This window comes from Rhinichthys klamathensis, unplaced genomic scaffold, assembly GCF_029890125.1.
Source record: "Rhinichthys klamathensis goyatoka isolate OS25496 unplaced genomic scaffold, OSU_Roscu_1.1 h1tg000007l_1, whole genome shotgun sequence".
NCBI classification, from domain to species: domain Eukaryota; kingdom Metazoa; phylum Chordata; class Actinopteri; order Cypriniformes; family Leuciscidae; genus Rhinichthys; species Rhinichthys klamathensis.
Window position 1 is genome coordinate 3141182 of NW_026606560.1, and position 72089 is coordinate 3213270.

Genomic DNA, 72089 nt, shown 5'->3' on the forward strand with positions numbered 1-72089 from the left:
GGAATTTACATTAATTCTACTTTACTCTTTCCCCACCATTGACTGAATTTTCCAGCTATCCATGTTTCAGTTATACGGTAGGGGGCGCTATGACACATCTTCTAGTGCAGAATCTCCGGTTTAAAACACAGGAGAAGAAGAAGCTGAAACAAGTGATAGAAGATTGCTCACTCAAATGTAAAATAACGTGATCATCAAACATTAAACAGCATGTAAATCAAAACTTCCAAATTAAATGTCAAACCCATGAAAAGAAAACGACTGTGAAGCTTTGGGGGTGTTGAACTCGATCTACTCCATCTGTGTTTTGATCATCGTTTTGAATCCATGACAAAAATGTGATTTTCTCAGCTTTTTTGTTTAAAATTGCCTTTCTTTATGAAACTTACCGACATTCAAGTGTTGATAAAAAAGGATGCATGAAGCTAATAAAATGTTTTTAAAATTAGTTAAAGTAGCCTACAGTTAAAGGTATTTTTCAAGTATAAAAAATAATATCTACATTTTCAACACAGTAGTATACTGCAAGTGCTAACATAATATACAAATAGTAAACTATAAGTATAATGTTATGTTCACTTAAAGAAAACCTAGTTGTGTACTTTACTACTGTAACACTTATTAAACGTATACTTTTATATACTAAAAGTGGGCCAATTTAGTCCCAAGAAGTATTGAAATAGTACACTTACAAGTTGACTACAAGTACAAATTGATATTAGTATACTTACTACATAAAGTATACATAAAAATATACTTGAACATTACTTACATAAGTATACTTCATAAAATTAACATTTTAACACCGTTCAGCAGACCGGTGGCTTTACTTTACAGCATGACTTATACATTTAATGAGACTTTTATACACATCAACTCAAACACTATTCTTATTAGGGCTGTCAATCGATTAAAACATTTAATCATGATCAATCCAACGCTATCTCAAGACCAATTCGTACGAATTCATACGAGTGATTAAAAGGTGGCTAATTTGTACGAATTCATACGATTGTCTAAACCCGTGTGATGGGTAGGTTTAGGGGCGGGTCAGGGGTAGGTCATTCGTACGAATTCATACGAATTGGGCAAGTAGTGAAATATGTACGATTTAGCAAAAATCTTACTAATTCGTACGGCTGAGGTCGAATGAATTCGTACGAATTAGCCACCTCGTAAAATTTGTACGAATTGCCGTGAGATCAGGTTGGATCAATCTCATTATTTATTTATTTTCCACAGAAAACTCAGTAATGCAAATCAAAAAGAAAGGTTTACTTTCAGAAAATTTTATAATAAAGTGAATGATATTTCTACATGTTTAAAAGTTTTTATAACATTTAGATTGTATTGTGTGCAGTTCTCTTAAATGTGTTAACCAGAATTCCCTTTCTGTCAGTCACTTTCAACATTCTGTTTGTAGACACTTGGAATTAAGCCTTTTCCCCGTTATTATTTGATTCACGGGACCGGACACCAGTTATCTTGCCAAGAAAAATCTTTATTCTTATATGTCAGGAGAGGAACTTGAGAAGATGATGTATTCATGCCAGGTCCATGCGTTTCCGTGTTTCTCTGCCATAGTACAGTAAGATTGAGGTTATATACACCACCGAGGGACTTTACAACTTCCTTGTAAGGTAGGAAAAACATGTTTCTTGAGCTTTAAAAATGGAACGTATATGTAATGCTTACACATGGCACAATCCGCTTTCCATATTAAGAAACTTCCCTTCAGTGTATACATTTGTGGTACATTGCATCAGTTAAAAAACATTCCTTTCCTTGTAAAGAATATGCCAACTGTACACATGTATCATTATCAGTGGAACATGTTACATTCTCCCAGCTCCCCTCCCTGTCTGACATGTGATCCTCACACATGCTATCTATATCATGCATTCAAACACATTCATTTAAAACTCCATAAGATAATACAACTGGTTATGAATATTAATAAAGAATAATAATACAGATACATAATATTAAATAATGAAATAATATTAAAAGATGAAATTTTAGTCTGTTGAAATACAGACACTAGGGGTCGCCCGCCTAAGAGCCCCAAACACCTCTGACGTATTCAGAAAAGGCCAATGGAATTGGCATATGGTATATGCATGCCAGGCCACGCCCCCGGACATACGGCTATATAAGGCAGGCCGGCTTGCACACACACACACTTCACCTTTGTTCTTTGGAGCCTAAGCCAGCATCTCTTCACAAGAGAAGCAAATCCTTTCACCTCTGCAATAGAGCTGCTGCTGGATTTCAGCTCAGTACAGTGGCCAGCACAGATAAGTGCAGAGAGCTCCCCTGGGTGCATCAATTTCCTTTTATAATAAAGAGCAAATCCCTCTAAAAGAGCATACATGCAGCATCACATCTTTTTTAAAGATGCATTTCCGTTTATGTATTTCCTGGGTGCGGTCGATATCTGTCATCCTCGGATGACCACGATCGCTGCCCTTATGTGTCTGGGCACACCCTGAGAAAGCTGTCGTGGATGGCTCATGTTCTCACTGCAAGAACATGACCATACCAAGTTGCAATTGCGTTTCTCTATACTGGCAAGCAAGAGAGAAACCTCTGGTTCTCAGGGCGATGTGATGATTTGGCGATGTGAGGAGGACGCAGGGCTTGAGGCGATCTGAGCAACTCTTTGTCTGCTTTGGAGGTCAGCAGAAGGGGAAGGCTGTCTCTAAACAAAGAATGCCCCATTGGATTGTAAATACCATTCTCTGGGCTTATCAGGCCCAGGATTTACCGTGTCCATTGGGAGTGAGAGCTCACTCCACCAGGGGTATCGCAGCCACTTTGGTGCTAGCGAATGGAGCTTCATTGGCAGAGATATGTAAAGCTGTGGGGATGGGCTACACCAAACACTTTTGTGAGATTTTATAATCTACGCATGGAAACAGTTTCATCTTGAGTCTTAGGTACAGGTAAAACTCGGACAAGCTGGTTGGGTGTAGTACTTGCATTAGCACCTTTCCCCTCTCTGAGGTAATAATGTGCACTTTTCCGGTCCCGTTACAGTTTCCCTTGAATGGTGATACATACATTCATACATAATGTAGAACACCAGCTATTTAAAATACATTCACAGCATCCCTCGAACGCTAGAGAGTAAAAATAATTATTTGAACTGCATTTAAAAGCATCTAGTGATAGAGAGGTCCTGATGTTCAGAGGTAGACTGTTCCAGAGCTTTGGGGCGACTACAGAGAAAGCTTGATCACCTTTTGTTTCACAACGAGAACGTGGGGCCGATAAAAGTAGCTGATCCCACGATCTTAGTGACCTAGAGGCTGTGTATGGCCTAATAAGATCACAAATATAATCCGGGCCAAATTGTGCAGTGCCTTGTATGCAAAAAGAAGGATCCTGGCTAGTGCTCCGTATGTAGTGGTTCCCTAACGGTGACCCCATACAATGTATTTTCAACAGTTCACATTTCCCTAGTGTTGAAGCCAGTGTAAAGCTTAGATTCTCTGCCCGAGCCCGAGCCCGAGCCCGAGCCCGAGCCCGAACTTGACCCGGGCTGATATTTCCCGACACTATCCTCGGGCCGGGCCCTTGATCGTGCACTTCCAAAGCAATAGAGTGCGGTGCGGGACTAGATTTGATGGCCGAGTGCGAGCGCGGGCGTGGGCGGTAATGCACTCATGTGTGCGGGTTGCGGGAGAATAAAACAATTCGCGGGACTCCCGCAAACTAGAAATATCTATGAATAAAACATAAAAACGAATCGATTTGTATTAATCTGTGGCAGATAAGCAACAAGAACAACTAAAACAAAATAGAAACGATTTACAGGCCAGAGTTTCTATTCATAACATGGTTGCAGCGTTGAGCGATGTAGCCAATCACAGACATATGTGTTGATTTCTTGAACGCAATGGCCAATCAGAAGCATTCAAGATAGACTCCCCTCACCGCTCAAAACGGACTTTTTGTTCAGTGCTGAATTCTGTATGCTGGCAAATCCTCTAATTATAACAAACAAAGTGTGGATATTATGAAAGATTCATTGTGCAGTCAGCTTCATTGATAATAACAGAGATGTGTGAGATCGCGATGAACTGTCAGCTTTTTAGAAATTATTAAGGGAGCGCACTTTCCGTGCATTCAGTCATGCCAGACCATGACCGACCATAACATAGAAAGTAGTTGAGAACGTCAGTTCTACCAGAAAGACTCGGGAGATAAGATACTGTACAATGATGCATTTTATTAACAGCCCAGCAAGCCATACAGTATATGCAACAAAGTTCTTTGGCGTAGGCCCCGTCCATAGCTCGCAATCCGAGGGTCCGGACTCTGCATTTCCTGCCTGAAGACGAAGGCAGGGGCGCAGCCGAACCCCCGGGAGGTATAGGAAGGGACCATCCTGGTGGTGGTGGGGAGGTTGGAAGGGAAGGAACCATCTTGGAGGTGGTGGGGAGGATGGAGGTCAATGGAAGCGTCAGCATCTGCGAACTCAAACACGTGTAAGTACCGGTCTTTTATACCGCAAGTATTAGACGCGATTAGATAGATGAGAAGGTAATACATGACGTAACAATTGAGTCTTCCTGGCGGAACTTACGCTACGCTTTCATTTATAAGGACCCACGTATTAAAAAATGGTCGGGTTTAAATTGGGCTTGGGCTCATAATTACAGTTAATGTGTCGGGCCGGGCCGGGCCAGGCCGGGCTCGGACACAACGTGCACGGGCTCTGGTAGGGTCGGGTCGGGCTTGATTTTTTGGGCCCGATCTAAGCTCTAACCCAGTGTCTTCCCCTGGACTAGCTCCACCACCACTCGCTGAAAAGCCGGTAGTTTCCCCATAGTCAGGAGGAGCCCGGCACAGGAACTCTTTCCTGTGTAGTACTCCCCTCTGGTAAGGGTGAACATGATTTCACCAAGTACAGTGTTTTTTTTTTTATGTGCCCATCACTAGTCATGTTAAGAAAACGTATTACCAATGTTCAAAAACTGTCTGCAATTAAAGTTCGGCCAACTTTTTTCTTTTTTTTTTTTTGCCGTGAATGCAAATTAATTTTGTTAAACCGAGTTCATTCATTTGATTTGATTTCTAAATGATATGTAAAGAATGTCTGTCTCCCTTAAGTGATAAAGAAATGCTACTAGCAGCATGGGACATGGTTTCGATATCAGCTTTTAAAAATCACAGAGAACAGAACAAATATTTATAATGCCAAATTAAATGAATGCATTGATGGCATTTACAAAAGTGTTTATTTGCATCTGTTACACATTAACTTTGACAGTACTAATGCTAATATTTCTGTTAAACCTGTTCAGGCAATTAATTTTATTGTCTTTAGATTTGTCAATAATAATATTAGTATTAATAATAATAGCAAGAGTCAACATGTCATCAATAGTTGCACATGCTTGCTGGCATCATTGAAATACCATCAGTAATTTCAGTAATATGAACAGCATTTTCACAAAGTCTTTCAAGTCTGTTTGTTCATAATTGCCTTTTACAATTTAATTTCATTATAGGATTATCTTTTCACAAATCATTAACTTGATTTTAAATGCATGTGAAGCACCTCATGAAAATCTGAATCTAAGACAATGTGCTTCTTGGATCCTGTTGAGTATAACAACAAATGGAAAAATGTCTTTTTGAAATGTCATTTAGCCTGTAGCCTGAATATCAGTGAAATAAACAATAATCTGCTTTTTGTGCCAATGTGCTTGTGGTGTCATCATCAAATTATGTTACATTTTGGAACACAATAAATTATCAATTTAGACCTTTTGAATTTCTTTCTGTGGTGAGTATAAGTCACAGAAATTCAAGAAGAATGTTTTGTTCTGCAATAGTATTAACTTGTCTATTTACTTGAGTATTCTCACAGACTCAGCAGATATTCCACTGAATTTATAAAGCCATCAACATTGTGTTTATGCATCATTTGTTGTTCCAACCTACCATTAAAATATGCACAAATACAGTATGCTTGGTGAGGCAAATAGTTATTCTTTTAAAGTCGATATTCTTTCACAATTCAACCAAAGTGCTTCATTGAATCTAATTTTCATATACTAATGCACATGCACAGTGACACAGAAGTCTCAAACAGGCCCTCTGATAAAATACATTTCTAGAATGTGCCTTAGTCCTGTTATGTCATAAATGGCTCCTGCTCTGACCACTAAAAATCCCAGTTGAGTATTTGGTGTATAAGGGGATTATCTAATAAGAGATGCATTTAGAACCCAGCTAAGGGATCCCCAAAAGCAATTTGTTGGCAATTTGAAATCCAGCATAGATTGGTTCTTGTGAGTTGGGACTGATTGGGTCCTATTTGTTTCTGTCAGGGTGAACTTGTCTTTAGGATCACCTCCTCAGCTACCAGAATCAGATGTTTGGCTCACCAGCAACTCAATGGGTCAGACCTCATGCTTTTGCGGTCACAAAAATAACCCTAAAACGTCTAATTTTAGTAGGTTAGTAGGCTATCATAACCATAGTGCCAATAGAACTTAAATGAAAATGCAATTCATTTAAAAGTTTCATTTAAAATGATCATGCTTGTTGGAATGATGAGTTAGAATGCATAAATCCATAAAGCAACTTGTTGTTAAGTGCATATAGTATGTTAAGTATATAAGTAATCTGCCTTACTCTGTATTTCTAACTTAATTCATTGCTGATGCAGTTGCATTCTGGGAACTGTATGCTAATATTCTAATTCCTCTGGCTCTTCATTACAGCAAAGCTCATCAAACAGTTCAGTTTGAAGCAGGTGTAGGCTCTCCCCTAAGGGAATGCTTCCACTTGTTGTGATCAAGAGGGATAATGTGGGACTACATAATCCTTCAGGAGTGGAACATTTTAGTTTTCTGTAGAGAAACTAGAGAGGATGTAGTCTAAAGATGAAATTGTGCAGGTTGGGAATAGTACCCCTTTAGGTCCAAAAAGATATATATACTGTATATATACACTCACCGGCCACTTTATTAGGTACACCTGTCCAACTGCTCGTTAACACTTAATTTCTAAGCAGCCAATCACATGGCGGCAACTCAGTGCATTTAGGCATGTAGACATGGTCAAGACAATCTCCTGCAGTTCAAACCGAGCATCAGTATGGGGAAGAAAGGTGATTTGAGTGACTTTGAACGTGGCATGATTGTTGGTGCCAGAAGGGCTGGTCTGAGTATTTCAGAAACTGCTAATCTACTGGGATTTTCACGCACAACCATCTCTAGGGTTTACAGAGAATGGTCCGAAAAAGAAAAAACATCCAGTGAGCGGCAGTTCTGTGGGCGGAAATGCCTTGTTGATGCCAGAGGTCAGAGGAGAATGGCCAGACTGGTTCGAGCTGATAGAAGGGCAACAGTGACTGAAATAACCACTCGTTACAACCGAGGTATGCAGCAAAGCATTTGTGAAGCCACAACACGCACAACCTTGAGGCGGATGGGCTACAACAGCAGAAGACTCCACCGGGTGCCACTCATCTCCACTACAAATAGGAAAAAGAGGCTACAATTTGCAAGAGCTCACCAAAATTGAACAGTTGAAGACTGGAAAAATGTTGCCTGGTCTGATGAGTCTCGATTTCTGTTGAGACATTCAGATGTTAGAGTCAGAATTTGGCGTAAACAGAATGAGAACATGGAACCATCATGCCTTGTTACCACTGTGCAGGCTGGTGGTGGTGGTGTAATGGTGTGGGGGATGTTTTCCTGGCACACTTTAGGCCCCTTAGTGCCAATTGGGCATCGTTTAAATGCCACGGCCTACCTGAGCATTGTTTCTGACCATGTCCATCCCTTTATGGCCACCATGTACCCATCCTCTGATGGCTACTTCCACCATGTCACAAAGCTCTAATCATTTCAAATTGGTTTCTTGAACATGACAATGAGTTCACTGTACTAAAATGGCCTCCACAGTCACCAGATCTCAACCCAATAGAGCATCTTTGGGATGTGGTGGAACGGGAGATTCGCATCATGGATGTGCAGCCGACAAATCTGCGGCAACTGTGTGATGCCATCATGTCAATATGGACCAAACTCCCTGAGGAATGCTTCCAGCACCTTGTTGAATCTATGCCACGAAGAATTGAGGCAGTTCTGAAGGCAAAAGGGGGTCCAACCCGTTACTAGCATGGGGTACCTAATAAAGTGGCCGGTGAGTGTATATATATATATATATATATATATATATATATATATATATCTTTGGACCTAAAGGGGTACTGCGTATGTAGCTGGATTTTAATGTTGAAAGCAGGAATGTTGTCAAAGTAACTTTTTTTTTCTCAAGTCCAACCAACCACAGCTTTTAGCACAGTGGTGTCCTCTTTTCTTTTTTCTTTTTTTACTTGTTTATGCCAGCCAGCAGAGTCCCTGGATTCCTAAAATGGCTTTTTTTGGAGGCAATACATTTCTTCAGTGTATCTAAGATCAGTGACCTCTATAATTTAGTTTCTTTACTTTATGTGTTTAAGGATAATACTTTCTCTCTCTCTTTCTCTGTCTTCTGGCTCTTAAGACTGTCTTGTTTATTCACTGTTAAGTAGTTTGTATTAGTCATGGTCTATTTAAATCCTCTGTGTGTGAAAATTTGAAATGTACGATGGTAACATGCACTAATATTTTAGTATCTTAAATTTAAGTTCAAGTTTGTTGCTACTCCTAAAAGTTGACTAACCTTTAGCAGATATGCACATTGAAAAGTCTAAAACAACAACTTGAAACCAGAACAAAATTGATGACTCATCTTGCACTACACAGGTTTTTGTCCAATCAAATGCTCTCAAGAATGACAATGTCCCTCCTCCAAATATCAACTGCAACTGGTTAGCAAGTGCATTACTATCTGTAATGTAACTAAATTGTGTGTGTGTGTGTGTGTGTGTGTGTGTTTGTTTCAGCGACTTTCTAAAGGTTACTTTGTTATGCCAGTAGACAAGTGACTGTCTTTATGAGTGAGTCATTTTAATCATTCATACAACTAATTTATTCTAAACAAGCAGCTGTCTTATGAGTGAGTCATTTGAATCATTTACTCACCCGATTTGTTCACAAACGCTGATTCATTCAGGAATGAAACGACACTGTTACTCGCAGATGTTTAAAGCTGCAGTCCGCAGTTTTTCCTCTTTGTCGCCATCTCTGTTCGAAATCTGCAATTGCAGTCATTCACGGAATTATTAACTTTACGTGAGTTGTACTTCAACACCCTCGACACGGCACAGCGCGGATGAACACAATGTTTGAGGAGACTGTCAGTCACTGCGCCGATGTGGATACTGGCATTCAGAATCACAGATGATTCTTTTTGGAAGTATGACCAACATAAGAAAACCGGAAAATGTCATCTGAACTAGTAAGAAACATCCACTTTACAGCGGGTGAATCTGTTGTCACTGGTGATTGTCGTTTGAACCTTTCTGGATCCGCCATCAAATTGATAAGTTTAATTATATCAAGTGCTGTGAGAAAAGGCTATAAATCTCCACCTCCAGCATCCTCACACGCAATATAGCCTACTAGCCGAGACTCTTCTTTATGTGTACAGATGTGACGTAATGACGCAAAGACATGCTCGAATATCCCGCGGAAATCCACCAGTACCACTGAAATTAAAAACATTGTTACAAGCTTACCGCTTTGAATCGAGCTAAGGAAAGCAGATAATTTTGAAAGCTGGCTGGATATTTTCTCAAATATGTATTTTGGATCATTTTTAACCCCAAAAAAGCTACGGACTGCAGCTTTAACTTGATTCTGTTGTGACTTGTATGGAACTATTCATTGGAGGAGCAATATGACTTTAAAATGTTTCTCAATGTTAATTGACCTGATATTGCTTTATTATGAGAAAATCCTTAATTAAACATCATGTTTAGAGTGTGCATATAAAGTTCTGCCACAATGACAGCAAAGGGACTACAATGATGCGATTGAATGGTAAATTTTAATTGGATGTAAAATCGTGATTGATTTGTGTTCATAAAAACCACATCAAGTGAAAGGACAGTGTGAGCAATAAATTGATGTTGATGTGGTCCTGACCCTGGACAACAAAATGCCACTGGTTTGTGAGTCGGTGGTTCTTGGTGACATTGATCTCCCTGCAGATCCTTTTGTTCTTTCAGGTAATAAAGCTGCACATTGATTTATTGGCAGAAGACAGCTACCTTTTGCCTGCCTCCTGTTCACTGCAGTATCTGGCCCTCTAGAAACCTATAGTGAGGCCCAAGATAAAGTTTGTGTCAAGTTAGCAATGCATCTTCATCGTGAATCACAAGAACATAACAATGTTTACATTGAAGAGATCAAGCAGGCAACACGGCCACTATTGATCAAGCTTTGGCGCACTGCCTCAGAGCGCTTAGTGAATAAAGAGCTACTAAGTTGATGTATGCTCTTTCTTTAATCTCTGTCTGTGTTGGAAAATTTTCCATCTTCATCAGAGGAGCTGCACAGTAAATATAATGCAATGCTCAGTCTTTTCTTTTCCACAGCTTTTTCACTACAAATACAGCAGCATGATAAATTGTTTGTCAGGCTGCGAGAAAGACCGACTGCCTATGTAATGTTTTGCCATTCCTTATTGTCATATTTGTCATTACAAGAACGTGTCAACTCATTTCAGCACAACTGACAAGCTCTCATTTTACAGGCTCTCGGTGCAGCGCGCAGGTGATTTGTGTATGCATTCTGGCAGTAACTGCTCCCTTGGTCATTTGTGTTCGCAGAGTAATTGCTACAGCGTGGGGTGTTTCACATGTAAAAATGTTGCAGTAGCTGCATTGCGGTTAGATGCTCGAGGAAGACATAAAATTAGTGTTCTTCACTCTAAGAAGATTCTTTTCTCTGGAAGCACAACTGTAGATCATTTACTCTTTTGGATTTTACAGAGTGCCTCTAAGATCTTATTATGCATCTAAGATCTTTTCAAACGGCACAGACAATTTCCTTTGGCGTACAATCCTTTGACATTATGCAGTGTAAATCTCAGATTTTCTACATATGTAAAACTTCCTTTGTCTGCAATTTATCTGTTGTTGTTCTTGAAACATTTTCTTTATTATTCTGCACAATAATATGTAAACTTTGAAAAAGGATGTAGCTAAGTGAGTTAGGTAAGGCTCATTTTATTCATTGTGCTAATTCTAGGTAAAAGGTGCAAACACAGATTATGAAGAGGCGATTGACACTTTTTTGTTGGCATTAACGTAATCTGTCATCATGTGTTGATTCAAACTAATTAGCATTCACACTGTCTGAAGGAATGTACTGTAATGCAAGAAAAAGTGAGAAATAGCTGAACCGAAGGAAAAAAAACACATTAATTTCCATTTCTGACAAGCGTGAACAGCAAAATAATATGCATTATATACTGAGGTGGCCAAAATAAGTAAAGCAAAACTGTATACTGTGTATTCACAAAGGCACACTGGATTCCACAATCTTTGCCCCATTTTGGCATCACTGTTACATTCCAATGTAAGGCTCATTTGTAATCATATATATATACTGTATATATATATATTATGGTTCAGAGAAACTGTTTTGATACAAGTTCTGATGTAACAAAGTATGGTAAATATAAGCCAATTTTCAACTATTAAATATATGAAAATATATGAATTAAATATAATGAAAAGATATGAATTAAAAATAATGAAAACAGACTTAGACAAATACAAACCCTGAATTCCAAATTGTGAAAATAAACAAGGTTTAGTTAGAATGTGAATAAAAACATACAGCCCCAAACATTGCATATATGTGGTTCCATTCAAATTTGACCAATATTATATTCACAGACCCCTTTATATTTTTGATCCATCCCCCATGCCTTTAAACATGACCCTAACTAAAAAAACAAAAAACAACAACAACAACAACAACAAATACATCTATACCTTCACTGGGTCCGAAATCGCATACTGTCAGGTACTACATTTGAATTTGAATTTGCTTTGTGACCGTTACAACGTATGTTCTATAGGCATATTATGAATATGGTTAATATGAATGAATTTCAGACATACATCTGGCATGTTACTGTCACATGACCTACAAGCATCAGTTGCTTCGCTTCGCTGAAATTCATAAATCCTCTCCCTTAGCCTCATATATCCATCGAATGCGCACTGCAGAATATTGGTGGAAGCAGTAGGACATTTGTGTACTTTTCGTCTACTGTTTTTCGAATACTATGTACATTCTCTTTTGTCATATTGTTTTTTGCATACTATATAGTAGGGGAGTATTCGATTTCGGACACAGCACCTGTCTTTTGTTGAACTTTTTGAAAAAAAATGTTCTAAGCCAACTTATAAACGAGTAACATGCCAATGTGGTTCAGATGGGACATACTGTATAATATAGGGGGAAAATTATAGCAATAAAATAACATCTAATAAAATCAAGATAAACTCCTCTATGTACTGCTAATGTACAAGACATTGTTTCTATAGTGAATATTTTAAAAAACACACGCTGTAACGATTAGAGTAGGCTAAAATAAAACTCCATTCTCTCTTCCAATGAGAGATGAGACATGGATCTAACAAGCATAATTATATTAATAAATCTGTTTCATTATTATTTTATCAAAGTTGTATATCATGTTCAATGTATTTAATTCCTCATTAAGTGCACTCAATTGCAAATATAAAATGCGTTTCATTTTCCAATAAACTAAACTGTCATATAGCAATAAAAATATGCTGATAAATAATGCAACCATTACTCCATTACAACCATGATGTTTTAATAACAATTTATCTACAAAATTGACTGACATCACTGTATTCTTTCCAAGGAAAGTGCACTGTCACTGAAGCAAAAGAAAGAAAGAAAAAAACATATAAAAATTACAAACAAACACTCCATATATTTTTCAAACCTCCTCTTTGATCTCAGTGTACTATACAATAAAAATGAGTCTGTTCTTTTGAGCAAGATGATCTACTAGTGAACGTTAAGTCACAAAAAACTTTTGTCAGTGTCCACTAAAAGTCATTGCAGCTTTGACTTTAACAGTCTACTCTGCATTTGTACAGTTGTTCTATTGCTTTCTGCTATGATGCTTTAGCCGTTAGCTACAGAGTTTAGTGGTCTCATAATCCAGAGAATTGGGGAGACGGGAATTAAAGGACTGGAGTGAGGCGTGAATCCGGACCACTTCATTAGCTGTCAGTTTGAGACGGTGGCGTAATAAGCAGGCGAACAGGTCCAGAGGTTGCTGGCCTGGTGGGGATAGTCGGTTGACCCGGTCTCGGATCTCCAGCAGCTGGAGCAAGGCCGAGTCCTGCGAGCCCTGCGTGTACGGGTAGTCCAGCTGCAGGATCAAGTCCCGGATTGCTTCAGGGTCAAAATGCATACTGTAACCGAACACTTGAATGCTGTTGATCTTCATATACCCCAGATTTCTTGTAGGGTCGGCCATTTCCAAAGGCTCCAGGTAAACGCTGTCATTGATCCCGGCGCCTGGAGTTTTGATGCGACTCCTCAGGTAAATGTGGATCGTCTCAAAGAAGGTCTTCCACTTGTTGCCCAAAGTCAAGGTCCAGTTAAAGCACTCTAGCGGAAGGTCCAGCTTAGCAGACTTCCAGTCTGGAAAATTGTTCTCGTTCACAGGAATTAACCAGCTCTCTGAGTGGCTCCCTCCGAATGGGTTGATGAAGAGAGTGAGTGCAGGTTCCAGAGTGCTGTTTTTAGTAAGGCAAATTTGCATGGAGATGCCTAAGAGCATATGGACTAGGTTGGATTTGTATTTGTTACTCTTTAGCGTGAGCAGCATCCTCTTCCTCCATGAAGGATCGAACCAGCTATTCAGACGCATGTCATTGCTGATGAAGATAGCATGGACCTCCAAGCGTCGATCGGCTCTCTGTAGGAGATAGCGTAGCTCCAGATCTTGAAGATCAGTCTCAAAGCCCAGGTAGTTTTCTGTGGAATCCGCCACCATTGGTCGACAGGACCCTTGACTTAACATGTAGCCGACATTGCAACTGCCGCAGCGAGTATGGTTGTCGCTAGCACAAGCAGCGCAAGCGGGACCTTCACCCACAGAGCATGGTGTAGGTACCTGGCAGGAACTGTGGTCGTATGCACAAATGCAGGTGTGCAACTCTTCTGAGAAGGAGCCTAGCTGGTTGTTCTCAGAGCAGTATAGTAAAGACTGAAAGTAGTTCAGCCAATACGACAGTGGCCTATATTTTAGGAAAGATAATATAAACATCAGTTAGTCTGTCTAAACGCTGATTGTTGAGATTAAATTGTCATGTATCCGAAACTAGTACAGCAGCAGATGGCAAGATTAAAACTAGCACAAACATAATTCTGTTCCAAAAAAAAAAACTTTTTCTACAAAGAAAGACAAGTACATATTGTTCCTTTGAATAAAGGTGCCAATTTGGCAAAAAATGTTACTCAGCATCTCACAATTGCTTAATGTCTTATGTTTGCAAACCTATAAATGTTCTGATACCAAAGGAATTTGAAAAAAGTCAAATAAATTTGAAGACTGCATTAAACCGCAGGTTCTCAACTGGTGGGTTCAAAAAATGGGTGGCAATGATACAATAATGACAAAATAATTTAAATTAATAATTTGAATGATACATTAATTTCTCTGATTAATTGATTTGGGTATTAAATATGTAAATAGTACATTTAGGATTCATTTATGAATTTTACCGTTAGACGAAATTTGTGATTAATCACAGAAAACTGTGATTTAATTAGTTAAAGGCATAGTTCACCCTAAAATTAAAATTAAGTCATCATTTACTCACCCTGGTGTTGTTCTAATGTAGTATGCCCTTATTTATTTTATGGACCACAAAAGGATAATTAAAAAAAACTCAATACAATGGCAGAGAATAGCAACAAGCATTACACTTTTTAAAAAAAATATGCAAAAGTATCACAGAATGATCCCATACGACACGTGCCGTATATTCCAATTATTCTGGGGATATATTAGGGTTTTATGAAAAACAAGCCGAAATTGTATGTATTATATAACCCTCTGGGGACCAAGAACGCACCCGTGCGTTTTTGGCAGATTTTTTTCACATAGCAGAAAAATAGACTTAAACTACTCCATCATTTCTGGTCATACAGAGTTATGAAACATAAAAAAAAACCGTTAAATGTCTACTTTTTTATGTGCCCACCTACAATCAAAATAAAATATTGTGCTTTTGTAAAATAAAGAAAATAAACAGGGTGTGCGTTCTGCCTCTCCGTGTCCGTGAACTTTTGTTCTGGAGCACGTCTCTTAAACTTAAACAAAACTCAGCGAATACTATTCACCCAGACATGAGCAATATATGTTTATGATCATTTAAGTTTGTACTTTTAAATTATCTAATTTAAAACTAAAATAAATATTCCCTGTTTATGTAACCTATATAAAAAGAGAGAGGTGTCAGCCGTTCTCATTATCGTTCTCGCATCTCATTATTCCGCTAATGCGACACGCCCACGGAGAGCGAACGCTATTCAAACGCTAATGATCTGAAGCAACACATTGAGACGTGTAAACGCCCATATAAACTCTGTAAACACACTATATTTAGTCAGATTAGTGTACTGTCGTCCTGCGCGGCTGTGAGGAATAATCCTGGGACATTTACCTACCTCAGAACAAGTGCTGGTTTATTTTCACTTCGAGGAGCGAGCTGAACTGTAAGTGTTTTTCTTTTTGTGCTTTGTTCTAATCGCGATATATAATAACGTAAGTGTCTGTAAATGCAAAAATAGCCTACTGTTTAAATTTGAATCATGTTTCTGTGTGTGTGTGTGTGACTAGTTTTGGATAGATTATAAAGTTTTAACTCTAAAATAGACATCAAATAAGCTTTTGTTAGCAGTTTGTGCTCATATGTTAAATATATAGTATGTTTTGTGAATAAACTAATCAACTAAGAATAGTGTTTGTTCCAATGCAAGCTATATCAAAATAATGAATCCTTAACTTTGAAATATGTATGATAAAATGTATTGGCCTACTAAGACATTTAAGGAAAAAGACAATTTTCTTTTCAAGATGTTTCCAACTCTAACTTTGAACCAATTCTGTAGAATGGCCCATATAACCTATTTGAACAGGATTTGTTTCCAGGTATGACTAAAAATGTGCTTTTGACTTTCATTTATATTTTGATTTTATATATATATATATATATATATATATATATATATATATATATATATATATATATATATATATATGTGTGTGTGTGTGTGTGTGTGTGTGTGTGTGTGTGTGTGTGTGTGTGTGTGTGTGTGTATATTGTCCTTGCATTCTTTCTTGTGTGACACACCTGAATGAAAGGCTCATTAATATGCGGGTCGTCTTTGTCTTCTCAACCACCTAATTATTCACAATGGGGTTGGGCCGTTCACGCCCATTCGCATATTGCCTTGTCTAACAAAATAATGTTTTTCACAATTTAAAAGAATCTATTGTGTTATGTGAATGATTAGAAAGGATGATTTTCAGATCATTTTGAAGCAAAAACTCTAGGCCACAACTTCCATTAGTCAAAAGTCTTGTGGACACATATTTAGTATGTGTTTTGTGGCTTTATTTCAGAAACTTTAATTTTTAGTTTTTTTCAATAACCATGCATAAACAATATTCTCTCAAAAATACAAACATGTACAATGTACATACATGTTTTTCACATATTATGGTAGCCCTGTTTGTGCTAAATAGAGTGTAATTTCACCTGTGCCATTAATATGTTTATAAGCAACTGAAAAAAGCATAAATGTCAGGGCATGTCAAAACATCTCAAGGACCCCAAAAACACCTTGGTCCCCAGAGGGTTAACAAAACTTTTGACCTTTTATGGGTTTGGTCTTCTCTGCATGGCTGCAAGACATGCACATTCGTGAGACTCTATTAGTGCCGCAGTTTACTCCGTGTCCCCCAGAAAAAACACACAAGTTGTGAGAAATCAAGATGAACAAAAACGCAACATGAAATGAAATAAAATAAATAAATAAATAAATCCTTTTCTGGGCCATAAAAGAAAAAAGGGCATACGACATTAGAACAACACCAGGGTGAGTAAATTATGAAATAATTTTCATTTTAAGGTGGACTATCCCTTTAACATTTTTCTTATTAACCATATAACTGTGTATAGTTTGGATAGCACAATAATTAGGCTTGTAACTATTTGAAAAGGGAGAAAACACTTCCTATATCCTTTGTTGATGTCAGAGGCTGTACATCCAAAGACAAATTAGGCAAATGCAAATACAATCTAGATTACATTTGTTTAAACTATGTTGGTGTGAAGTATCCAATGTAGCCTCTGAAGCAAAACCAGTTGAGAACCACTGTACTAGCTCTAGTCTTATTGATCGTGGGTAAACACAAAAGAGACAGGAACACTCGTGCTTCTTTTCACTCTGAAGCACGCTGACAAAATTCCTCTCCGCAACCCATGGAGTCTGAAATGCGGGCCACTCATGAACACAAGTAATGATGATAAACACTACGTGAAGACTTTCCTCTCTTGATGCAGTAAATGAGGACATTATTCCATTTCAGAATTAAGTACCAGTGTATTTATCATCACAACAATGAGGAGATAATGAGTCTGTTGTGTTCACCTTTCACGCGGTAAGTTGATGTGGGGCTGCATTTGGCACCTCTTGCTGAGGCTGAAGAGCTTGTAAACCACTCGTTGGGCTCGCTTGAAGATACTTTCCATGCTGCTTTCCAGCTGCTCATAGCGCCGCTGAAACACACCATCCAGCGACCACAAATGCTGGATCATTGAGGAGTTGAGGAAGAAATTCTGCGGCAGCCTCATCAGAAATGTTTTGAATTCATCTGTTGAAGAAAGGAAAAGTTATTTCAGATATAGGAGTGTTGTCATGTAAACTTGACTGAACAATGGGTAAATGCCTGGATGCGCTGCCTTTATACTTCACTCTGCTTGACAATAAGAAGGAATCGTTTCACTGAAGAGACATTTTTCGAGCAGTTCCTTCAAAGCATTTCATTTTAGCGGATGGGGCAGAATGTTGAATGCCTTTGATGTCCCTAACAGAAGGACACATCTATGATACTTGAGAAAGTATGTATACCTGGCTCTTCCTGTTAGCTTTAATAACATAAGCTTCGAAAGTAATTGAACTCTGGGATATTTTGGGAAGTCGGAAAAAAGATGAGAGTGTGAAATAAAAAAAATCCATGCGTTATAATTTTGCTCAAGCATTAATGGTCACTGTGGGTTGACCTCAACAGACAGTAATACAGTACCTAAACATTATGCTAAGTGCTCTCATTCATACGCTTGATGAAAGATGCTGGACGGGCAATAAAGCATTTTATGGGTGATTAATCCTGCTCAACATACTGTAAGGCAATATGTTGAGCAGGATCTTTTTTCTAATCTAACGTGGTCTCTGAAGGGCATTGTGTGGCGAATGTCAGGATTCACTAAAAGTTGTTCATGTTTCATCAGTCTGGCCTATAGAGCAAATTACTTTATTGAAAGTACTAGTTAAGTTAGTTAAGTAGTTAATCATCAGCAATGATTGGACAGGAGTAAATTACATAATTATATAAAATACTATAACAAATAATTATAATTCTATAATAGCATTTCAAAATATGCTATAATATGCTACAATTAATAAAAAATGTATTGCTTTAGGTCAAAGACTGTGCAGTCCATGCAGCTAACAGGGAATGTTCTCAGAACTTTGACTAATATTTTGGCAAGGTTCTCTCAGTTATGAACAAAATTATTCCAGTGTGACTTTATAAATGTCATTTTTGATCAATTTATTGCATCCTTGCTGAATAACGTTAATAAAATGTTCCCTCAAAGTCATCTGGTCTATAATAATAATGTTCTCAAAACGTAAGCACAAAAAAAAAAATTCTCTTTTTTTTTCTTTTCTTTTCTAAAAGATTTAGTTGGATGTTCATCAAACTTTATTTAAATGTTACTACATGTGTCCGAATGTTCAGGCAACGTTTAAAAGTAATGTTCCCATATTGTTTGCAAAATGATCAAATGTAATGTTAATGGTCGTATAAAAAAAAAAAAAAAGTTTTAATACATTTTTAAAAAATGGGCGTTATGAAAGTTCAGAGAACATTTAGAAATAACGCTTTCATAACTTAATGGGAACGTTTGCAAAACATTTTTAAAACAAATTTTTGTTAGCTGGGCTGGTGATTGAGACATTTCTTCATGAGGACAAATAAAACTGAATAAAAAGTGCAAGTATTCAATTGAAATATGATTGAATTTAATCTCTTACCTGAATCTTCAAACTCTTTGTAGGTAAGAGCCCATGATTCAGAGATTCGCAAAAGGCTTTCCTCCATGGCCTGAATATCCATGTAGGGGCAGTTGCACTCTGGGAACTTGGGGTCACACTTGCACCAGCAGTCATTGTCTCGGCAGACAAATGTTCCCTCTCCATTGCAGGCAATGTAACTAAGAGCTGCTTGGACGAAAGTGTCTCTGAGATAATCTGGCAAAATGACCTGCAAGCCTTCAGATACAAAGAAAAGAAAGATTGTTATGAGAATACTGGGTCACCTGAGTTAAGCGGTTTGATAAAGAGGGTCATGTGGTACTTTTTAAGTACAAGTACAACGATTTTGACTCTGTTCCAAAACCTAGTGAGCTCCCTCCCAGCCTGGCATATGCATACACTACACAATGTCAAAATGGACTTATGAGCAAAATCAGGTATCTTACACTATGATTTGTCCTGTCAAGAGCAATAATTTTACAGGAGCTCACTAGCTTTTGGAAAGAGCCTTTTGTGTTTCACATTAAAAAAAAAATGTCTCTCACAGTATTAGAACTTAAAATACTAGATTTGAACAAATTATTTTATACCTTGCAAATGGACTTTGTTCTCGGGACTCTGAACCAGCACAGAACTGACAGAATCAAGGTTGTCATAGTTACTGCAGCCGAGAGGGCCAGTTCTTGTTTCAGTTACCTGGGAAACAAAATTTAGACCACAGAATTATTAGTTTCATCATATGGTTACTGTACTGTGGTATTTTACATGAAAAATAAACTCCTTTCCCCTGTGTTCCTTGTTAAAAGGAATATAAAGCAGCCTGGCGGTGAACAGATGCATTATAAGAACTTCTTGTGCTTGCTGACTCACTTGTCTCAGACATGGTGATAATGCACATGCAGTGGTGGTCCTCTCACAGATAATCACTCAGTTCTTCTCATCTTATTGAGAGAGCCAAGCAAGCTGTTGTGCAATGTTTTTTCCCCTTTCTGTTATGAAATGTTTAATTGATTAGCTTCCCTATTCAGAGATCCTTTCACACCCACACAGAAAACAGAAGTCCATTTCTCTCAACAATGCAAAACATTATCTAACCTTAGCTGAGGGTACTTAATAATGGTCAGACTCTGTGTAGCCCTATTGACTCAGGCATCTCAATTGACCTTTTCTGCAAGCTAGCCCCACTATTATCCGCATTTGCAATAAGAGATCACACTCAATTTTTCCCTTCTCTTTTCTAGTCATCCTTCTCTCTTCATGACACGCAGAAGCACGCATAATTGATTCACACTTTTCTCTCTTATGGTGCCAGTGAACCTTCATCAATTCAGTGATCTCTTTCGATTCAGCCTGTCAGACGATATCTTTTCCAGGCTGACAGTTTGACAAGGTAAGACAAGGTTGTCTTCTGCCACTCCATCACAAACCCACTGAAGAGTCCAGCGTTGGTAACAGGGAACTCTGCAGCAAGTAGATTTGCACTATATGGGTGTTCAATGTTTGGGGTAAGGTTTTTTTTTCCCGACACAATCTTGACCTTTAATGTTGCACAGGGTTATACAACCTTATATACTCTTTCACTGCTGTTCAAAAGTCGGGGGTCAGTAAGATTTATTTTGGAAAGAAATTAATAAAAGATATTTACACAGAAGGGATACAGTAAATTAACTAATAGTGACAGTAAAGACTCTTGAATTGTTATCAAAAAGTTTTTTTTTTTTTTTTTAAGAATCTTGAAAAGAAAATGCACTGTTTCCACAAAAAATATTAAGCAGAGAACTGTTTTCAACTGTGTTAATAATAATAAATGTTTCTTGAGCAGCAAATCAGCATATTAGAATGATTTCTTAAGAATCGCGTGTCACTGAAGACTGGAGTAAGGATAGTGGAAAGTCAGCTTTACCATCGCAGGACTAAATTACATTTTAAAATGTATTAATATTTCACAAAAAATACGGTTGTTACTGTATTTTTGATCAAATACGGTATGTTGCTTTTTAAGAATTTGAATAAATTAATGAATTCATTAATTAACAATAAATAAAAATGCATAAGATAAAATATATATATATAAATATATAGACAAGTAGCGTACTCTACTATCCTGACCAAATCCTAGTTACCACAGAATATACGGCTTGAATCCATTGCTTGAATAAAAGCTTGAACTGCAATAAAGCGCTAAGCTTAGCTCAGCAGCAATTTTTTTTTTTTTTTTTACAATGACCATATCTGATACAATCAGATGATACATCTATATGCTTTATTATTTAATGCACAATATGATGGGCCATATGGTAAAGGGGTACTAATTGATGAATCAACTGGAGCATGATATTAGATTTCCTTTACAGATAACAGCTGTTATTCAAAGCAAATATTTTGCATGTCGCAAAATACCTTGTAATGGCAAATTATAGGCCACCTGGACTTGCGTGATCCTCTGCTGTTCTGGCTTAATGTGAAACATCAACAGTCTGCTGTTGAATCTCAGGCGGCATAGCGAGCAGCTATTAAGGATCAATCAAATATCTCAATATACTTCAAACAATATTCTGACAGGAGGTATAAGCTACCAAGTTTTGCTTATAGGTTGTTATTTTTTACTTCAATTTCACAGATGGACAAATACCACAGCTTCAGCATTTCTTTTTGAAAACCCCACTAAACAAGAGTCACAATATCCAGATTTTCAATGGATGGTCTCGCACAGCTAGGATTTTGACCTGTGGCAAAAGTTTGGTCCCCTATGCAGTTTACTTTGGTTACGAACTGCTCACTGAGACAGGAAGAGACCACCTGACTGAATATGCTGTTCAAACACAAAAACAGACTGGTCAGAATGGGGCATATCAGCTGAGAGTAGCATCCCAGCTAACAAAATATGTGCTTAGAGCATTTTGCAAGCATTCACATTAAGTTATGAAAACGTCATTTCTGAAAAAGTTATCTGAACTTTCAAAACGTTACATTTTTTAAATGTTTTAAACAGTTTTTTCTTGGTTATGAAAACGTCGAGTTGGATGAATGTCCAAGTAAACCGTTCCATGAAGGTTGTATAAATGATGTTTTTATGTTAACGTTTTGAGAACATTATTAAAGACCAGACAACTTTGAACGAACATTCTATTTCTGTTACTGGAAGAATTGTTCATTACATTGAGAGCACCTTGCCAGAACATTAGCCAAAATTCCTGTTGCATGGGATGGATAGTTTTGCTTCAAAAAATGTTACTTATAACAGAACACAACAGTTCATTCTCTGCAAAAGAGTTTGCGTCTCCCTGCGGTTACAAATATGATGCGGTGTGTGTTTCAGAAGGTATTGCAGCTGTAAATTCAATTCTGGCTTGGCATAGAGCTGATCTGGTATGAAGAAATTGTCAAATCAAGAGCAAAATGATCCCCGCCGATTGCAGAATGGCTCGAGATTTCACGCATTAGACAAACAACCTGAGCAGGACCACAAAGGTGGGATAAAGCCTAACTTTGTAAAGCACTTCGCTCTTGTGTTTTCCTCTCACAGTCCCAGCATACCGCCACACTAATAGGCTTTTCCAATGAAAGGAAATAGCAAAAATTCCCCCACCACGGTGCCCAGTGGGGGGAGCTAGCAACCTCATTCTGTACTCCAGCTCTGTTTAATCTAGAATTCATATGGAGGAACGTTCGCCTCTGTCTGTCCCGTGAAATGTAGACATGGGTCAACGCCCTGTGGAAATGATGCATGTGTCAGAGGCCCCTGCTGCTTCTGCGATTCATTCTCTTGCACGGTTGGAGCTTCACCGTCCTGCCTGGCAGGCTGCTTCCGTCACTCACAGAGCTCTTTTGCTTTTCTCACCAGCAATAGACAAACATAGCCTTGACACCTGAGATCTGCCCTCCCAACTGTAATAAAACCGTCTAAGCACTGCAGCAGTTCTGTGCCGAGGGAAAGCGCTGTTGTATATAATGGGATGGAATGGAATGGGGGGGGGGGGGTCATCAAAGTGTGGTCTGGAATATATGTGTCAAACAGTGCACTGCTATGATAGAGTAAATGTCTGTTTGGGGGATTTGTACAGCTTTGTGTGACCAATTTTAATGGCTGTCAGCAAAAGTGTAACAGCAACTGCAAGTAGTGCATTGAATGAATCATTATATATGACAAATATGAAGCATAAAGCTTTCTTTGGGTATTAAAATGGGTATAGTTTGTGCTGACCTGTGAGAATTTTTATTATCTTTATATAAATATTAAGAAAGTAAGGCATGGCATATGGCAAACATGATATCAAGACGTAATAAAGAAAATTATATTAAAAATTATTCAAGTTATTTTGTTTTATGTTTACTTATTGATGAGCCCTTTCCTGTAATACTTTAGGAAAAAATATGTCCAAGTGTTATTTTTAATTTTCTTCAATTTTTCTTTATATTTTCATTTGTCACTTTCTTTTTCAGTACACTTACCCCTGGTTTCACAGACAAGTCCCAGACTAAAAGGCACGGTTGAGCCGTTTTAACTGAAAGCAACTTGCACTGACATACCTTAAAATATGTCAGTGGCATTGTTTTGTCTCAAGATGCACACTAATAATGCTTTCTTCTAAGGCACGTTTATAAAAGCTTAATAATTTGCTTATTATATATTCAGTTCAATAAAAGCAAGCAATATATACATATAGCCTACTAAAGTACTTTAGTATATGTATTGCTTGCTTTTATTGAACTGAATATATAATAAGCAAAATATTAAGCTTTTATATTATTATATATAATATATATATATATATATATATATATATATATATAAATATATATATACATATACATATACATATATATATATATATCATATATAATAATATAAAAGCTTAATATTTTACATCTCACAATTCTAACTTTATTTTTCAGAATTGCGAGATATAAAGTCAGAATTATCATGATACTAGAGCTGGTATCATGATACCAGCTCTAGATGGTCACTGAAGTCACAAAGTCTGGGTATAACTATTGAGACTTCAGTGACCATCTAGAGCTGGTTATAGAAGATACAAATACAAAAATATACAAAATACAAATAATAATTCTATGTAAGATTGTTTCTGCCATAGAATAAAAAATAAAAAAGATAATTGTGACTTTTTATCTCACAATTCTTTTTTTCACAATTGTGAGTTTACATCTCGAATTGCATGATATAAAGTCGCAAAAGCGAGTTATAAAGTCAGAATTGCTTGATATTAAGTCACAATTGTGTGTTATAAAGTCAGAATTGTCCGTCTTTTTTTCCTTAGAATTGGACTTTATAACTCGCAATTGCGAGTTTATATCTCACAATTCTGAGAAAAGATGTCAGAATTGCGAGATATACAGTCGCAATTTCATGTTATAAAGTCCAATTCTAAGGAAAAAAAGACGGACAATTCTGACTTTATAACACACAATTGTGACTTAATATCAAGCAATTGTGAGTTTGTATCACACAATTCTGACTTTATATCACGCAATTCTGACTTTATATCTCGCAATTCTGAAAAATAAAGTTAGAATTGTGAGAAGTAAACTCGCAATTGTAAGATAAAAACTCACAATTATCTTTTAAAATGTTTTATTCTGTGGCGGAAACAAGCTTCCATATAGTACAGTAAAATTAGGCAAAATACTGCTATGCAAAGGCAAAATGCAGTAACCAGATATTTTGTCAAGACTGATGACCAAAATCTCTTAAACTCTCATCTTTCTTGTTATAGAGAATTACAGACAGAGTCAGTGAAAATTCTTTGATAATGTGATTATTGGGCAATCCATTAGTAAGTTGGCTGGATAATTTACTAAAAACTAAAGCCCTTTTAAATTTCAGTGTTGCAATATTTACTGCAACACTGAAATAATGCCACAAACAACTCCATACTCAGCATCGTAGGCCATATATAAATCTCATTCTTGAATAACATGTGCAACCAGAGCTAGTTTTCCTTTCTCACATCGCAGAACCTGTCATATACAGCAGTGAATGGACATCTCTAGATACCCACTCATAGCATATGACACTTTTCATAGCAGGATCATGGCAACAGGGATAGTGAAATAAAATGCACTTTGCTACACTGTACATTATTATTCTTGAGGAGTTGAAAGAACGAAGCTGTGGGCTCTGACTTGACTAATGACATACCTTGATGGCAGTGGAAGCAATCTGGATGTGATGCAGTTTTCGCAGAGTACTCTCTCTGTCTATGAAATAGGAGGCAGCCAGCTGGTGCAGGGCCTCCAGAGTCACGGCCGTGCTGTTACTTGTGTAGTCACTCGCCTCTGCTTTCTTACTCAACTTCCTCTTGTCCACAAATATAGTCAGAGCCTCCTCTCCTAGACAAAATGAAAGAGACTGATATAAAATTGTTTACAGTAAGAAATTATCTATTTTGTGCACCTGCAGAATCTATTATGGATTCTGATGTAAGCTGTTCCTCTCTAAGCTGATTGATGACTATTACAGGGCTAAGCAAAAATCAAGTTTTTCTGATTAACCATTATCTTCATTTGAACAATCCTTTATTATTTCATTACGTTGATTATTAAAATCCCAAGATCATTCCTTACAATTATTTTCGGGGGCTGTGTATCAAGTATCAGTGCTTCCAGCACTGCTTTTCAGTATTGAAGACTCCAGTTGAATCTTCGGCACCATGGCAAAGGAAATCATAATTTATCTTGGGTTGAGTTTGAAATGTGAGTTCACAGTTTGTATTGACTGTAAAGCAATAAAAAAGACCTTGTACCACAAATTAATGGCTAGAAATGTTCTTTTGTTGATTCACAAACAAATGACTCTTATGAACTGGCTCTTTTTAGTGAATCATAAACCTTTGCACAACAAGTGTAGCCTGATTCCCAAAACACATGACTCTTATGAGCTGGTTATTTTAATGAACAGTTAAAAAAAGACGAGTTACCGGTTTGAATAATCCTGAAACACTGCGTTTTATAATTTACAGCACTGGCAGATAATGTAAGCAGAATGGACATTTTAACTTCTATAAATAGATCGAAATCGAACTGAGAGCTTGTAAAGCAGAATCAAATCAGGAAATCTGTATCAGTTCCCAGCCCTATAAGATAAAGCAGATCAGTGTGATTATTATACTGTATATGCTCTGTGATTCTCTCTGCCAGTTTGTATTCCAGGCAAATCTCTGCTGCAAAGCCAGGACTTGCATCTCCATTTTCATGCTCTAACCTTACACAATATTGCTTGTTTTGCAGAGCAGTGAAAGCCACATCAGTTGTGTACAGCCAATACTGTTGCATTACGTGAAGCTACTTGTAAGCGTAGGTTTTTGCGAGTTTGAGAACTGAGCAAAATAATGTGTGCAGATTTCAGAAAGATAACCTATTGCGGACAAAGATGCCTTCTGTTTACACCTGCCTCCCCTTCCAAACACACAGTGGAAGAAGTAATACATTATGAGGCAGTAGGAGGCAAAACTTGTCACAAGTGATTTTCCTTGGCTTGATAAGTGTGGAAATTGAGATGTAAATATGCATGAGATGTATCAGTGTTTCTTTTGAAAAAAAGAAAAGAAAACACGAGTTGGTTTTCAAGCTCGGTCAAAGTAGGTATAATGACCTTTGTGCTAAACCACCAGGAGGATGTGTCACAATTTTTTTTTACATTTCTACCTCCTAGTGTAGCTGACAGTAGAAAATGGGTCCCATATTTCTTGATCAGGTTGTCAGTAATTAGCTGGGCAGTGGGTCTGCGTCCCAGGAGTCGAATGTTCCTTATAAACTCCGGGGTGAGAGGCAAGGGGGAGTTCAGGAAATCCCGTCGCTCTACAGCCAAGTTATTCACTTTCCATCGGCCAAATTCCCTGCATGAGAAAAACAGAGACAGTAAACAGGCTTGTCCCTAATGATCTGTTTACATTAACATTTCTCGACTGTTTTGGACATGATAGAAGGAGGCCTGCAGGGCAACCAGTGCCCCTGCCAAGCTGCATCTCTAGCCTCAGGTTCTCGGAGCATGTTTCATTTGGGGGGTGAATACCATGCGTTGGGAGCTGCCTCAGAATGTGCAGCTGACAGGTGCTACGCTCAATAAACACTTCGTGACAGAAATCTGCCCTGACAGAAAGACTCATAGAAGCCTGCCCTGTGGTTACAACCAATACCTTTCATAAAAAAGAGGAGGAGAAAAAAAAAGTTAAATGAAAAAAGAAAAAGAAAAAGAAAATACTGCCACAAAGCTCTGAAATCCTTCAAGGCAAAAGACAGACAAACAATACCCCCAGGCTTTGGTGACTCGTGCATTTTTGTAATTTTTGCCACTCCTAGGTTTCCTCCAGAGCACCACATGACATATAATTGACTAAATATATCATACATATGAAAAACAAATGTTTCTAAATCTATATGAATGATATTTTTATGAGTAGTCAATCAGACATATATTAACTACTGATCCATATGTCTACATATTAAGTGAATTAAATCAATTTGTTCAAAGTCTATGAAATATATTATTAAAATGTATTTTAATGGAAAGTATGAAAGGATACAGCAGGCTTGGCTTGTGTTTAAAACATTTAGCTTGTTCTGTCCACCTACATGTTATATGTCAAATTAGTTCTTAGCACAGTTTTATTTAAGCCGACTGATGCAATCCAAACTGCTCACAATGAAAACAAACAGGCCTTTAATTTAACTGTAGCTATATCTTGTAGTGAGACATTAATGCAAAGACATACATTAGAGCGCCAAGTCACCTTTTAAAGTAGACATAAATTGTTGTTTGAAAAATGGCATGTGGGCTAATAAACTGGAACCGGTAGTTGACGTAAACACAGCCTAGTAGACCAAATGGATCTTCCTTAGAGCAAAATACTATTTGTGCCATTTATTGCAAGATGAGTAGCTGATGAAGCAATTAAAAAACTTGTTTTTAATTAGCCCCGACAGAAACTATTTTGTTTCTTAAGCGACAGGTCAAGACTAATGCTCTTCTTTGTCTCACCAGCAGAAACTCACAATGCATTCAAAAATAACACATTTAATTCATGCAGTTACAGGCAATTAAGTATTCAAGCTTTTTCTCTCTATAATTCTTTCAACCCCCGGTCCTTATTTTTAAGCACTGCGTTATGCAATTATGCATACGCTAAAATAGGCAGATGCCTCAAAAGGCATTGGCACAATCTCACACTCAATGTATTTCAAAACACCCTCCAGTCACTATGCGCCTTTCTTCTATAAGAGCCTGTCCTCTCAGTTAGCTGAGAAATAGTGAGTAACCTCATGCACAGGTGATGGATGGAGCTGGGGTGGCCTTCTGAAAGGGGATCTATCACATTAAATCAGGAGTAATGACAGAGGCCTCCCGACCCAGATGTTTGATTGATTCATTCCAGCAAACGCCCTTAATTCCATCTGCTGTTTTGCAATTCATAAGGGGCAAAAGTGATAGAATTATGTCAAAATTATGTCACAAAAACACACATTATTAATGTATGGCTGAAGCTGTTGTTGAATTTATGTCAGAATATAATTGTCGGTAATTTCATAAGCTACGCCCTCAGCTGCTGTAAAACATGGTAATATTGCATTTGGCATGTGCTATACCAGCAATTGGGATGATGACTGCTTGCTTGAATTTCGAATGATCTCTCTCAATTTCACATGGCACCATGATAAACCACTTTATAAACTGGACAGTTCTTTGGGAACTGTGATGAGCTAGCCTTCAGGAGTTCAAAGGTGTCCACAAAGAGGAAAGTAAAGACGGAAAATCCTCCCTGTCATTCTCTTTCCCGTCACCGCTGAGCACGATAAGCTTGGATTGTCTTATCAGGTAAGGCTTTGTGTGAGAGCAGTTTAAAGTCTTCTCTAGGAAGCACTCTTTGGGACTTCTGCTGTGCTATATGAAATACTCATTACAACCGTAGTCATCATCAGTCTTCTTCTTCACACCGGCACTGAAACCGACCCTGCATTCTGTGCTTTGTTTCTCAGCTTTTTGTTGCAGAACAAAAAGTACTCAAGGCGTATGTCATAAGCTTTTATCTCTGCCTTTAAAATAAGTATTAAAAATATGATTTGAATTTCATACAGAAGGAAGTGGACCAAAAAAAGAGAAAAATTTAAATAAGGGCAGCTGTCATCATGAAAAGAAATAGCATTTTATGAAATGACCTTTTACAAGCAATTTCAAAATGATTTTCCCACTTACATTATTAAGATTGTGAGAGAGAATAGCCTCAGTCTGTGCGCACATCAGCATCTCTGGAAATTATCCCATGGAAGTGGTTCAGTAAAGCAGCTGGTATACTTGGACCCCGTCTTTGAATGTTATGACATGGCATTTCCCCAATATTCTACAAAGTGAAATCTCCCAAATAAAAAAGAGCTATTTCCAACAAAGAACTCATTAAAATACTTTCAAATTCAATCAAGAAGAACGTGGAAATATGAAGGAGGGATGAGATGGTGCACTTTCATTACCCGGACGACAGTGTTACACACCACTGTAAGTAGGAGAAGCACTTCTGGTAATTCATCTTCTACCTGTCATTACGGATTATTTGAATCGAGCAACGCAACAAAGCTGTGCTTGAAGGAGGAAAAGCTATCCCCAATATAATATTGCCACTTTTAATCTCTCTAGGTCTGCTACAACATGCATATGTTGTTATCGGAAAGAAAATGCACTGAAAAATAGATTGTTTGAATAAAATGCTCTAGGCTCTGCAACATATTACAGAGAATCTGCACTCGCATTAAAAGATGCGATCTGATCTACGAATGTCACAAACGTAATAGGAGATTTTATAGACACTAAGCTATGCCGCATTTATCTTTTCCGTGCATTATCTGTTCACAATTCTCACACTTCAAAGAACAAGCAATTGATATCCAAATCAGCATAATCAGCTTATGAATTACTTTAAAAACATGTATGGTAGATCTGTGTCAAAGTGATTTTAATCAAAGCCCTGGATAGCTTAATTCAATTACTTAACATTTTCAATTACTTAACAATTAATACAAATAATATGTATTCACTGTACTGAAAATGTCGTCATAAGTTTAACCATTGAGATTAAGATTTCAAGATTTTAAAGCACACTTTTTCTTTTATTTACATTGTTTTAAATTACCCAATATGTAAATCTCATGTTCCCTTTCGAGGGAACTCTCGATGCGTCACTTGACGCCTTGGGAACGCCCCCAGCGTGAATGCGTCTGAGCATCAATGTCAACTAGTCCAATGGAAAGAATGAGCGTCACGGGCGGGTGACGTCATGACCAGGAAGGGATAAAGGCTCACCCGGTGAAACGCGGCATTAGCTTCTGTGTCTCAGCAAGCGATCTGTGTTACTCTGTCTCTGTCTATTTATTGTTGTCTGTTCGATATTATTGGGAAGAGTTATGGCGAAACAACTTTACAAACTCTGTGCTTCTCCCTGCCCGCGTTATTTAACGGGTGGGGACACACACGAGCTTTGTGTAGTTTGTTTGGGAGTGGAGCATGCGGTATCAGCCTCCGAGGGGGCTGATTGCAACATTGTGAGAAGCTTTCGCTTCGCATGCTCCACTCCCGCCTGTCACTTTTCGAGGAAAGTGGCCAGGCTCGCGATCCTCGGGGTGCAGGACACGCGTCTGCCGAGGCAGCGCGGAGAATGCATTCCTGTGGATCGCGAATAGGATCTCGTTACGGGGTTGGAGACGGGTCCGCGGATCTTATCTCCTCCCTTTCCACGAGGGATCCAGTGCTCTCTCTCCGGTCTCGGAAGCCCGCGCTGCGGTCTCTTCCGCCCGGGGAGAGAAATCAATGCTTCAGTGCTCTACCTCCGAGGAGGTAGATGTGCTGGGCATTGAAAGTGTACACAATCATGGGGGAAGTGGATTTGCCATCTCTTCCCCAGCGTATGAGAATTATATATAGCCTATATATATATATATATATATATATATGATAGTTTATATATTATATATAAAATAAAGTGTATATATATAAAGAATGTATATAAAAAATATATATATATAATAATAAGCTGGTGGAGGTGTTTACTGAGGCTGTAGATGAATTAAATATTTAATGGCCAGCAGAAATAAGGGGGCACTCGTCCTTAAAATAAATTGAACGAGTTTCCTTCCCTCTATTTTTCCACCTCCATCACGGGGCCTTCCATTTTTCCCGATCTGCACAGCGAGCTGTCTAGATCATGGAAAAAGCCTTACTCATTTTTTAGCCCCACATTCATGTATATTCAGATATTTGGGGGTTAAGAGAGTATGGCTATGGGGCAATACCCCGGGTAGAACAGACACTTGCGAGCTATGTCTCCCGGTTCAGTATCGTCCCTGAAGGCGTCGGCTTCTCTCACTGAACCATTAAAGAAAACTATTTTTTAATCTAGTGGGAAAAGCATATATGACAGTGGGTCTAGCACGAGCCTGCTTGCACACTATAGCAGTGCTGCAAGCATATCAGGCTGACCTGCTGTGGTATTTGGACAGAAGTGAGGGAGTTGGCCCGATGGGGTTTGAGAACTCCGTCGGGCCTCAGATTTATCTCTCAGGGATGGCAGCCAAAGAAATGTGGTGCCTGAGAGACACCTCTGGCTCAATTTGATGGGAATCATGGAGAAAGATACAAGATAATCTCTCCCTCGCTATGTCCAACCCACTGGGGCTGCTGGGCATGAGCAGCTCCAGCCGGCTAGTTTCTCATACACAACACAGCAGCCAAAGCCTTCAAAGCAGAAGCCGGATCCGAGGACCGTTCTTCATGCTGAGAAGGCTGCGGCTCAAAAGAAAAGGTCTGGCGCCACGGCGTCAGACCGGTGAGGGCAGCCCCAACCGGGGTGGAATGGTGTACACCTCATTATACGGTGCCCTTTCCATCTCTGTGCCCTCAGGGGACCGTTCTGCCAACCCCGCCACCCTTGGTGCTTCGGGGCGCAGCGTTCTCCAGCGAGCTTCTGGCGCAGCGTCAACTCGACATTGCGTCGGACTCGCGCCCTCTGAGGGGGGTTCGAAAACAGTCAGTTCGGGTGGTTCCTGCCAGTATGTTTCATGTCCCCGAACTGGCTGTCTTTATTACACCAGAGGCCAGCCTCGAGGGGCTGGTTCCCTTGGTAGGTTTTCTGGCAGCGCGGAAGCTACTGCCAAATATATCTCTATGGGTAATGGTAATCTCTCTGGTAATGGAGCAAGGGGTAAAGGCCCTGTTAGCAAAGAAAGCTATAGAGCAGGTGTACTCACCCGACATTGCGTCGGGTCTTTACAGTCGTTATCTCATTGTTCCAAAAAAGGATGGAGAGCAGCGTCACATACTAGATCTTCGTCTGTTGGAGTGTTTGGTGCTGGAACTCAAGTCCAAGATGCTGACACTCAAACAGATCGTGACTCAAATCAGATCCGAGGACTGGTTTGTCACGATAGATCTAAAAGACGTATACTTCCATATCTCCATCCTCCCTCAGCACAGGAGGTTCCTGAGGTTTTCTTTGGGGCAAAGAACACCAGTATCAGGCACTTCCTTTCGGTCTAGCTCTATCACCCCGCACGTTCACGAAGTGTATAGACGCAGCTCTGGCCCCGCCAGGCTGCAGTGTATACGCATTCTGAATTGCATAGATGACTGGCTGATTCTAGCGGAATCAGAACAGTTAGCGGTTCGGCACCGAGGTGTCGTTCTCGCTCATATGCAGATGTTGGGGTTGAGGCTCAATGCCAAGAAGAGTGTTCTTTCTCCAGTACAGAGAACCACTTTCCTTGGTGTGGTATGGGATTCAGTGACGATGCGGGCCACTTTATCGCCCGTTCGTGTAGCTGCTATCCTGACAGCCACCATAGAGCTAAAGCTAGGCCAGTCACGCACTGTAAAACAGTTCGAGAGACTGTTGGGTCTTGTGGCAGTAGCGTCCAATGGGATACCTTTTGGCCTGCTGTACATGAGACCTTTGCAGTGGTGGCGCAGGACCAGAGGGTTCTCCCCGAGGGGAAACCCACTTCGTATGATCAAGATCACGCGGCCGTGCCTTCGTGCCTTGGTTATATGGAGGAGACACTGGTTCTTAACCCAGGGTTCGGTGTTGGGAGCTCTTTGCCATCGAGTTGCTATCTCGACAGATGCTTCCCTCACCGGCTGGGGAGCGGTATTGGAAGGCCGCTCAGCTCAGGGCTTGGGAGGAGTCATCATCTCGCTTGGCACATGAATTGCCTAGAGATGATGGTCGTCTTCAATGCGTTGAGACATCTCCTCCCAGACCTGAGGGGCCATCATGTGTTGTTCTGAAACTGTGACTGTTGGGCCTCAGGGCCAGAGGGTTCTCCCTGAGGGGAAACCCACTCCGTACGATCAAGATCACGCGGCAGTATCCCCGCGCCTTGGTTATATGAAGGAAACTCTGGTTCTTGACCCACAGACAACACGTTGGTGGCCTATTATTTTGGTCCCTCAGGAAATTACGCTGTCTGAGGGCAGTGTATATTCCAGGGGGGGCAGAATATTGGAGCAGACACCCTGTCGAGGCAGGGGCTGAGGCCAGGGGACTCCACCCCGAGGCGGTGGAGCAAATATGGGAGTTTTATGGCCAGGCAGAAGTGGATTTGTTCTCGTCTCAGCAAAAGTACGACGCACTGTCCACTCTGGTTATCCCTCACTCAACCAGTCCCCACGGGGCTGGTTGCTATGGTGCAGACGTGGCTGAGGCTACGTCTGTACGCATTTCCCCCTGTTGCTCTGCTCCCAGGAGTTCTGGAGTGATTCCGCCAGGATGGAATAAGCCTATTTAGTAGCACCACCCTGGCCGAGCTGAATTTGGTTTGCGGACCTAATTTTTCTCCTCGACGGACCTCCCTTGGAGGTCCCGATCAGGAGAGACCTTCCGTCTCAGGCAGGGGATGCAATATTGCACCCCCGGCAGGGGATTTGGAAACTGTGGGTTTGGCCTCTGAGGGGGCCCAACTCATAGAGAGTGGTCTCTCAACCGAGGTTGTTGAGACCATTCTAAGCTCCAGAGCTCCCGCTACGAGGAAACTATATTCACTATTTCGAGAGTTTTTCACTTCTTGGTGTTACCAGCGTCAGTGGGATCCGGTTAACTGTTCAGTAAACACAGTATTCGAGTTTCTGCAAGAACGCTTTGTATCAGGTCTGTGTCCTTCCACGCTTAAGGTATACGTGGCGGCCATTGCGGCTTTCCACGCCCTGGTGGGTAGTACATTTTTGGGTCGAGACCCCCTGATCACTCGTTTCCCTCGTGGCACTTTGAGGCTGAGGCCTGCAACTTGCACTAGGGTGCTGGCTTGGGACCTTGCAATAGTTCTAGAAGGCCTATCTGGGGCTCCCTTCGAGCCCTTAGATTTGGTCTCAGAGAAGTTCCTTTCTTTTAAGACTATTTTCTGCTAGCTATTTCGTCCCTATTAGAGTCAGACCTTCAGGCCCTTTCGGTCCCCTCCTGCCTTGAGTGCACCGGGGATGGCCAAGGCATTCTTACCCGAAACATGGATATGTTCCAAAGGTGCCTACCATTATTCCGAGGCCTATTGTGCTGCAGGTTTCTGTCCTCCTTTTACATCTGCGGACCAGGAAAGGCTGAACCTCTTGTGTCCAGTGCGAGCACTGGATACTTATGTTCATCGGACATCGTCTATGAGGAAGTCCGACCAGTTATTTATTTGCTTTGGATCACCTAAGAAGGGTCTTCCTGCTTCTAAACAGACGGTTAGTAAGTGGATAGTTGAGGCTATTTCACTTGCATACGAGTACTCTGACCAGCCGTGTCCTTTGGTGGTCAGAGCTCACTCTACGAGGGGTATGGCGGCCTCTAAAGCCTTATTATTTGGAGTTTCTCTTCAAGACGTATGTGATGCGGCAGGCTGGTCCTCACCGCTCACATTCGTTAGGTTTTACAGCTTAGACCTGGATGCTGCCCCAGGTTCTCAGGTGCTTAGTGCTTAGTTTCAACAGACTGACACTCAGGTACTTGGAATTCTGGCGTTTTGGGTATTCTCGTTCCCAAGGCGTCAAGTGACGCATCGAGAGTTCCCTCGAAAGGGAACGTCTCAGGTTACGACTGTAATCGTAGTTCCCTGAGAAAGGGAACGAGACGATGCGTCACCCTGCCATACTTCCTGCTTCCCTGTGATCGGCTTGCTTCGACTTTTTGAAGCTAATGCCGCGTTTCACCGGGTGAGCCTTTATCCCTTCCTGGTCATGACGTCACCCGCCCGTGACGCTCATTCTTTCCATTGGACTAGTTGACATTGATGCTCAGACGCATTCACGCTGGGGGCGTTCCCAAGGCGTCAAGTGACGCATCGTCTCGTTCCCTTTCTCAGGGAACTACGGTTACAGTCGTAACCTGAGACGTTTTGTTTTAAGCAATGTGCAGTACATGTACTGTATAGCAAAGTGCTTTTTCTTATGCCGGGACAATATCCGCCCGATTATGGCACAATCTGTTTGATGTAGGGTGTCGTGGTGATTCGTAAATGACAATGGGTGTCAGGCCGCAAGAATCGATTGTTTTATCTTGTATAGTGTGTCATAGTGGACGACAACTGACCCTGTGTCTGTGACACTTCACAACGTCCCGCCAGAAAGACTAGCATGTTTATTTTTTTTCTGGTTCTCCACGAAGGGTTCCATCACATTTGTGACACTGACCAATAGGAGCTCAGAAGCTCTTCCTTACACAGCTTTTAAACATTGTAAAACAAAAGAGAGACAATGGTATTGGTGCTGCTAGGTGGAATTTAGCAATGGAGGAAAGGTTCATGGAGCTATGGCTACAATACACCTGCCTTTATGATGTTTCCACATGGAACTATGGCAGAGTGAAAAAAAGATAAAGGCTGCAGAACGATAGCAGAGGCACTTAAGCAACCCGGTGAATACTGGAATTAGCATTGAGCTAACACGCTGCTTCGGTAGCCATTGTTTGTTTACGCTCATGTTTCCGGAAGGCAGTTACTAATTCCACCTTTTCGATGACATCACACACGTCATTAAAGATGGCAAGCGATGATTGGTAGGGAAGCACAGTGTAGTCTGACATGATTCTTGTCCACGACACTGTCAGTGACAGTGGCTTTCGTAACAGACAAAAATATTGTGTAGTCTGAATTTGGCATTATGCTAAATCATAAGATAACATCAAATGAACAGTCATGAAACATGAAGCCCTCATAAAACACTTGGTACATGAAGCATGTCTAGAGTAATTATCAACAAAATAATCTTTTTGAGTGAAGGAACAAACTCATCTCGACATCACAAGACAACAAATAACTAAACATGACAACAAGATCAACAACAACTGTGTGAATAAAAGTGGCAAATTGTCAAACAATGCAACTGTAATTATTCATAGCCCAGTGCATGTTAGGGAGGATGTGAATGGGACTGAAATGGAAAATAATTTTCAGGCTAGGCCTACTTGAACAAAGTACAAAGTATATCATAATAGAAACGGTGCTTTTAGACGCATTACTTATGGTCCTATAAGTTGAAATACATTTTTCAATAATACAAAATAATATAATATAATATAATATAATATAATATAATATAATATAATAAATTATTGAAACATTGCCATATTTGTACTTAAATAGTCTGTCTTTTTAATGAGAAATGACTTTATTTAAACGTTTTACTTAAACTCTGGCATGCATGTGAAAGCTGCACCTTTTCAATTAGTATTTTGTTATAACACACTTATTTAATCAAGGAGTGGTTGTAATCATCCCCTAACACAGCCTTGCCGCCGACAGTAGTCATCTCAAGGGAACAGGTGATAATGCCGAGTAATAAGAATTAAGACCGCACTAATCAGTTGGCCACATGATAAGACTATTAATCTTGCAGAGGGTGCGCTTGAGCCTCTGATGCACCAGGTTTAGCCAACAGACAAAAAATAAACCCTCCAATGTTTTGATGAAGGGCCATTCAGAGCAGCCATGAAGTAGCTCCCACAAATTAGAAGATGTCAACTGAGGTTTCTGAGAACTGATGAAAATTCGATAACTGTCCCTGCAATGATGGGAATGATGTATGAGAAATCATCAGTAATTTAAGAGCTGGAATGTCTGCTCACCTTCTAATGGACCAGAAATGCAATTCAACTTACAGTATATTTTATATAATGTTACTGCTAACAAGTTCAGTTCAGAAAATCTAAGGCTTTTAGAATGCACTACCATTCAAAGGTTTGGGGTTGGTTAGATTTAGTTTGAAGTAATCATGTTACTCGTGTTCACCAAGGTTACATTTATTTGATAAAAAAATACAGTAAAACAGTAATATTGAAATATTATTACAATTGAAAATAACTGTTTTCTATTTTAATATATTTTAAAATGTAATTTATTCCTGTGATGACAAAATATAATTTTTCAGCATCATTACTTCAGTGTCACATGATCCTTCAGAAATCATTCTAATATGCTGATTTGGTGCTTAAGTAACATTTCTTATTGTTATCAATGTTGAAAATAGCTGTGCTGCTTAATATTTTTGGAAACCATGATAGATATTTTCAGGATTATTTTATGAATAAAAAATTCAAATGAACCATATTTATTTGAAACACTTTTTTTCAGCAAGGATGCACAAAAAATAATCTATTCAATTATTTAAAAAAAAAAAAAAAAAATACTGACCCCGAACTTTTGACGTGTTATGTTTCATTGCCAGATTATTCTTGACTAATTATTTTTTTATTTTATTGCAAGCCCATTCATTTATTGTTCATAGAATAAAAATAAATAATAATAATAAGTCTGTTGACTGATCAATTATATAGCAATTGAAAATACACAGAACTTCATGTATGTTAGAACTTCTATCAAATTGCACGACAAAATATGTTAAGTTAATAAGTAAAGTATTTTTATCCAAATATGATTCGTCTAGTTACTCTATAGATAATGCTGTGCTGTAAATAAAATGTCCCATTCCTGTCAGTTAAACTAATCAGTGAAATTTCTTCACTGATTATAACAGAATTGTTTTATAAAAACAACAAACCAGAGTAACAGAGTTGGATAAAATAAAAAATAATAAAGCATTAATAAAAATAAATAATAGCCTCCCTTCCAATTCATGAGTTGGAATTGTAATTTAATTTTCTACACCCACAGGAAATTGATTTGGAATGAAAGTAGAGGAAATTACTACTTGTTCTGATTCAAAGAAATTCAACACACACAATGCATTCCGAGAAACAAAGTTCTACAAGAAAATAGAGTGTGGTCATTCTGATCATTCTGAGAAGGCTTCTAAATGTGGCTAGATTGATAAATTCACAATGTTTAAATTAATATAAAGTATACTGTTACTGTATATCAGAAAGTGGGTTGTGATCAAAACGTACGTAAAACCTATCATACAGGCCTCAATTCAAATACAACTAACCTGTAGATCTTGTATCTCGTGGAAAATCCCTGACGATTCCTCTCCACAAATTCAGTGTACTCTTGTGAGTGGTGAAAGGGGCCCTTATCAGAGAGAAGCCAGTCCAGGGGGCCTGCAGGGCCTTCTTCAGCTAAACTGACAGAGCTTGTCAGCCAGCAGCGGAGGCTGAAAGTCAGCAGCAACAGCTCCCATAGAGCCATGGGGGAGCAGCACAAGGCTTCAGCTCTGGTGCAAGACCACACTCCACCACCCGGCACTGAAGATCAGCATGGCTTCGGCCCCACAAACACTGACCTAACACACACACAGCAGGCAGATTTACACAGAAAGGACAAAGATACATTAGTAAACACTTAGTCACCTTCACCTCCACAAACTCACCAAAACAACTGTTCATTTAAGTGAAAAGTGCACAGAGAGAGAGAGAGGGGAGACAAAAAGAGAGGCAATTAACAGGAAATTCTGTTTCCTTGAGGCCACAAAAACTATTTAGGACTCTGGAGAGATCTTGTCAACACAGACAGGGGAGAAAAGTACGATGATTCTTTGTGGGAATAATCTAGTAATTGTCTGTAAGTGAGAAGTGTAATGAATTCACATAAAAATGTTCTCTGCATGTTAATGAGTGTTTTAGTACTTCAGAGGAACAAAGTCTCACCAAGTTAACAATAAAAGAATGTAAGTGAAATAATAAGATCCTCATGTGCACATGCTTCCAATTTTAGCATCCGCTGTGCAACTGCGCTGGCATATGAAATGGAGAAGTTCTCCCTAAAAAAAATGTACTGCTTGGATTAATCCACATTATTTGTAACTCTACGAGCTTTTTGCTTCAAGTGCAAACTGTATAAAAAGGCAACAGCACCAGTTACAGTTTAAATGCAGGCACTGAAATTCAGTGCCATGGTAAACAGATGCCATGAGAACATTTTCGACATCTCTTTCAGTAGTAAGTTCTCAGCGTCTCCCGCAGTCCCGCCCCTTGTTCTAACCCTGTTATTATTTCCATATTTCCACCAAGTGCTGTCAATCATTCTTCACGTCCGTGACCAAACCAGATGTTGGAAAAGAGTCTCGTTACTGTTTTCTGATGACAGTCTGTCAAGCCATGCGTGTCATGTGACCATATGTGTGGGCTGTGGGCGACATTCAAAAATACTCATAGTTATATCGAATAGTGTTAAAATAAATGCAAATGCAGATGAAAATACAGACCCTAAGGTAACATGAAATATAAATGCACCACACTGACTTGTGCGTCAGTGCTTAGTATAGCCTAACCTCTAATTACTGTGATGTGCATATCAAAACAGAAGCGCTATTATGCCTACATTTATTGCAGTGCAGATAGTGATGGGATAAGCTGTTGGTTAGCATATCAGCTCATTAAATATTTTCAAGCTTAACATTTCAAGTCATAATCATAAGATGTCCACCTTTGGCATTTATTCCTATGGGAGGCCATTCTTGGATGATGCATCTACACCCTTATCTCCCACAGAATATATGTTACATGCTGTCACACATTCATAACGGTGTGAATACAGCTCAGATACGGAGCTGTACAATGCTTTCTGCTGTGATTACAGCAGATTTAAAAGCAATGCTTTTGCTGCATGACATCTAATTCTTCAACGTAGACATCCGTACTTCTCCATGCATATTGATGAGGAAGTCTCAGTGGAACACAGTAACCACTCAGTAGGGATCCTACAATGCGCTGCACTTCAGCACCACAGTGCACCACAAAAAAAGGCCTTTCAAATGCCGCAATCTCCCCGTTTCCATCAGCAATTCTTTTGACTTGCTATTTTTCTGCCTTGAGTAACACGCGCTTTGCTTTTGTGTAAAATCACTGTTTACATTTCTCCCAAGAGCAAACCATTGTTATATGTGTTCTAGTTTTTTTTTCCCATCTTTTTATTTTTTTATTTTTTTGGATGGTAGCTCTGCTTGGAAAGTGGAAACATAAAAAAAAGTGCCGATTAAAAGGCGTCTAATGTACTGTAAGTCACAAGGGCAGAGCGAAGCTTTGAGATAGATGGTGCTTCTGGCTTATGGTCTCTTCTGTACTGTTGAGCTATTTCAGCTTAGTTCTTTATGAAAAAGCAAAATACACTCATTTCAATGTATTTCTTGTAGTTAAGTACTTTATTCAAAAGCAAGGTTGTGATCTCTTTAACTCTCCAGTTCTTTGAGATCGAACCTGCAACCTTGAATCAACAGCTCAGATCTTTACCTGAATGCTATCTTCAAACACACCAAACACATGTAAACATGTATTCATTGAGAGCACTGTTCATTTCAAAGCAATCTGCTGCTAAAATCACATTATCTCCCCCACCCAGTGCAGTAACAGGATTTTGGTTATTATCTGCAGGAATAATATCTGTTATGTGTCATTCCCTTTTTACAGGGGCATCATCAGACAATATCGGTGGTTACAAAAACAATACACTTCATCAAATGCTGTTAAACTGATCCACCCTGAAAGAGGAGCCGAGGTATACTTTTATACCACAAATAAAACATCTAGCCTGAGAGATAAATGCATTTTTTTATCATCAACTGCGGACGCATGAAAAGCACCAATGGTGCCACTTAAATATAATTGAACACCAAACTGGCTTGAAATATCCTCAGGCTGGTAAAAAATGTCATAAAAGTGATAATTCTGTTGGTTCCTACACAACTTTATGTTGATTAAACCACAGCTTGGAACAATATGTAGGAAAAGCGCTTTTACAAATAAAACTGATTTGACTTGACTTGACAAGTGTGACGTGTGGAAGGAATGAAATAAAATTGATGTATAAAATGTGTGGGATGAACAGAAAAATAAATGATGGAGGAGAAAGTGTAAACACATAAATGAGGATAATTAAGAAATGAAATAAGTATCTGCATGAGTCAAATTAAGCAAATGTCTGGTGGGAGAGAACATCAAAACATAGTTTTCTGGGGAACGAAGAGAAAACAATTATTTAGAGGTATGTTGGATTAAGATGTGTGTTACCACCGTAGAACTAAAAAAAGGTATTTTAAGCCCTTTATAGAGAGAAAATTATGTATACAGTTTTAGACGATCATCTTAGCCTTGCTACATGACATGGCAATTTTTCATTTAAACTAGATGCTGCAAGAGTATTTGTATCATAACCTGCAGGGCTTGCAATAGCAATACAAACACTGGTATTGTAATTTGTCATGTAAATGGTGAATATGACAAGGTCCTGAGTATTCACCTAGAGGGACGAATCATTTTAAAACTACAGCCATGCCTAGTAATAAGAGAGAAACAGACTAGACAAAATAGCTGTCTGAATGACAAAAAGCCAATCTGTTTTAAACGGTATACCATTTTGCTCAAGCACATTGAGTCATATTCATTAAGCAGCGGTGCAACTCAGTCATTTTAGATTATACTCATAATGGGATTGAGAACGGATTATAAATAAATAACTGACTAAAACCAAACAGATAATACAAAGAATATCCATTTAGCAACAAACAGAATTCTTTTTTATTTTAGGTATTAAAAATGCTTTATCCTTCCCTTTGTTGTCTCAAATGAAGATGAACATCCCTGCAAGGTTTCTGAAATGGGAATATTTAGAATGAAATGACTACAGGTGTTCAGAACTAAACATCTTTCACAATTTCTTAGAACATGCATTTAACTGAAGAATGTTATCAATTTCTACATGTGCCCTTTACTGACCTATATTATCATGTTTCCTTGTGTTTTGCAGTGGAGATGACAATTAATACATGTAAAATTAATTTGCATGTTGAATTGTAAATTCAACAACAAACTTAGTTTGAAGCCCACTTAGATAGTCAACAAATGATTAATCATCACAAGTTCAACAAAAGGGCTAATTTAGCTTGTTCAAAACAATCGTATGCTTATCAAAGTAATATGCCAGGTTCGTTACACTTAAAGCTAGGGTATAGGCAATGTTTTTCAATCAACAGTTTGTGTTATACTGGTTGGAACTATTCACATCCTGATAGCAATCAATAATAGAATTGGCCTAAATATTCAAATGTACTTGTTGAAGTCTCAGTACCAACATTCTTTGTCCAATCATTGGATTTGGTCCGAATGCAATGATAGGATGCCCTACCTGCCTGCCAATGTGTATTTCCATACCTCCGCGCACCCTGCTCACCCAGACATCACGTCATCAGCGTGTTCCATGAGGCTATGCAGAGTAGAAGACAGTCAGTCACCCAATGCCACAAACAAAAAGCCTTTTACCTTTTACTGTTCTTCCTGAACCAAAACAACTAGCTTATGCTGCTTGTAATGTTGTAATTACCGTAATTAAGAGATGACAACCCGTGACGATCTACCAGGAGCTAGCTGTTCACGTCCTCGGACTCAGAATTATGTGTTTCTATGGCAACACTATCAATGCTGAAAAGACGTGCTACAAGTCAGAGCTCTGTAAGTTGTTTATGTTCATTATTGTTGTAATGTTATGTTCTTTGAGACTTGAGGTCACGTATAGCTAGTGCTGGGTTTCGATTCAAATTTCAAGAATCGATTCGATTCCGATTCTCAAGATCTTGAATCGATTATCATTATTCGATTCGATTCGATTCGATTCGATCCGATCCGATCTTCGAGATTAAGATAAGTGTTTTTGAAAAAAGCATATTTTTTTTTCCAGCTGTTGAATTACAGGACTGTAGTTATGCAACATATTGATACAATTATTATAGACATTTAACTGCAAATTAATGGAGTATTGATGGTTGTAAAGAACAATCCCCCTTCCAGAGTGTTGATACAACTGCTTTCACAAACTTGCACTGGTGTAGACGACAGAGGACGCAGAGGTATCAGCAGCAGTAACCGCAGAGGATTGCAAGTAACCGCAGCAACCGCGATATTCACGTTTTTTATAAGGCTATACCCTTCTTGTTTTGAACTTCATGCATGTGTATTGAATGTTAAACAAGTTCATAATGATAACAAACAAGACTGTTTATCGTGGTGATGTGTAGCCTACAGAGGCTTCGCACAGACAGTGAATGAGAGAGATCGGCAGAGCGCGTGCGATTACCTGCGTCTGTCTTTGAAGTCATATGTATTTGTGAAAAAGGTTGCCGTGTCAAAGGAAAGCGAAATATTTGTCGTATCATCCTTTTAACGTTCACGTCACGGGTATTTACCATAAATGCGCGTCAGCAGCAGCGCTGGTCAGCATCCCACTGCGCGAGGAAGCCGCGGGGAAATAAAATCAGCGAGTCACGCATTGAATCAATGCCATATTGGTCTCTAATAAGTGAAGCATCAGCTTCAGCGTTACCCATGCGACGCATTGCTGCTCAGCTGAGCCTTGAAAAGTGGAACTCAAAGTTAAAAAATAATTAACACCTTGTTTCATTACATCTCTTTTAATGAATCAGCTTTTTTGAACGTGTTCGTTGAATGAACGGTTTAATGACTCACTCAAAGCCCGTTGTCGAAACAATGTGCGCGCTGAGTGAAAGCCTTTCAATGCGCATACAGGGATCTCCCAGTCGCGGCAAGTTAAAGTTCACGGGGAAAATGTAAACCTATTAAAATCGATCCTCTGAGTTACGGATCGATCTTTAGAAATTAATATGAAAATCGATTCAGAATTGGTGAATCGATTTTTTCAACACAGCACTACGTATAGCCGTCTTTCATGATGCTTTGCAGACTCTGCTCTGGCTGTGCACTTTAGTGTTTTGGAGAAATTGCCTACACTACATTTAAGAAGAAAAAAAAAGCCCTTTATGTGTAAAGTTTTTACAATTGCAACACAACACTATAACACTATATTTTATATACTATTATTAAAACAGCTTCACAGCTCAAATAAACTATTTTAACAGAAGAGTTAATAAACATCATAAGCTTCACATTTCCTCCAAAAAAATCTACTATATTTGCTTCCATTATAAGTGGCTTGATTTTTCTTTTCTTTTTTTCAGTGAAATGTATTATTATTATTTATTTATTTATTTATTTATTTATTTTATTATGTCAGTCTAGTTGTTGTTGTTGTTGTAGAAATCATGCCACAAAGGCTGTTGACTGAACTTTTGAACCTGGATTGAACCCAGAATATCATTTTAATATTAAAGGAATTTATTTCCTCAGAAAACCATCAATCCCCCATTGCCATCTACAACTCCATATAGCCAACCATCTCCAGGCACATAAACTTAAATAACAACTAAGAACAAGAACCGAGCTCAAAGTGAAGTATTATTGAAGTTGTTTTGAAAGGTTAAGATGATGAGATTTGGGATCTCTCAAACTTGAGATCTCAATGGCATTTGATTCAACCATGTTTAGAGGATAGATTCAAGTGTGCACTTTGGACTCAGGGCATCTGTTCAGTTCTTTCATTTACAACCTGTGCAATTGCAATGAGCTTTGGCTGTCTCAGCTGGAAGCATGCAAATGAAGCTACATTCTCTGAGATATTTCCTGCTCTTCATCTGTGTCCGCAGGGTGGATGGAGTGTTGTCTGGCTGTTTGCAAAAGTGTGTATCTTGGGTGAGAGTTGATTACAGGGTTGTATTACAATTTTTACAGTAGGATCCCACTATTTGTAATTCTAGTTCTTTCAGGCTTGACTTCAAGTCATCCCTGAAACCACATTCAAAGTCTGCATCAGGAACCGATAAGCCTCACATCCTCCTCTCTCCGCTGACTAATGAGCTTTTACTCTTAATTAGCTATGTTATTCTCTAACCCATGACAATCAACAGTGTCTTTCATTCTGTGCCAGAGGGTAAAAGGTTTCTTAGCGAAATAATGTGACTGGAAGTCATAATTATTTATCCGTGTTTCGTTTGAGAACAAAAGGATGTGTACAAAGAGATTTGTGGTGTGTAATGTATCAAAGAGAATATCCCAGGCAATAAAAGAAATATGAAATATAGCTTATATCAGTTCATGGGACCAGAAGGGGGAAAAGGAATGACAGCCATTGTGTTGAGTGTTAAATGGAAATCAAATATTCCCTCTTATCTTGCTGTCACAGTGAGAAATGGACCTCTGGGAACAGACAAGCCATGCAACTAAAATAATTGTCAGATTCTAGATGAAACACTGAACATCATAATAAATGGTATCAATTTGTTGTGAATGTTCAGGTACATTATAGTGCACTGCCGATAGCAAACAACTGATCTTGTGTGTTCATATGCAAAAAAAAAAAAATGCTTGTTGCATCATCTATAGGTCCATAAATGGCAATCTTATAAATATGCATGTCTTTGCACATTACTTAAAGCATTATTTAAAAGGACAATGGAGGACCTAAAGTATTGTGGGAAAAAGCAAACAAAGAGATAAAGAAACACAAGAACGAAAAAGACAGAATAAATGTAGCATTGTTTGCTCGCCAACACTCTGGCATACACATTAAATACCAAATGTCTCTAAGAGTATAATGCCTCTATGGACATGGGACACATTTTAATATGAAGGTTTGAAAACACTCAAATCATGTCTCTCGGGTGCAATAATTAGTCTTTTTTTTATATGAGAAGACTAATTGTTAAACAAATCTATATTAATAAAGCCTTTGACATTTTAGGAAGCATGAACAACAAGGTAGACATTATTTTGACCATGCATGTAATCATTTGTTTGAATGATCCATGTAAAAGGCTGTAACTTGTTTTTTTATGAGTTGTCCAGTTTAAATAGCTATTGCTAATCAGGTCATGACATGTATGCAAAGTGTAAAGGTTTATAGTAAATCAGTTAACCATAATAGCTATTAAACAGAGGGGTGCATTCCATTAAATGTCCGTAAATCCCAACAAAGAATTGATTACAGGTTAGAAATAAACCTCACAGTAATAGTGCACCAAGCCAGTGGTAATGTTCACAATTCTTCAGTATAATTGCTGCTTTAATTATTGCCTTTTTGATCGTAAACTTCTTAATTTTACATTTTTATTTGGCCACATATCAGAGAAAGGCTCAGCGCAATACAGGGAAAAAAAGCAGCAATTAATCGCAGAAAACAACCCATGGTCCTCTTTTCTTAATTCAGCCAGACATAGAGTCTCCTCTTCAAACAAAGGCCATTACGAAAACAAAAGCCTCCCAAAGTACTTTACATTTAAACTTAAAGCCATAAACTAAAACACTCATAAAGTCTGTAGGATTTAAATGATCTGAATGATGCTGCATACATAAAGTTGTTACCATCTACTGAGTTATGATAAATCAATTTTGCACATCTGACACCATGTACAACACTGTCTGTCCACGTTGAAAGTAAAAATGATGTGCAATGCAACATAATGCCAGCCAATTAGAATTAAAGATTTCAGGATTTTGACCTTTCACTTGACGCTTACCACTTGATAGGACAAAAACACAAATTTCAATGGAAGTGAATGCTTGTGGCTTTAATGCGTCACTTTTGGTTAGGACCCAATGTGACACTGAGGTAAAGACACATAGTTTTGTAAAAATCAAACAAATTCTATGCGTCAAGAAATTCCCGACGACAGCTGAAACCTTTTAGCAGCATTGCTTTCTTGCATTTCTCTTATTGCTTGTCATTTCGTACACGCATCAATGTTTTTGTTTGCCTAGTTGAAAGGTGTCATGTCACATCTTTACCTTCTTTTCAACTGCATACTCCCGAGGGTCTCTTTGTTTTCAAGCTCTAATCAGAGAGCCAATGTTCCTACGCCTGTCTTTTCACACGTTTGTCTCATTGAAATCTCAGCATCAGGATGGATTCGGTGATCCTGCTCATTATCATAAAATAATGGGCTACGGCTCACCATCATAAAGCTTCGCTCCTGTTCGGGCCTGTCTGCTTGCTGCATGTTCAACCAATCAGTCGTTGCTGTGAAATTTCTGATGTGCTGGAATTGCTGCAGAAGGGCCTTCATGCATGAGTCATTCATTAATTTGAGGACTTGTTAGGGAGCCACTTTACCTGCAGACAGCCATTTGAAGAAAAAAAGGCCCCATTGAGGCATATTTACAAGACTAGGAAAGGTTTCACCAGCTCTCTTGGGCTATCATCCATGGCTATATCGCACATCAGTATAGGATGAATGAGCCATTGAGCTAGCACACAACTGGATGCTGATGTTTGCGCTTATTTGTGTAATTGTCCGTGTGTGCGCGCTAAAAGGTCTTTTTTTGTCTTTTATGTGGCCGCCAAAAGCTCTAAATGGTGTTTTTGGAAAATGGCAAAAACTGTGCCAGCGGATAGCAATGATGAGAGACAGCTGGGATACAAAGGCACACACACACTTAGTTAGACTCGTCACGCAGGGAAATGTGAATGCAGCATTTAGATTGTCAGTGTTGTGGTGTCAGTGACTGTTTTGCAAAGACATCCACTGTGCAGGGGTAACAGCATTCCGCAGTAACTGATACATAAGGTTTGTGTGTCTCCATGAACCACAGTAAGAAATGTAGTTTCCAAATGTGTAGTTAAAAGATCTATTGTCTGATCCAAATAATTAAAAAAAAGAATCAAGAACGCAATTCCCTTTAGTGCCACTAGTGGCACTGCAATAAGACAGTTAAGTTAGGTTAACAAAGACAAAATAATTATAATAATAATGATTAAAAATGTGTATTAGTTTGTATGCAGTAATTGCATACTTTAAGGGCATAGTTCACCCAAAAAAAAAAAAAAAAAAAAATCTGTCATCATGTACTCAGCCTCATATCATTCTATCACTTAAAATATATTTTGAGATTTTTTTTGTGATTTCTTTGTCCTTATAATGGAAGTCACAGATCATACCTACATTGTTTTTAAATATCTTGTTTTGTGTTCTGCAGAAGAAAGAAAGTCTTTGGAAATAAATAAGGGTGAGTAAATGATGACATAATTTTAATTTTTGGTTGAACTGTCCACTTAAGAGCAGAGACTCAGTCAGAAAGATGCTTTATAGCATGTCTGTTGTGGATAATGAAGAGTCATGAAACACTATTCTGCCAAAATCACTGGCTTTTTCTGCACTCTCTCCATTGCTCAGAGACAGGGATAATGGCACAGTGGTTTCAAATGTATTGTGCACTACATACACCACATATTTCTTCATCAGAACCCTCACTACCCGACTGCTCATGTAAGGAACGTTTTCTTCTTCTTTTTCTTCGCATTATGGTTCTGGATTTTTCTATAATTAAATGTAATTTACTTTTAAATCAATTCCAATTAAGCTATGCTATTTTAATAACAGGTGCAGTTGATAATGACACAAATTTTAGCAATACATTAGCAGCTGTTTTACCTGCTGCAAACATTTATGTCTGATTTTATAGATTTTCTGTAAGCATACAACTTTAGGGTATAGTAAATCAAGCTTGCTTGATTTTCACACATTGGCATTATCCCTCACTGTAATTGTAAACTGAACTAAGTTTTCTTGCTTCAAGCATACATGTGACAAAAAAATAGTTATGCTTAAAACATGAAGAAAAAGTTTAAATAGGAAAATAAATGAACTACATTTATCTTGTTTGAGAAAGTTTTAAAAAATGATTTCGGCAGTATTGCAGAAATACCAGCATGGTGTGTTTAGAGAGAGAGAGAGAGAGAGAGAGAGAGAGAGAGAGAGAGAGAGAGAGAGAGAGAGATGGAGAGAATGAATCTGTGTATCAAGGACCATGGCATAAATACATGAATGGTCATGAGGGATCACAGTTGTTACTCGTGTAAGGAGTCGTGTAGACTTGATGGGCTGCAGCTGTATTCTCATCATTTATGAGAACGATGTGACGATCATGTTGCATTTGTTCAAAGTTGCCCCGCTGCAGTATGAGGCAACGATTATATTTGCATTGCATAGTCAACGGGCAAATATTTGAACCATGTCGACACGACCAGCCCAGCATTAAACAAAAACACAAACAACTCACCACAACGTAGATCAGTGTTGAAACTTCATCCGAACAGGTCCCATTCTTCGCTGAATTTTTTATTTTTATTTTTATTTTTTTTGATATATGAGTATTTAACGGTCACCAGCGTAATACCCACGGAAGTAATGAAACTGTTTGGCGAAAATAGACGAAAGGTCGCTTGGGCAGCACCTATTTTAAATTGGTGCTACTTCACTATAGTCCAACTTCGGTAACAAATCGTCCCCATTATAAAGCGATGGTAAGGTTATCCATGTAGTGCTCTGAATTGTTCCTTGAAGAAGAAATAACCGTATTTAGTCAAACAATGCCGAATATAAATCCACTAGCAGCACAGACAGTTAGAAACAGACCGCAGCTATCAGTTAGCGCGTGGCTCAGTTTAAAATCCGCCAACGGACTGCGACACTGAGGCTTCCTGGTCTCTTTTTGAAGTGCCTGTGGATATTCCTCTATAAAGTCAGTCCCATCACATAGCTCTGCTTGACCCTCCTACTCTGCAACGTTGTCCGTGTGTGAGAGAGACAGAGCCAAATTTCAATGGATAGACGCTGGCAGACGCGAGCGCGCGCCCACTCTCACCAAAGTCACATGCTTAAAACACAAGTAGCCCTCTGTAATGGCTTTTCGGAGGACATGCATAAAACCCGAGACGAGGGTGGAATGATAAACAGGCTGTTACAAAATCTAGAGATCCCTGTAAGTAAGTGCTTAAAGAAAACGATTTCCTATTTCATTCTCTCTTCTTCTTCTTCTTCTTCTTCTTCTTCTTCTTCTTCTTCTTCATCTTCTTCATATTCTTCTTTTTTTAAATAATTTTCCGCATAAGTTTAAAAATGCTTATAAGCTACTAGCCTACTACAAATAAAGCGTTCTGCTCATGTACACTGGGTCAGCATATTAGAAACCCATGTCATTTATTTATGCAGGCAGAGTTGGGGTGTTTCCCTTTTTTTTTTTAATTAAATTAATAATAGAATAGAATAATTCTTATAAGAATTGTTATTCAAACAGTATAAATTATAATGCACTGTAAAATAATGTTGTAAATTATACAGCTAAAAAGTGCGTGGTTGCCATTGCCATAAACATGCTGTGACAATGTTACAAGAATTATGAGATGACATTTTGGTTACTGTATATTTTATAGTCATTAGTCATTAAATCATATAGCTTAATGCTATAATTTAACAACCAATTTGAGCTGTAAAAAATACATTTGTTATTGTAAAATGTAGTTTTATAACACAACTGTCCAATAGAAAGCCAGAAAGTTTATCAAAATTAGCCTCTCCAGCAAATTTAGTTTATCATAAAACAGAGCACAGTGTTAAGTCAAAATACCATAAGGTAAACATGAACTAAATAAAATAACATGCAGCATAAAACATTCCAATTTATATAGTTGATAAAAAAAAATGATTATGATTCTCACAGGGAATTCTGGGAATGCACATTACCTATACATTTGAAGGAAATCTATAGTTTTTACTTAAAAAAAGAGAAAATTATATTTTATTGTGATATGTATTGCATTGCATTGATTAATAATTATATATGTAATCTATCATTTATGAGGTATGTCATACTTTTTTTTACTTCTAATAACTTAAAATTATTTTACAGTAAAAAATAAATATAGTTATATATATATATATTATTTACTCTATGTGGTAAGGTAAAAGTCAGCTAATTAACAGGTCTTTGCTGTGGCATTTACACTGCATTTTCCAACATTTTTTACAGAGTGGCATATAAATGTATCACCTGATTCATGTTAGGTTATTCTGAAATGTTAGCGGCATGTGTGGGTGCTGAAGTCTATCCCTGGCATAAAGCCCCGGTATATCTGTGCAGTAGGAGTGATTCAGACTGAAGTGGCAACTAATAAAAATCATACTTCTGATTCAGTCTGTTGCAACAATGTCCACATTTTACTATCAGTATAAATCAGAAAAAGAAAAGAGACATTTAAGCAGCAGGAGTTCACTACAGTCATGCTTTGATGTAGAGCCAATAGGATTTCAGACCGGGAATAACTTCTTTTTTTATTGGCGTTAAAGTATTGGTTAAACCCAATGCTGACTCCAATCAAAATGGCTCACTAACCATGGACAAATGCAGCACAAATCCATTACAGAGGTTGGCAAAGTGAGATTGTTTGTCTTCTGGCAATCTGCTGGAACACGCATCAGTCCTGTGTGTGTTATCAGGGAGCTGATTGTGATGGATTAGATACATGGGCAATGTCCAGAGTGGACATTCTCTGAATGCAACGCTGTACTGGAACTGTCCATGGTGCTGAACTGCCACAGAGCCATTGGATTACATACAGAAACTTTTGCCATAGTCATTCATTGTATTGTGTATAGGTGTATTAGCATAATCAACCAAAATAAATATTTCTACTGACCCAATTATTGATTATCCATGTCCAGTACATAAAGACATCTGTGGACTTCAAGGATTAGAGTCATAGCTCTTGGGAAGGCATGTAGATGGAATGTTGTATTTCTGCCAATCCATCATTCAAAGGCCTCTTAAGGTGTTTCTTATGTTTTCAAGTGTAATCAAGTGGAAATGCCTTCTCAATGTTCAAACTATAGTACCAACTACGATCTATTCTAATGCGTAAATTAATAAAATAGTGCCACAAGTGTCTGAAATATGTCTACTTGGCAGAGTTTCAGTAAAACATGTGGATATGCACTTATGTTTGTTGGCATATTAAAACCTAACTTGGTTTGGTTTGTTGGTATATTAAAAATGTCATGGTTACTGACGTAACCTCCATTCCCTGATGGAGGGAACGAGATGTTGCCTTGATGTACTGACACTATGGGTGGCACCTCCGACACTCCAAAAAAGGCCAATGAGAATTGGCAAGTGAACTACCATATCAGTGGGTAGTTCATCGCTGTGGCAGGAGGGAAACAATGTCTCGTTCCCTCCATCAGGGAACAGAGATCACATCAGTAACCAAGATGCCTAACTGTCAATCACTTTGACACTGTGTCAATGTACTGACACTAGGGATCCCTATGGAAAGCGCCACAACCACTGAACTGAGTTACAAGGTTCTGACGATGCAGAAGTCGGCAAGCCTGCCCAGCTCCCCTCGTAAGCTGTGTAGTCTTTCGTACCACTCGGGGACTGAAAGTACAGTACTTACAATAGGACTAGGTCACTTCAGCCTGACTTCATTGACCTTTTCTGGTCTTGTTCGTGTTTTTTGTTTTTTTGTTTTTATAATCTACAGCGGTTACAAACCAGAGCGCTGAGAAAGTGCTCACTCTCCCAGATGGGAGAAAGAACACCACAGAGACAACATCCTACCTGAAGGGAGGTTAGTATGTGGAAAATACATCACATGGACTTAACACGCAGGAATTACCACACATGGAAAAAGTCACAGCAGTAGATAAAAGGTGCTGTGTGCAAGCGGAGCACCTGGCAAGTTGTCTGTAACTTACCTGCTCATAGATGACAACACACGGGATGAAGCTGGCTCCACCCGGAGATTGTAGAATCTCGTGAACGTATTAGGTTTTGCCCAGTCCACAGCTCTGCAAATGTCTGTTAGAGAGGAGCGCCATAAGCTCAACTGACTCCAGTGGCTCAAAAGGAGCTCCCTGTTGGGCCAGCAAGACTACAGTGAGATCCCATGAGGGTGAAGGGTTGGTCAAAATCCCTTGCCTCTTCAAATACATATATAATCATATATCATTTTGAATGGTTATATACTTCCTTTATAAAAATCAATAATCAAATATATTCATTATCACATAATAATTTTTATATTCTTGTGCTTGTGAAATTATATTTTCTTAAATGCATGGATCCAAGTAACCAGTTTCTTTTAGGTGCATTCCAATCTTACTTTGAGATTGCACGTAGTACACGCAGGACACGAAGGCCACGTAACCCACAAGGCCGTTTGTCTCTTTCTCTGGGATCAGTAGAAAGGTTAGAGGGTCCTAAAGGCAGCGTGGGCACATATGATTCTTCGCTGGACATATGGTCAAGCTATATTGAGCGTTACTATCAAACTTTAATTGTTGTATTAAAATGTATTCTTTCCAGTATATTTCCTTCCTTGGGAGTAAATGCCAGTGATCTGTTTTTCTCCCAAACGAGTGAATGTTTTAGCATTATGTTTTGGTATACTTAACTGATAATAAGGAGCTCAGACTCTCTTCAGCCTTGATGGGAGCTGTTATTTGCTAGTGTCTGTTATTTGTGTGTGTGTGCGTATGACATTCTATGTAGGTTCTGGACGGTCGGACCAGACACCCCGGCGCCCTTCTCTAACCTGCGAGGCCACCACAGACCTAAATCCAATGAGTGGACGACAACTATCTTTACTAATGGCGATAGGCACCCCTATCTCCTCACATGTGTTAAATTGTTTAGGCTTTCATGTTTCTTAGCCAATGAGAATCATTCAACCTGTAAGCAATGACGTAGCTTAGACCTTGGAAATGGTATAACTGCTGTGATCTTTGTAACTGTAAGCGGGGCGGCCTACGAACTCCTGTGTGAGTCTTGAAGCTGACTTCTGCTGATGAAAATGCAAACTATCTTCAGTAAAACTTTTCTTTAATTTTTTATATAATTCTGACTCCGGGTCTTCATTCTTCATATCTGGTTCTGGGTCTTTGACTGTACACCCCTTACAAGGGAATAAGGCACCTCTGAGGAACCTGATGATCAAGTCGTGCTTCCCAAAATACCATCCATTGCGTAGTGATGTGCCACTATGTTGGCCACATACACTTTCAGGGTGGAAGGGGACAGCCAACCCCCAACCTCTCCTGCAGGAAGAAAAGCACTGACCTGACTGTGCATCTCGGGGGGTCTTCCCCGCGGGAAGCACACCATTTAACGAACAGACTTCACTTCAAGGCATAGGCCCGCCTCATAGAGGGGGCTCTAGTCAGAGTGATAGTTTCTATCACTACTGGTGATAGCCCACTCAAGTCAGAGGTGGAGATTCCAGAGGCCAGCGTGTGGGTGCCAAATTGTGCTCCATTCCTGAGAAAAGAGGTCCTTCCTCAGGGGAATTCACCAGGGATGGGCTATCATAAGGAGCATGAGCTCCGAGAACCAGGTCTGGGTGAGCCAGTAGGGCGCAAACAACAAGACCTGTCTTTAGTCGCTGCTGACTCCAAAGCAAGGAGATGGCGGGCGAGTTGAGACATGCAATGGGAGCATAAACCCCCCCCCTGGCGATTTAAGTACGTGACTGTCGCCGTGTTATCCGTCTGAACCAACATGCCCTGGATCAACGGTCGAAACCTCCGCAGGGCCAGCAACAATGCCAGCAACTCAAGGCAATTTATATACTAGCGCATGTCAAGGTCCTGTCCAGGAGCCCGAGGCTGCATGCCCATTACACACGGTGCCCCAGCCTAACTTGGATGCAACTGTTGTGATAACAACATGCTTGGACACTTAGACACTTGTTCTAAGGGAACCCCTGCCTGTAGAAATACAAGGTCTGTCCAAGGGCTGAATGTACGGTGCTTGATCGGCGTGATAGCCATGCAATGCTTACCTCAGCGCCATGCCTATCTAGGGATTAGAGTCTGAAGCCAGAGCTAAAGCAGCCTCATATGCATCAATTCGAGTGGCGTTACCACTGCTGAGGATGCTATACCCCAGGAGCCTCTAAAATTGTTTCAGTGGGACTGCTGTTTTTCCACTGAATGAGTTCGGGCAATTCAGCACAGACTCGGCACGCCGTCATTGCAACTGAGCTCAACTCCATCCTTAGAAAAGAGGTGCACTGGGGAGAGCTTGCTCTTTTCCCAGTTGACCTGAAGCCCCAATCGGCTGAGGTGTCTGAGCACCAGATCCCTGTGCGCACACGATAAATCACGAGAGTAAGCTAGAATCAGCCCGTCGTCAAGATAATTAAAAATTCAGATACCCACTTCCCTTAGCAGGGCAAGGGCAGCCTCTGCAACTTTGGTGAAGACGTGAGGTGACAGGGACAGCCTGAACAGTAGGACCTTGTACTGAAATGAAGAAACAGTCTGTGTCAAGGCAGAATCGAGACATGAATGTACATCCTGCATCCTTCAGGTCTATTGCCTTTCAAAATGCACTTCTGCATTATCATCTTGAACGGGAGCCTGAGCAGGGCCCGATTCACAAGTGGCACCAGACGAACAATGTGCGTCCCAATCCTGTGGCTGTGGGTGAACTGCTCCATGAACCTTGTCTGGAACCAGACAATGGCGGGTGAAGATGCTTCACATCCTCTGAATGCGCCACACTGACCTGAGTGGGGTTCTCTGTGTGCTGGAGCCGAAGATGAGGTGGTGAGGGGCTCGCATCCACCATGATCAGGCTGCAAGATGTTTGACCCAGGGAGTGCGGAATCTGTTCTTTCTTTGAAAATGTGGGTACCACTGTCCTTTGGGACAGCAGCTAAACAAAAACATAAGGGAACCAAATATTCTCTGCCCGGCCCTGCACCGGGGGAAGGAGCAGTATGTTCAACAGTGTGAGCAACTCATGCCATTCCTGGGTCGCCTGTCTCAGGGACACTTTGAATAAGCCTTCTTGGGGTTCTCATTCGTCTGATGGGCCTGTCTGATGCTCTCGGCGGCCCGGGCAAGCATAGCCACCAACTTAGCATCATACGTACTCTGGGCCACCTCACCCAAAGGTGGACGCCCAGCCAAGTCTTGCGATTTAGAAGGCATTAGCCCACCCTCTGATGCTGCTTTCGTCAACTCGGCCAAAACACTCACGTTGTTGCCCTCACATCGCCCTCAGTGCTAGCTAATGAGGTCTCGGGCATTGCAGCAGGACAAGCACAGGGAGTGGCTGAGTTGACTCTCTCTTTAGCCAGAAAAGAGATTCGTGATCGCAACGTTGCAATGGTAATGTTCTCGCAGTAAGAACATGAGCCATCCACAAAAGCTTTCTCCGCATGGAAATGACCCAAACACGTGAGGCCGTCTGATGACAAGAGATATCGACTGCACCCAGAAATACACAACCGGAAAGGTATCTTTAAAGATGTACTATCGGTCTGTGTTTTGCCTTTTTAGAGGAAAGCTGCTATTTTATGTTGTTGAAGCGCCCAGGGGAACTCTCTCTGCACTTATCCATGAATTGCCTGGAGAAAGACCGCTTAAATGCGCCGCAACACCAGCAACTAGGTTCTTCCATAGGTAAATTAAATGAGCTTGGCTCCGAAGAACAAATCTGAACGAGTGGATGAACGCCACTCCTTTTATACTAATATGACGGGGGAATGGCATGCAAATTTCACTTGCTGATTCTCATTGGTCTTTTCTGAAGTATCAGAGGTATTTGGGGCTCCCAAGACCCCTAGTGTCACTACTTCTACACAACGTTGAAGTTACTGACAGATAGGGAACAAACTTTGTTTGTGTACTGCTGAAGAAAGAAATGCATAAAGGTTTGAAATTGCAAAAGGGTGAGAAAATTATGACAGAATACTCATTTTGGTTGATCTATCCTTTTAAGAGTATGGAAAGTTAGTATTGCATCAGTCATGTCACTTTATACACTGACAACTATTTCTCAGTAAACCAAACAAAGTCCTGAAGGACCTAAAGGTCCTCGTGTGGTAACATCTAAATTAACTGATTTTATCCAAGTCAACATATAATTTATTATGACTGAATCAACCTCACAAAATAGTGGGAGTAATTTATTTAGGTAAAAAAAAAAAAAACATGTTCAATTTACAGTGTGCTTATGGTAGACCCTAAACACTACAGACAGCCATGGCATCACATCTTAAAAGCAAATTATTTGAGACTCTCATTGAACCCATTGCATTTCTACTGTTAATCAAATCATCTGTTTTCTTGCCTAAAGCACCATTTTTACGTGGTCTGAGGATCCTATCAGTTTCTTAAGCTTTTTAGTCCCTGCTGAGCACAGTTGGAGATTGAGATTATCTCTGACTGAGTTGGAAAACTTTCTCTTGCAATGGAGTCTAATGCTCTCAGATTTTGATGTAATTTGACCTTGGCCTTCCTCAATATCCTGTGGTGAATATAGAAGAGAGTTGATTCAGATAACTCCATTTCGTGAGCTTGCAAAATGAATTTAGCTCTGTTGGACTAAGCACTGTTTCACCCCAGGTTTGTTCATCCTGGTTTATCACTTTCCAGAATAGCACCATCCAGAGCTGTTATCTGCTTTACATTTAAACAGGCCGAATTATTCCGTACCCTCTGAGCTGATGAGAAACACACAATACCTCCGACAGATTAACACATGCTATTTATTTTATGATAGACTCAACTACTCTACTGGGTAGAGGTTTGAAATGAAAAGCACATTTTGGTCATTATGATATCATAGGGTGAATTACAGCACCATCTTATCTGTTCCTATCACTTCAGAAGGTTTTTATTATTTATTATTTATTTTTTAGCATTATAAGTCTCCCTATTTTTATGTACTCATACTGTTTTTAATATTACCTCAAAGGAGATGTCCCTATTGATTTTGACATTGAGTTTCTCTTGCTGAGAAAAATCTGCAGACAGTTTGGTTGGAAATTATTTTTTCCCCATTCTTTCACATCATAAAAGGTTGTCTCTTTGTACAGTGACTTACTGCTAGACCCCTGCTTATGACTGTAAAATGTCCCTATGGATGTGTGTTAAATATACTAAAGATGTGATATAATGAAATTGATTTCAACTCAAGTAAAATCATCAATATATTAATCTCATTGCTCAGTGTGGCAGCTAATTTCAATGTATTTAAAAAAAAAAAGCTCTAATTTTCTGTTCCCTTATGACGGTTTATTTAATAATAAAATGTATTATTAAAGTACTCCTAATTTATTTTAATACTGCATGATTTTGATTTTTTTAATCAAGTAACAAATTATTTATTTTATTTTTTCGATATTTTGTTATTTAGGGCATACATATCAAGTGTATGTTAGTTCTGGCCAAGCGTGCCGCACAAGCCCTCAAAAGTGAAGCCAAAACGTCTTGGTCGCCCCCCATTGACCGGTCCTAGTATAATTCATAAACCCCGCCTCCCCGTGTTATTCAACGGGACGCAAGACCAACTAAACAATTAAATTACAATTCACACATCTTTTTTCTAAAGATATTTTTGTCATTTACTGTAGTTTCTATCACGTTGATGTAATTTCAAGTGTTTGTTTTTAAAATAAGTTTGTTTTTAGTTAGTTATTTGATGCTATAAAAACGGTGCTGTGACATCATGATTGACAGCTGTGATTGACAGGTTCTCTGTGCGAAGTAGTCACTGAAGCCCCAACGGACTTTTTTTCATAATGTTGACTATGTGGTTAGTAGTTGTATTTACCTTATTTTAATGAGGTACTGCATTCAGCAGACATCATTGGAGAGGAACGGAGCAGACAAAGGCCACTTAGAAAAGTGCAGGGCGTGTGCTTGCGATTGATTCAGCGAGAGTGAGGGCGGGGCCTTGATTTCGCGGCTTTACTTCCTGCTCACTACTGCGCATGACTGGTCCCGAAAACGCTACTGCGCAAACTCAAATTCCAATATGTCAGCGCCATATCGGGACACTGCGGCTTCAGTTCTCTCCAATGGAAAAGAGCGAAGGGGCGTCGTCCATCTTTTTTTACAGTCTATGGTTCTGGCAGGTCACGTCAGTCAAGCTCGCATGAGCTGACTCTCAGCTGGTCCATGTCTACCTACTGTATAGGAAAACGACGCCTATCACATATATAAGGTCCATTCAGTATTATCAGCAGCTTTATCGGGTTGCTCATAGATAATTACCCTCCTCCATCCTCAGATCCTCTTCTCATCCAGTCAGGGCCTTCTGATATTCTTCTTCGAGACTAATTTCTTGAATTCTGTTTTACATTCAATTACTGAACGTTAATGATATCGGTAACACTTTACAATAACTACATTAGTTAACATGAACTAATAATGAAGCACGTATACAGCATTTATTAATCTTTGTTAATGTTAATTTCAACATTTACTAATACTTTATTAAAATCTTGTTAACATTAGTTAATGCACTGTGAACTAACATGAACTAACACTGAACAGCTGTAATTTTATTAACTGTTAACAAAGATTAACAAATACAGTAACAAATGGATTGCTCATGGTTAGTTCATGTTAGTTAATAGATTAACTAATGATGGTTCTGTTTTGTTATCCCTAAGGGGGGTTATCGCTGCCTTCCTTGCTTTTTTACTTGGCTGCATGGATGGGATGATCAGAACAGAACCATCCTGCCAATCCAAACTGTACGTTATGCTAATTGTAGCATCACAGAGTTTCATGTGTAATTGTCCTATACAGTGGATAACATATAAGCACAAGTTATAATCGTAAACAAGGAGCGACAAAAAAAAAAGAGGTCTGCCTGAAAGATAGATGCTTTTAAAGCTTGAAAGTATGATATGATAGGGGAGTGATGCACCATACTTCTGTTAGAAAAGTTTTTCTGTTCAATTTTGAAACCCGGCAGGCAACAGTGGTCCTAATCTGGAGGCGAATAGTCTTGAGAGAGAAAAAAAAAAAACATTACACAGTTCACTGCCTTCTCTCAAACAACCACACGATCAATAGTCTGAGTGGTAGGCCTGACAACTGAACAAACAAATGTTATTCTAGATTTATACAGTCAAAACAGACCCCAACTAATGGTTCTGAAAATGCACTGGTTTTAACAAACACAAAATTATTTGGCATTGCCAAATTAAATCTCAATTGCACGTATTGCACATGGAAATCGAGTGCTGTGCGCTTCAGAGGTTGTTTGGATAAATCTTTGAAGTCTGCAATGACGGGAATAATTCAGGGTCATAAGAATGACTGCTTTCTGACAACGTTGGGAAGAGAGCTGGCAAAAAAGTGCATGGCTCAGCATATTATATGGTGCCATTAAAATTCAATTTATAACCAGTTTCAGGCATTGCCTGTACTTTCAAGTAATATGAAGGCAGCTCACCTTCCAAGTCGAAGATGTGGCAGACATAGCAAATTGACATGACATTTCAGTGCCGTGGAGCTATTTATTAACCTTATCACTGCTTGAACTTTCTTAACAATACCCTTCCAGTGTGGAGACCTGGTCAGCATTGTCAGCTGCTGAAATTAAAGTGAAATTCATCGAAAATAGGTTGGCTGCATCTTCAAATTCAAAAGTATGCATGTCTCTAAGAAACGGTGAGATGTGCCATTGACACGAAAACCTGCCAGGACTAGTGAAGTGCATCTTTACAGCAATAATAGGTCAGGAAATGCAGTAGGCTGAAAGGATTAAATACACTTGTTAATCACTATGACCTGAATGTTCAAGATGTTCTTGACTGTTTAGGGATTTTAGGGCTTTTCACACTCAAAATTGTTAAGCCCGGGACGGGTCATTCTAAACTCTGGGTTAACAGAATCCTGTGTTATCTTTCTCCTTGTTCACACTGTTCAATCTTTACCCAGGGTTATTTACATATACATCCATGTATCCTTATTTGCATATACAGAGCTGATCATTAACTGGACAAACACAGCACACTGGATGTGTTAAGTGCTTGTCTTGCTTGTGCGCATTATTTGGGCTTGTAAATTCCTTTTGTAGTCTTTCAGAATTTTATTTCGAATGATAAACATCATTCGGTCTCTTCTTAAAGTCAGCATGAAATGGAAGTTGCAAAAGTATTTTGTGATGCATATCTGAGTGAAACAGCTTATTGGGCAAGAACAATATTGTCCATCAGGAATTGATTAGACACTTGGATCATTGTGGTTTGCTATTACTGTGATTTCATGCGAGTGACAGGTTGTCCAAGTGCTGTATTCGGAATAAGTCACGGCTTCGCGTCATGACTAAAAACACCCTTCAGATGTGACTTATTCACGATACAGCACAGCCTCTTGTACCTTCTTGCTTAGAACTTAGAATTGTGAATAAAACACAGCTATTGACCAATCAGAATCAAGGACTGGAACTAACTGTTCTCTTACGAGAGGTTCTCTCGTATTGCGTAAGCTAGCTTACGCTGCGGGAAAGATTCATCTTTGCTGAGATATTGAAGCCAAAAAATTATTTCATAATTTTGTATCCATACACAACGCAGTTCCTCTGCGGCAGACCTAGAGCGGGCTAGCTAGCAGCTCATTGGTTCGCTCAGAGAGAACTGCTTAAGCCTATGGGAGAGCGGGGCTGAACCCGCTTCCAATGAGAGGCGCCCGCGCGCTCATTGCGTCATGACCCGCCAGAATGGGCGTGGCCATGGTGTATATAAGGAGCTCTCCCAGGCTTATATGTTGATTCATTTCATCTTCAGCAAGCTGCACGCTTCTGCTGTTCCTGAGAAAAGCCATCGCCGTCGAAGAAGGCATCCTCTAGCGAGCTCAAGGACCCTGAAGAAGCCGGCCGTCTTCGCCACCTTCAGCCGCCCTGCAAGCTAGGCCATCCGACGATTGTATCCTTTTCTCTATATCTAAAAGAGCCGAGCGTCTTTTTAAAGATGTCTCGTTTTTCCTGCGGCTCTTGCCGCGCTCGTCTCGAGGACGGAGACCGCCATGTCATCTGCGCTCTCTGCTTGGGACTCGAGCATGCAGAACTCGCCCTCGCTGATGGAGGATGCGACTTCTGTGAAAGCCTGCCGTTATCGTCCCTGCGGGCACGACTTCTGGCAGTGAAAACCGCTCCCGCGCCGCCTATTCTCTCGCCGCGTAAAAAGAAACGCCGCTCTCAAAGGCCGCCGGAGCCCCCAGCGGAAACATGCGGGCCGCCGCCGCCGCCTCCCGCTTCCCGCTTCCCGCTCTCCCTCCCCGCCCCTGCCGGACATTCAGTTGCCGCCGAGTGGCCGCTCTGTTGTTTCCGATGACGCCGCGGAGGAGAAGGACTCCTGTTCACTGCTCGCTTCTGACAGTGAAGACTGGTCATCTCTCGGATCCGCGAGAGAGTCGACGGGGACCCGCGCCGGGATAGAAGAGGAGCTGATGCGCCTCCTCTCACAGGCCGTCGAACGCCTCGGTCTCGAGTGGTCTCCTCCACCCGAGCAGGCCCCGAACCGAATGGACGGTAGCTTTTTTCATCGGCGCTCGACCCCCGCGTGCACCCGGGCCGCTCCATTCCTGCCTGAACTTCACGCAGAGCTGACAAAATCCTGGAATGCACCGCTCTCGGCTAGAAATCGCTCCGATATATCCGCCTCGCTGCGCTCGGTGGACGGAGCCGCCGAGAAAGGCTATGCAGCCATGCCGCCCGTCGAGGACTTGGTCGCCACGCACCTCTGCCCGCCCTCCGCTAGATGGCGTTCTTCACCCACGCTTCCTTCGAAAGCTTGCAGAGCGACCTCGAGCTTTCATGCTCGCGCTTACGCCGCCGCCGGTCAGGCCGCCGCTGCGCTTCACTCTATGTCTGTCCTCCAAGTGTTACAGAGCGATATTCTCCGTGAATGGGCCGAAGGCGGTAGAAAACCCCCCCCCGCCGTCACGGATTTGAGAAGTGCTACGGATCTCGCCCTTCGCGCCACTAAAGCCGCCGCACAAGCTCTGGGGAAATGCATGGCCAGCCTTTGTGTTGCTGAGAGACACTTATGGCTCACGCTCGCCGACATGGGAGATTCTGAGCGCGCCGCGTTTCTCAACGCGCCCCTCTCCCCGACGGGCCTGTTTGGATCTGCCGTCACGGGAATCGTCGATCGCTTTTCTGAAGTACAGAAAGCTACTCAGGCGATGAACTTGTTTCTACCCCGCCGCGCTAGCTCTTCAGCGGGCCGCTCTCACGAGCCCTCCGCCAGAGCCCCATCACAGCGCCCCCCTCCGCAGACTCAAACAGCTCAGCGCAGTCAGAGCGGCCGCCCTCGCCCTCGCTCTCGCTCTGACAGCCGCCGCAGACCGCCGCCCCCCCGTGGCCCGCGACCTAAGATCACGCTGAAGCCTGATCATCAGAAGTCTGCCTAACAATGTCAAGAAAACGACGGTGCTCTCCCGCTGCGGCCGGACCGCCGTCAAAGCTTCGCCCTCTGCCAGTCCCCGTTATTTCGCCGACTGCTGTAGTGTTGACCGCCACAAACAAGCCGGTGTCCCAGCCCGCTTGCGAGCGACAAAAAGCCGTTTTTACGGCTACCCAGAGAAATCTCAAAAAGAGAAATTTTGCCAGTTGTGTAGAAAATGTGCCCACAATCATGTGTTCACCCATACACACAAGCATAACATATCCCGTGTCTCTATCAGAGCCCCATCACATGAAACGGGCACAGCCCGCTCTAATATCAGAGAACATAAACACGCCCACGAGCTCGTGCACGTGTCCCCTCTCTGCTCGCTCTGTGTCACGGCCCATAGACTCCTCTCTGAGTGCAAATCCCGTTGCCACACACATTCAAAGCGCGCCCACACACTGTGTCCAGCCCGCTATGTGCAGCAATCAGGGCAATACAGCCATTCGGCCACTAGCCGCATGCTCCAAAGCGTGGGAAGCCATTCCAGGCATTTCCCCGTGGGTGTTAAGCATTATAAAGAACGGCTACCTGCTACAGTTTCGCCGCCGCCCGCCTCGTGCGCGCGCGCAGCTCGAATCTTCTGTCAGCCCGCTGGCCGCCGGCACGCTCCGCTCAGAAATTGCGACGCTGTTGCAAAAGGGCGCGATAGAGAGAGTCCCGCCATCTATGACCGAGTCGGGGTTTTACGGCCGTTATTTTCTGGTTCCCAAGAAAGACGGCGGCCTCAGACCGATCTTAGATCTCAGGTCTTTGAACAAAGCGCTCATGAAGAGACCGTTCAAGATGCTCACTACCAGGAAACTCCTCGCGCAGGTGCGCCAGGGGGACTGGTTCATATCTCTAGACCTGAAAGACGCCTATTTTCAGATCCAGATAAATCCCCGTCACAGGCCATTCTTACGTTTCGCCTTCGAGGGTCTTGTTTATCAATACGCCGTTCTCCCGTTCGGCTTATCTCTGGCGCCCCGTACATTCACGAAGTGCATGGATACGGCGCTCGCCCCCCTGCGAAGCCAGGGGCTGCGCATTCTGAATTATCTGGACGACTGGCTGATTTTGGCCCAATCACAGTCGGAGCTTCTGTCGCACCGCGCAGTTCTCCTCGACCATTTGGAAACGCTGGGCCTCTCTGTCAACTGGACAAAGAGCTCCCTTCATCCCAGTCAATCGATTTCCTTCCTAGGAATAGATTTGGACTCGGTCACGATGACGGCTCGCCTGTCTACACAGCGCGCGCGCAGTGTTCAGCGTCTAGCCGCCTCGTTCCAGATGGGCACCCGCAGGCCTCTGAAAACTTTTCAGAGGATGCTGGGTTACATGGCCTCAGCCTCCGCTGTACTTCAGTTGGGCCTTCTGCACATGCGCCCGCTTCAGTTCTGGTTGAACAGCCGTGTACCCCACCGCGCGTGGAACACGGGCCGCCAGCTGATCAGGGTTACGCAAACGTGTCTCACGGCGCTGCAGCCATGGACAGTAGCAGAATGGTTTCGTCTAGGCGTCACGATGGGGACCTTTTCCTGCCGAAAAGTCATCTCGACAGATGCATCCAACACGGGTTGGGGTGCAGTCTGCGAGGGCTCACCGGCCTTCGGCCACTGGTCGATTCAGGAAAGCCCATTACACATAAACTGTCTGGAAATGCTGGCGGTCGAGAACGCGCTCTCGCACTTTCTCCCGCGCTTCCAGGGACACCACGTCCTGATCCGTTCGGACAATATGGCCGTGGTCTCCTATCTCAACCGTCAGGGCGGTGTCAGATCCAGAAATCTCTGTCTACTGACGCACCGCATTCTAGTTTGGTCTCAGAGCCGCCTGCTCTCGCTCAGAGCGACGCACGTGCCGGGCCATCTGAACGACGGTCCAGACATACTGTCCAGGAACCTCATCTCCACAGGAGAATGGTCCCTGAACTCACAGACGGTCCAGTTACTGTGGCGACTATTCGGCAGAGCAGAAGTAGACCTCTTCGCGTCAGAAGAGAACGCTCACTGCCCAATATATTTCTCGAAGAGCGAGGACGCGCTAGCCCAGGAATGGCCTCGCCGCCCGCTCTATGCATTCCCTCCGATCGCTCTGTTACCACAGGTAATTCAGAGGATCAGGGACACACGCCACTCGGTGCTCCTCATAGCCCCGCGTTGGGAGAGTCAGAATTGGGTTCCGGAGCTCACGCAGCTGTCACAGACAGCCCCGTGGCCCATCCCAGTCAGAGCAGATCTCCTCTCTCAAGCTCGCGGCACGATCTGGCACCCCCATCCACAGCGCTGGGCGCTACATGCATGGGTGATCAACGACTATTCGTTGATTTGCCAGAGGGAGTAAGAAACACTATCATACAGGCTAGAGCACCTTCCACGAGAAGGCTCTATGCGTCTAAATGGTCTGTGTTCTCAAAATGGTGCACCGACAAACAGCTGGACCCACGGTCGTGCGAGGTGCCGTCTTTGCTTGTTTTCCTTCAAGAGATGCTGGACAAGGGCAGGTCCCCCTCCACTCTCAAGGTTTATGTGGCAGCCGTCGCGGCGTTCGCGGAACCCCGACGCGCTCAGTCATTGGGCAAAGACGAGTTAGTCATCCGCTTCCTCAGGGGAGCTAAGAGGATGAACCCTCCGCGGCCCCGTCGGTTCCGGTTTGGGATCTTTCTATAGTCCTTGAAGCTATGAAAGCACCCCCGTTCGAACCGCTCGAGTCTGTGGATCTGAAATACCTCTCGCTCAAAACCGTTTTCCTGACGGCTCTGTCCTCAGTTAAACGCGTTGGGGATCTTCACGCGCTCTCATCCAGCGCCGCGTGTCTTGAGTTTGGACCGAATGATTCGATTGTCATTCTCAAACCTAGGCATGGCTATGTCCCGAAGGCGATTGGTACCCCGTTCAGGGCTCAGATTATCTCCCTATCGGCTCTGCCTTCATCCGATAGTGAGCGCGATGCCAATCTCCTTTGTCCGGTGCGGGCTCTGAGATTGTACACTACGCGCGCTGCCGCGTTCAGACGCGCTGAGCAGCTTTTCGTGTCGTTTGGGGGGCGCACCAAGGGTCTGGCCGCCTCAAAACAGACACTGTCTAGATGGATAGTGGACGCTATCGCCTCTGCTTACGCATCTAAATGCCTGCCCTGCCCTCTGGGCATCAGGGCGCACTCCACTAGAGGCATGGCCTCATCGTGGGCATGGTCCTGTGGAATTTCCGTTCATGACATTTGTGTGGCCGCGGGATGGGCCTCCCCGTCCACTTTTGTCAGGTTTTATAACTTGGAAGTTCCCGCCTTGCAGGCAAAATTACTAGCTGTCTGACGAACAGCTCTCTAAGAAGCTGCATTTCTGGAGGTCCCTCACAACCGGTTCGCCCCTTGTGCTCTCCTGTAATGCTTATACACTTCATGTGCCCGCTCTGCTGGCCCCATACATGCTTATGTGTACACTTCATGAGCCCGCTCTGCGGCCTCTTTGTACATTCACTCCACGTTAAAAAATTCCCCCGGTATATCCCTGGGTTTTTTCATGAGTGGATTCGTAGCGCGCACGGCGTTGGCCAGGTGTTCCCGCAGCGTAAGCTAGCTTACGCAATACGAGAGAACCTCTCGTAAGAGAACGAATCGGTTACCTAACGTAACCTCGGTTCTCTCTAGAAGAGGGAACGAGTATTGCGTTCCCGGCCGTGCTTGCGCTACTAGCGTTTTGCTTCACGCTGAAATAAATCAACATATAAGCCTGGGAGAGCTCCTTATATACACCATGGCCACGCCCATTCTGGCGGGTCATGACGCAATGAGCGCGCGGGCGCCTCTCATTGGAAGCGGGTTCAGCCCCGCTCTCCCATAGGCTTAAGCAGTTCTCTCTGAGCGAACCAATGAGCTGCTAGCTAGCCCGCTCTAGGTCTGCCGCAGAGGAACTGCGTTGTGTATGGATACAAAATTATGAAATAATTTTTTGGCTTCAATATCTCAGCAAAGATGAATCTTTCCCGCAGCGTAAGCTAGCTTACGCAATACTCGTTCCCTCTTCTAGAGAGAACCGAGGTTACGTTAGGTAACCGATTCGTTTTATAAGACTGTATAAAGCACATTAATATTTATCGAGGCAAGTTGAGTGTATTATTGGTCGTTTGTTGCTAAACAACTGGCCTTTAATTAATGTACTCAGCAGTGTTTAACACTTTTGAAACATTTACTATTGTCAATTAAACATACATATTTTTGTTAGGGAACTGTAATACAGAAACATACTTTCATAATCAACATAAGGGCATTTCTGGAGTTTTCCAAATATGTTGGTGTTTAAAATACCACATCAGGACACAACTGCATCTCATCCAATTCCATATTAAGTTGTTGGCATTAGGAGGGAGACACCTGTTCTGCTATTGGGAAATGTGAGCAATGACCATTGTTTCCTCTTCCCCATCTCTGTTATTCTCTTTTCCTGTTACTGCAGAGACATAGAGGGACATTGAGCAAACCGTGATTGACAGCACAGTTAAATTACTGCGAAATTCCAGGAGAGCCTAAGCCACTTGGGAGGACTGACTGCATTCTCCGCAAATCAGGCACGGGCATCCCCATGTTCCTCAGGCCTAAATTAACAGTTCTAAAACAGACCCATGAGCCCGGTGCTAAACAAAATGAACGTGGATAATGCCAAGTTAATTAACACAGACCCAGATGCTCAGCCTTATGAATACTTGGTCTGCCAAAGAGGGAATATTCAGCACTAGATATGTTTATTTTGACGTCAGTGCCTCTGTGTCAATGGGACAGGCTGTGTTAGCCTCTCTCACTACTTTGCTAATTTAGTTTTACTCAATTGTTTTTTCGTGAGTTGTGTGATTAATTCCAGCATCCTGGCATGTGAGGACACTGATGGAGGCTTGAAGCTTTTAATGGAAGAGCTGTTGTCAGGGGTGAAATTAAAGCCACAACTTTGGCTGATGTTAGTGGGAATGGAATTGGAGTCATCTTTTTAAAGTTATAACTGTGATACACGATCTAATGGGTGAAAGCATTTTATATCTATTGATTTTATTATAGCATTTGTACTTATTAGTCAGATGCAACCTGTCAGACTCTGCAACAACAGGGACAATGCATCTGAGATAATTAAAAATCTTAGATCGCACAGCATGATTCACCTCTAAAGATCCACTCACTAATGAGTGATTCATATGCATAGTCATTACTTTGTAATCTAAAAACCAAGCACTCTTATTTCAATAACATTTGCAGCTTATATGAATCAGAATAGAATACCTTAGACTTGCGTCATTCAGACAAATTAAATGTACAAAGAACACTTATTGTGACTAAGTGGCCCTTAACTCTTTCCCAAGCAGCATTTTTTTTTTAAGTTGGTAGCCACTGGAACCATTTTTGATAATTTTCACAAAACTTTAATGGCCCCCAAAATATTTTGTTGTATTAATATCTGAACATGCAATATATCAAAAGAAATAACAGAAGCGCTGCTTTTAAACAAAAACAAACCAACAACAACAAACAAACAAAACGTTATATTCTATCTACATGCATTATTTTATCAACACTTAAATGAGGGTAAGTTTCATATTCATTTGAACAAAAAGCCGAGAAAAATACGTCATTACTGTTCTTAAAGCTGCAGTCCGTAGTTTTCCTCTTTGTCGTCATCTCTGTTCGAAATCTGTAATTGCAGTTATTCGCGGAATTATCAACTTTACGTGGGTTGTGCCTCGGTTGAATCCAATGTTTTGAGGAGAATGTCCCCGCGCCGGTGTGGATACTGTCATTTGGAATCACAGATACTACTTTTTGGAAGTAGGATCAACATAAGAATTTTCACTGGAAAATGTCATCTGAACAAGTAAGTAACATCCACTTTTGTTCTGACCAACTAAGGCGAAAAAAAGTATTGTAGTAAATTGCGCTGATTAAATCTAACGATCGCTTGTCATATCACATCAAACTGTGCAAATTATACTTTGTTCACAAATTGTTAATGTTAACAACATCAGTATTGCGTGACTACATTTAATGCCCTTCCGATATTTATTCTTGTTTTCGCATGGGCCGGGTTGCAGTCTCTTTTTTTCTGTAGCCACTCCGAAGTACGAAATCTTGAACCTTTCTGGATCCGCCATCAAATTGATAAGTTTAATTATATCAAGTGCTGTGAGAAAAGGCTATAAATCTCCACCTCCAACATCCTCACACGCAATATAGCCTACTAGCCGACACTCGTTCTTTATGTGTACAGATGTGACGTAAAGACATGCTCGAATCTCCCACGGAAATCCACCAGTACCACTGGAATTAAAAACATTATTACAAGCTTACTGTTTTGAATCGAGCTAAGGCAAGCAGTTTTGAACACGGACTGGTTATGTACTTACTCAAATTTATTTTGGATAATTTTTGACCCCAAAAAGTTGCGTACTGCAGCTTTAAGTACAGTTTTTGTATACTTCTACCTTTACGTGTGTATATATATATATATTTAGCTTCACCTTCACTACATGAAGATAAAATTTATACTTTTACTCCAATGCATTGTCCATTGTGCAAAAAGTGGCCCCACAAAAAGTAAGGCGTCGTTAGGCCCATTTTATGAGGGCTTTAGCCCTCATATTTTAATAAATTCAAAAGCACACGGAAAAAAAAGGGAATGGAAATGGCAAATGAGCTAATAAATCGTCCTCTGCAGCCAATTTTCCATGTTATCTCCGTGAATGAAAATGATAAATCTTCTTCAATTGTACTACACAAATGTATAGTTTAAAAAATAATAGCTTAGAACATTACATGTGTTGATTTTTTTTTAAATATTTTACCCACATAATGCCAATAGACAATTACAGTAATATATAGTTTGTCTATATTTTTAATGAATATTAATGAATATTCGTTTATTTAAAATTATTAGAAATTAATTAAATATTCAGGTATTTACTTAATAGGTGTGGAACCCTACCTATACCCTAGTATACAAACAATATATAGCCTATATTTATTTTTTTATTTTTTTATACCCACATGGGGACTGAGCCTACCTAATATTGAAATCCTAAAATCGCCCATGATCAAGAAAATCTATGCGGATCGGTTGCGATATCCAGTTCGTAAATAAATCTTTTGATCAATTCGGTTCCTTTGAATCTGTAAAACTGGTTCATTCAATGAATCGCAAATCTGAATCTAAATTTCGAACAACGCGTAATCTAATCGATCTCCACTGTAGTCTGTGGATCTATAGGCTGCATTCACACTGCAGGTCTTGATGCCCAAATCCGATTTTCTGACTATATCCAATTTTTTTGACGACCCGCTTACATCATCTTTTAAAAGTGACCCGTATCTGATTTTTGCATTTACACTGCTGAAACTACCAAATGTAGACGTTCTGACCCGGAAAAGGAAGTAAAACAGCACGAAATACAATGGATCCAGATGCGAATAAAATTATCCAGTGTTTTGCTTTCCACAATATTTTGTCATATAGTCAAAAAGTCATTAAGCTTTTTATCTTATGGTGGCACTGTAGCCACGAGCACTTAAAACCGTGCCTCCCCATATCTCGTGAAATGTCTTCAAACACGGATTTATTTCTGTAACAACCCTGCATTTTTGCCTGCACTGTCTCTTCGCCCCAAACACTCAAAAGACATGAAACCTCCGCATTGCTCCACTGTGTGTATCCTTCGTCCTCCATCGCGCCTATAAGTCATGTGATCTGATCTCAGTTGGTGGTGTCCACCTGAATTGACGTCACTTTTTTAATGATGTACGACTCGCATTTACTGGGGAATATCCAATTTGTCTGCTTACATGGCACACGCAAATGCACTTATCCGATTCATATCCGATTTATTACCACATATGAGTGAGGCCTGAATCCGATCTGAGAAAATCGGAATCCATGCGTTTTTTTCCTGCTTACACGTTCATGGGTCATCCGATCTGTGCCACATGAGAGGAAAAAATCGGATTTGGGTCACTTGAACCATGCAGTGTAAATGGGGCCAAGACACTGCTCGATTTAATCTTTTTATCAATATAACTATATTTTTGTCTTAAGAATTAGCTATTAATATTGTGAAATGGTGATTATGTGCGATCAGATTCTGACATATCTCGCCTTTCTAAGAACTCTTTATTATTGTAGGACTATATTTGCAATTTCAAGTTAGTGCTTCATAAATGAAATAATAAAATGCTGTTTACATACATTTAACCACGGCATGAATCATCAGTAATGATTAGATTCACTAAAGTCATCATTACCAACAAATAACGTGTTAAAATTTTATATTTAATTACATTTTAATTTGTAATATACTTTATGTCCTTCTCATAAATATACTTAAAATTTCACGTGCACACGATTTTAAGTACACAAGTGGTGCTTGTTACCCTCTTGTTCCATGTAATTACAGGGTAAGTACAATAAAAATGCATACACACAATCTTATATCACTGACTCGGAAACCTTTATTTATTATACAAGCACCACTT

At 40.4% G+C, this 72089-nt stretch overlaps 1 protein-coding gene across 1 annotated transcript; it reads right to left on the minus strand.

The window, feature by feature from the left end:
- Positions 1 to 12750: 12750 nt before the first annotated feature.
- On the minus strand, positions 12751 to 39043 carry brinp3a.2 (bone morphogenetic protein/retinoic acid inducible neural-specific 3a, tandem duplicate 2). The gene is made up of 7 exons (XM_056259878.1): positions 38719 to 39043; positions 26973 to 27163; positions 25468 to 25658; positions 19898 to 20003; positions 19308 to 19544; positions 17640 to 17862; positions 12751 to 14215 (listed from the first exon to the last, which is right to left on the minus strand). The coding sequence occupies exons 1-7, from the start codon at positions 38916 to 38918 to the stop codon at positions 13099 to 13101; spliced, it is 2265 nt and encodes a 754-aa protein (XP_056115853.1). The 5' UTR covers positions 38919 to 39043; the 3' UTR covers positions 12751 to 13098.
- Between the last annotated feature and the right edge of the window lie 33046 nt (positions 39044 to 72089).

Coding starts and splice junctions, on each gene's coding strand:
- brinp3a.2 (XM_056259878.1), bottom strand. CDS start 38,918: ATGGCTCTATGGGAGCTGTTGCTGCTGACTTTCAGCCTCCGCTGCTGG. Junction 27,164..38,718: donor ACGAGATACAAGATCTACAG/GTTAGTTGTATT, acceptor TTTCTCATGCAG/GGAATTTGGCCGATGGAAAG. Junction 17,863..19,307: donor CAAAGAGTTTGAAGATTCAG/GTAAGAGATTAA, acceptor TTTCTTCAACAG/ATGAATTCAAAACATTTCTG.